We start from the raw sequence: 70,190 nt of genomic DNA, 5'->3' as shown, positions 1-70,190 counted from the left end.
GTTTGGCTAAAGGAATGAGCAAGTCATTTAAGACAATTTAAACGACGGTAGGTGTCAATAAAGTCATAGAAAATATTTTTATTTAAATTTTAACAGTATGTTATTTATGTGACGCCGAGTATAGGTTATGTCAACATATATTAACGTTATGTGGATTTATCTTTACGTGCTGTGGTTTTCTTATAACGTGAGGTCGTTTCATTTCACTTTTAATTGGCATACTTTTTACAATACCGTACTTCAAAAAAGCTTTTGTAAATAAATACTACTATACAGTTTAGTAGCTTTCTTGTGAGCCCAAGTTATGAATATTTGAACTTTTCCAAGTCAAGTTAGTGCAAGAAGTACCCCCTACCCATGAAAAAAAAAACCTCAACATGAACCAAAATGTTATATTTAGCATAAAATCGATGTTAAAAAGAAATGCTGGGTACTATGTTTTAATTATCGACGCATTCAACATATCTACTCATTTCAGGGGCGTTTTGTTTCCAGTTTGAATGAGAAAATATTGTGTTTTTCATAGTAAAGAGGGGATTTTTTTTATTTTATATTTTCCTTCATTTTAAAACCTGGTATGTGCATTTTTTAAGTACCGTACTTCAAACATGCCTTTGCATATCTAAACATATTTATTTAGCATCTTAGCTTTCTAATAAGCATAGGTGATGGGCCGTATTAAGGTATTTTTATCATGGGTAGGGGCAATTTTTGCACTAACTTGACTTGGAAAAGTTCAAGTACTTATATATTTTGGGCTCATTACAAAGCTACTACACTATATAGTTGTATTTTAATATACAAAAGCTCTTTTGAATTACGGTATTTGAAAAAAAAAATATGCCAATTAGCGGTGAAATGGAAGGAAAATGAAATCCCGGAATTTTCCCTTTTTTTATGAAGAAACACATTATTGTCGCCTAGGCTCCTGAAATTAGCAAATATGTTGGATGCATCGATAATGAAAGCAATCGCCCGCAACATGCCCAGTGTACGCCGTTTATATGATAAAAATTAACATTTTGGTTCATGTTGAGGAATTTTTTTCAAAGGTAGGGGTGGTAACATTTGCACCAACTTTACTTGGAAAAGTTCAAATATCAATTACCTGGCCGATTTGAAAGCTTAGACACTATACAAATCTACTGTATCACACAAAAGCTTGTTTAAACTACGGTATTCTGAAAAAAAAGATAATAACTGGTGACAGAAGAAATTCTGAAATTCTGTAAATTCAACTCGGCGGCTGTTTCTAGAAAAGCAGAGGACGCTTACCCTACCGGTGCACCTGGTCCATGCTCCCAGTTTTGAGTGGAGTCCGTTGCTCATTTGCTTTTTTACTTTGTATGTATGATTTTAGTTACTTTATGTTCTTTGTTGTGTATGTCTGGTCTTTGTCCCTGGATTACATTCTTTTGATTACCGCTATAACCTTGGTTCCCTTGATTACTGTTTACGATTTTATAGTAATTGTAACCCAATAAAAAATCACACGCCTGAATTGTTCAGATATTTTGAGTAAATAATTATCTTTTAAATCATGAATGCCTAAAATATGAGTTTCACAGTGTCGGTATGCTGTGAATGAGAATTATGTTTGATACTGAGACCAGTTTTCTCGGGGAAGGGGTTAAACTTTTAAACATTAAAAAAAACCTTTCTTGAAAATCAGTTAATGGTGGTTTATCAATTCAGGAAATCTAATTTCTATCGAATGATTTCAAATTTGAGATTTTTTAGTCGAGTAATATCTTGTAGAGTCGAAGTTATGCGACTTTTTACGGGAAAATTGAAAGTCCCATTTTTCATTTTTTATTTTTATCATTATTTTTTTGTTTTGGTTTTATAAATTCTGACAACGAAAATTGCCACAAATCACCAACAGAATCCAAGAAGTATCAGTTGTGAATATCCAAAACATAAATAATAAATACTAGTAAGCCATGTTTACTGAAGAATAAATACTGTAGGGGTTTTGACATTGAAAACTATGTCAATTTAAGCGATTTCTATGAGATAGAGTTCAATTTTGATGAATTCATTTTGATACAAAATTCAAGTGTTATCGCAACTTTCTTGGTATCATTGTAAAGCTGTGACATTTGGCAGCATATTGATACATAGATATGTGAATTTATTTCGTTTTGCAGAAAAAAAGAAGTTAGAAGTACAAAAAAACGTAAACAAGATGCTCCAAGGACCCTAAATAGCGCACCTAGTTATTTTGTTGTTGTTTTTTTTAAGGACAACAACTCTAACAAGGAGCTGTCCAACAATTTTCACTCAATGAACACTTTGGTAGGACTTATCAGAAGGATCCTTTTATCAATTGAAAGTTTCATTATATCTATAATAGTTTTCAAGATATTGGCTGAAAACTGCGGAAAACATTTTTTTTGCCTTTCAAGGGCAAAAAAATAAACAAGGAGTCATCCAACAAGTTTGATCTCCACAAATATTTGTAGGTCGTATCATAAGGATCATTTCAACAATTTAAAGTTTTATTCTATCTATCATAGTTTTCAAGATATTGGCTAAAATCTGTAAAAAATAATCATTTTTCACATTTCAAGTGCAATAACTCTTACAAGGAAACGTCTGACAACTTTTTCTCCCTGTAGACTTTAGTAAGCCTTATAATAAGGATCATTTCAGCAATAAAAAGAATTTGGCAAAACCTAACGGTTTTGGAGATATATGAAAAAAACTATTGTCTGACCCCTATGTCCTATTTTTAGTAACGGCGGTCATGTTTTTCAACAAATCAGAACTCCCCACATCATTATAATGCAAGATACCACAAGGAATATTCATACCAAGTTTGGTTACAATTGGTCAAGTAGTGTGAGAGGAGAAAAATTTGAAAAGAAATAATTTAAACATTAAAAATAGCAAATAAAACATCGAAAAATGGCAATAACCATTACAACGAAAATTTGACCACAGATAGATATAAAAATGCAAAATACTTTTAGCCTGTCAAAATGTGGCTAAATCTAACGGTTATAGAGATCTATGAGAAAAAATACGGTAAGACCCCTATTTTCTATTATTAGTAACGGCGGCCATGTTTTTCGACGAAACAAAAATCCCCATTTCAGTTCTATGTAGGATACCACAAGAAACATTCATACCAAGTTTGGTTCTAATTGGTTCAGTAGTGTCAGAGGAGAAGAGTTTTGTATAAGTGTTAACGACGACGGACGGCGATGGACGCCAAGTGATGACAATAGCTCACGTGGTCTTCGGACAGGTGAGCTAAAAAATGATTTTTGCCTCAACTTCTAGGGGTAGGGGTAATATTTTTAACATTTTTTGAAAATTCTTTCTTGAAAATTAGTTTATTAATGTAGAAAATTAAATTTAGTCACGCAATAACTTGTAGAGTCGAATTTATGCAAATTTTCGCGGGAGTCGAAATTCCCATGTTTTTGGAGTTAACAAAATATGTTCTGACTACGAAAATCGCCACAAGTCATCAACAGAGTCCAAGGTGTATCAATTGTGATAATATTGAACGTAAATAACAAATAAGCTATTTTTTACTATAGAATTAATACTCTAGGGTGTCTGGATAGACTACCCAAGTGTATTTCGTTCAGCATTTACTAATCGGCGTTGTGACGTCTATTTTGCCTTTTACGGACTGATTTGAAGTTTATACGATTAAAAAGTTCCGAGGTCACACGTCATCATGAAATTTTTGTCCACATCATGTAAAGAAGAAACCAGCTCACGTAAAGAAGAAATCACTGCACGTAAAGAAAAGAAAATGCATATAAAGTATTTAGAGATCGACATAACGTAAGAATGAAACGACCCCACGTTATAAGAAAACCACAGCACGTAAAGATAAATCCACATAACGTAAATATATGTTGACATAACGTAATTATAAAGCGACAGAACGTAAAGACGAAATGGCAGAACGTAAAGACAAAACGACATAATGTAAAGATGTTCCTACATAACGTAAATACAAAATGACCACATTAAATTATAAAACCACAGCAAGTAATATAAAATGACAACACGTAAACAAACGTGTATCTCATCAGACAGTTTAGGCGTTCCATAAAATCCTCTATCAAAGTTGCATACACTTAATAGCACATTAAAACAAAGCACAAGCTATAAAAGTTTTTTTTTATAAAACAGGGAGCAAATGCAGGGTTACATGAACTAAAAAAAAACACTAACTGTTAATATAACATCAAACTGCCAGGTGGACATTTTCTGACCTCATTTGGTAATGAATTTTAGAGTACTACTGCTTCATACCTAAAGGACTTCTTTCCATATGTTGTTTTAAAGTCGGGTATCACTGCAATGTTAACATATCTGAAATATGGTCCTTCTGGTCACGTCGTTACGGGAGATTTAACCATTATCGAAGACGAATATCTGCGTAATATCCTCTCTAAAGGTCCCAAGTACCGTGAACCACGCTCCATAAATTGGAATTATAACTTTAAAGGTCTTATGGATGCCGTCGAGGACTATGCAAGAAAATGGATAAAACGAGAATAAGAAGACATTGATTCTCTGTCAGAGTAGTTAAAGGCCGTGAGGTCTTTAATTTTGAAACGAATGAAAGTTTTAAGTAGGTCAATGAGTGCCAAGGCTACATCAGTTTTCAAAAACCCCGATGTAGCAAAAACATTGTCTACTATACATGACAAGTATGTTGTCGTACCAGCAGACAAAGCCCAAAACAACATTGTTTTTGTCTGCAAAACGTTTTATATCCGATGTTTATTATCAGAGGTAGACGTAGAAAATAATAGCAGTGATAAGACCTACACTGCTACCACTCTCTCCAAAGAAGAGATTGTGGAAAACCATAAATCTGGCTTATCCTCTTTTGGTCTCTCTACCAAGGACGATGATTGTGATTTACCGTCTATGTACTGGATTCCTAAACTTCACAAGAATCCATACAAACAAAGTTTCATAGCTGGATCTGCAAAATGTACCACCAAACCTCTTTCAAAACTTTTAACTTCTATACTCACAACTGTCAAAGAGGATCTGCAGTCCTACCACAACATTTGTTACTCCCGTAGTGGTATTAATTCAATGTGGATCCTGAAAAATTCGAAAGATCTTTTGTAGACATAAGTTCAAGACTATTATCTGAATATAATAGCATTAAAACCTATGATTTTTCAACACTGTATACTTCTATTCCCCATACTCAGTTAAAATCCCGACTTAAAAACATTATACATCGTTGTTTTTCCCAAAAAGATGGTACACCTAGATACAAATATATAGTTCTTGGTAGAGATTCCTCATACTTTGTAAGAAATAATTCCAAATCATCTTCCAAATATACAGAGGAAGATGTTTACAAAATGCTGGAATTTTTAATCGACAACATATTTGTCCAGTGTGGTGGACGTGTTTTTCAACAAACGGTCGGCATTCCAATGGGAACAAATTGTGCTTCTTTACTTGCTGACCTATTCCTTCACTCTTATGAGGCTGACTTTATATCTGATCTGATCAGAAAGAAAGAATATCGTTTAGCTAGATCCTTTAATCTCAGTTTCCGCTATATAGATGACGTATTATCTTTAAACAATCCTAATTTCGGGGATTTGATACATCGCATCTACCCAAAATAACTTGAGATAAAGGATACTACAGACACTGTGAAGTCAGCCTCATATCTTGACCTACACTTAGAAATCGATGGTAAAGGAAAACTATTGACCAAACTTTACGACAAACGTGATGACTTTTCATTCAGAATTGTCAACTTTCATTTCATCTGTGGCAACATCCCTTCGGCTCCTGCGTATGGAGTGTTCATATCACAACTCATACGTTATGCCAGAGCTTGCCGAAACTACGCAGACTTTTTGTATCGCGCTAGAACTCTAACGAATAGGCTTCTGGAACAGGGTTATGTTGCTACAAGATTGAAGTCATTACTACAGAAGTTTTATGGTCGTCATCATGAACTCGTGGATCGTTATGATGTATCCATCAGCACCATGAAAACTGATTTATTCAACCGGCCATAGTTTTCCTTTCCTCGTTTGTCTACCCCGGACTTGACTTTTTATGAGCAACTCGGCGGGTGTTTCTAGAAAAGCAGAGGACGCTTACTCTACCGGTACACCTGATCTATGCTCCCAGTTTTCAGTGGAGTCCGAGTTGCTCATTTACTTTTGTTACTTTGTATGTATTATTTTAGTTACTTTATGTTCTTTGTAGTGTTTGTCTGTTTTACATGCCTGGTCTTTGTCCCTGGATTACATTCTTTTGATTTCCATTAGGATCTTAGTTCCCTTGATTACTCTTTTACATCTGTATGGGCAAAGATCCATTTGTTATATTTCTCCGTCTCATGAATGAATTAATGGAATGGGGTTAACATACATTTCATTTTTATTAGATCAATCCATACATGGTAGGTTAATTATAATGGTGAACTTTTCCCATTTTCTGTAATTACCTTGTACTTTTCAACGTCACTCAGACTTATATATGGTATAAGGTGGAGAAAAACCTTCTTTTTTCTTTTTTGCCATTTTGAACTTATTGCAATATATAACTAACGGAAAGTAAATCAGGAAACGTACGCGGATTGGAATCCGTAATTCCGGTTTTAATATTATCATTATTTCAAAGAAAGAACAATCCAACCTAGATGAATTAGTTTTTAAAATCAAAAGGTACCACTTTAGACTGGTATTCTACAGCAAAAGACGTTCTTTTTATTTTTGCTGATTTTTTGCAAGTGCGTTTTGCGTATAGGGAGCTACGCCCCTGCAAAAGCTTTATTTAAGTCGGTACACGCAAAACATTACAACACAAGCTCTACTGATCTTTAAAAACCGACATATATAAAGAATAACAATAATACACATGAGACATTGATAATACAAGACATACAACATTAAAATACATACAAAGCAGCAACGCAAGCTAATAAAACTGGCAATAATTCAAGAGACAGATCATATGAGGGAATGACACGCTGTAAAATTCTATATCATTCAGCAAAAATTAAAAATAAATAAAATTGCATTTTAGCTTCAATAAATTGATAATGTCTTGACATATTTGTAAATTTAGCCAAAAGAAAGAAATATTTGTAATATTGAATAATACATAATCTGTGACAGGAGACTAAATAGGTTTGAATTCTTTGGTACTTGCTTAATTGTTTTGCAAATAATTTATGTAAACAACTGACACTTTATAGAGATGGGTAAAATGTATTTAATTGCTTTAGGTAATAGTTTCCATTGTTTAAGGATAAATAAATTAAAACAGTATTAGACTTGAAAGATAAAGTAAGTTTGAGTAAACGTAATCTCACATAACCAAACGTATCATATACTCAGGCGTTATGAATACTCATCTTTGGTCATTAAATAAAATTAAGAGATTTCATTGGTAAATAAAGACAGGTCCGACAGCACGTGATACTGGGTTTTTAAGGGAGCTCATCCCAGCCCTGGTATCAATGTGTACGTTCGGGACAATAAAGAGTAAAAACTTAATATCTTTATTTACCAGGTACGTGAACAATTTAAATCTGATATTTTATTTCTAACTTTTATAATTAGAATTTTAGAAGTAAAGTTTTTAGTTGAAGTTTTATTTAAAGCAACTATGTAAATAATTAAATTCTTATTTATCAAAATAAATAAACGAAAAAGTGTATTAATCAAATAAATAAAAGTATACATAGTATTAAGCTTAAATTATATATATTTTGATCACTGTGTACGTTTAGGATAATAAAGAGTAAAAACTTGATATCTTTACTTACCAGGCCAGCCTCGAAAGCGTGCAGTGTCCGATGGGCCACGGACACAAAACCAAACTACATGCATGCCAGTCATAGCAAGAAAATACCACCGCTCCACCAGACTACCATGAACTAGTTTTCCCCAACAAACAAAACGTCACTCGAAAAGATACAGTTCATAAAAACGTGTCGGACGGGGAGGCAGTCGACATCTCGAGGAGCCATGCCATGCCCTCGACCTCTCCACTCCGACCACACAATTTACGACTTAACATGTCCTTAAATTACATAAATGCAAACTGTAAAATTGAATATAAATAAACTAAGGCTGAAAATAGAACATCTAGCAATAAGCATAACCAAAATTATTCCTGATGATAGCAGATCCAGATCAGACAGCATTAAAAGCAAGCAAATATAAATTATAAATTAATAAAAACATAAAACATAAAAAGCACTACTTTAATAAAAGCATGAGGTTATGTGCATGCAGTGCATTTGCACGAGCTGCCATTCCATGCATTTCTGAGACTTTAAATTGATTAAAAGAAGTCTGGGATCTAAAATGGTTTGGCAGCTCGTTCCATACTTTGGCTGCAGTATACCTGAATGATTTTGTGCCATATGTGTTGTTCTTACTGATGGAACTGCAGATAAATTTTGGTACCTAAAAGAATAATTGGCGTTTTTAATATTTATTAAGTCATTTAAATAAGACGGGCTTCTTTTGCGTATGATGTTAAAAATCTCAATTGCCATAGGTCTTAACCTTCTGATGTTTAAAGTTGGCATTTTAGATGTTTCTAATAGACGTTCATAGTTACTTTGGTAGTCTTCATAAATAAATCTACGTGCCCGTTCTTGGATTTTTTCCGATTTTGATTGTATTGCTTTTAGTACATGAGTACCAAATTAGTGGACAAAGGTTTAAGTTTGATAATATGTGGAAATGGTATGTGGTAAATTTGTCCAATCTGTTTAGATATTTTCCAATTCTTTTGAAAATTTTAAGTTTTCCAAATATTTGAGATGAAACTGTTGAATTTCAGTTCAAAATTAATGGTTACCCAAGTAGTTTTACTTCATTTTCACAATGGATTGCATTTCCAGCCAAATTAAAGCTTATATTTTTGTCCCTGGTTTTCTTCCCCACAGCCAAAACCTGAAACCTTTCTGGATTTGCCTTCATTTGATTGCTGGAAAACCAATATATTAGTACTAAATTGTCAGATTCTAGATTTTATATAACTATATCTATGTTGTGATGTGCATGTTGGGATGTCTTTTGCTACATTTATGAAAAAAATGTTAAATGTGTTTGCAGCTTCAGTTTGATTGTTTATAATATTTTCATTTTCATTTAAGATGACGCCTTTGTTGGTAATAAAAGGTTTTATAGTTGGTCCAAAAATCTTTGGACTTCGGTCCGCCTAGAAATCTTTCGTAAACGTATGTTTTGAGTTCTTTTTTTATTTTTTGTCACTAGATTTCTTTGTTTGCGGTATTTTCCCCAATTGTGATTTGTTTTACATTTGATAGATTTGTTGTGGAGTTGTCTCTTATTATACACTTCTGATCTTAACTCTTTATTTATAAAAGGAGCAGGTTTTGTACACGGTTTTCTGAGTTTCATTTGAGCATGTTTTTCAACCACATTTACAAATTGTTTTTCAAAGTTTTCATACACAGTATTTATGTCATCCTAATTTGCATCTTCTATGTTTACAAATTTTACCTTTTGTTTAATTCTTCCTTACATTGAGTGAATTTACCACTCAAAAGTAATGCCAAAATATTTATTGCTGTACGTGCAATCAATAGATTTACCATCCAAATGAAAGTGATAATCTAAATGCCTTCCTGATTTTTTAAAATCTTAACTTGTGTGCTTTTTTTAAGGTTGACATCTAATCGCGATTGAGGTTCCACACTCCTTGCGGAGTTTACTCCAGTACCGGAAGATGAAACACAGATGTATAAAAGGACGATATTACCAAGTGACGAAAGAAAGCTACGAAATTTCTCCTTCACTACAGTCCCTTGCATCAAAACCTCTCTCTAAATTATTTCGCACCACGAGGTTGTTAAATAGTATAGTCCAGAGTTTAGATGTCAAATGTAGTTCACAATGATTTGATTATGACATTGAAAAGTAACACTTCGTTTTTATAAAGGTATGATCAGTGGCATTACTGCTGAGTGTTTAGAAGTTCACGGTTTTGTAATTGATTGATGTTTGATATATTGTAGTTTGTACTTTACTTAGTTGTCTGTAAAGTCCGAATTTTCTCTGAGTCGACTGACCCTGCAACCATGCTCTTTTCAATTTGCATATTGATATTTCTGGTAATACATTGATATCCAAATAAAAAAAGAAGAAGAGGAGAGTTGCAGGATCAGAGGGTCTTCAGACTAGTATAATATAGTCAATCATCAATGTAGATTGGATTAGGGTACACCCCGAAATGTGTAACCCACACCCATACCAACTTTCCCCATACCCAAATTATAATATTGCCATTTATTTCATCATTATGAGGAAATTGTACTAAAACTTTGTCCAAACCTTCTGAATGATGTTTTAAAACAATTTTAGCTATCAAAACAAGTTGAGAACACATATGAGACATTTTGTGTTTTTGAACTTGGTCAATTTAATGTTCTCTAGACTCCTGAAATGTGTAACAAGAAGTTACCGTACCAAACTAATATTTGACTATAATGATTGGATTCCATATCGTGCTTAGCATGAATCTCTATACCAGCAAAAATAGATATGGTCTTGTCCAGAATGAAAAAGGAAGTATCATAAACATATATATCGCTCTTGAATATTTAGATAATATTTAAGTGTTATAGTGTAAAATATATAATAAAATTGTACAGATACATGTAACAAAAAAAAACCAGACTTTTATTTTGGGTTTGGGAATTTTGGTTGACACATTTCGGTACTTTTTAAAACTAAAAATCAAATAAAAATCAGATTTTCCGAAAAACATTTGAAATCATGGATTCAAGCCTAATTATCATGTGATTCTGTAAATGTGCACAAATTTTCTGCTGGAAATATCAAGTAATAATTAAGAAATTGGGAAAAAAATCATTTCGGTACCGGGAAAAGTTGATATGGGTACAGGTTACACATTTCGGTATGAACCCTGAATTAGTCTGAAATATTCTGTTGTCAGAAATAGGCTTTCTGACTGGTCTTGTCCAAGATTGGTCTGACATCAAACAGCTAATTTGCCAGACAAATTGGTGCCATGGGACATCAAAGCTTGTCCCATATAAAATACTTAAGGTTTGGCTTGAAAGTCGAAATTCTGTAAATTCAAAGAAAGACAGTTATTTTTTGTTGCATGTTCAACAGACAATATGATCGACACGTTTTTCATGCTATATGTAATCTACACGCTGCTTAGTTATTCAAAATTTGATATTTAACTCCATGAACTTCACCTTAATTAAGTTCAAGATTACATTGTCTTGTTATTTTTTTCGAATTTCCATTCTCATAGCACTAATTACTGCAGAAAGTCCATTACATATTATTGTTAATAGTTTAAACTTTCAGTACATACCCACTGAAAACTTCTCAAGTGTCAATAAAGTAATAAAATTTTGCCTCAAACATTGTGCCAAAATTGATGTGCAAAATCTTGTGTTTTTGATATGGGACAAACTATGACATTCCAAATTAGCTGTTGGATGTCGAGCAATCTCAGAATATGATCGGTCCTACTTAAATCCTGCTGGTGCAAAATATGGGTGCAGAAGGAATGTGAATACCTGTCACTATGAATAGTTGAAATTAGAAATAAAATAAAAAAAAAATATGAATGAATGCATGTTAAGTATCAGTCTTTCTAAAAATCAGACACTGCCAATGGTAAAGTGATTCATGGTAAAGAAAATCCCACCAAACAAACGATGTGTTTTCAGTCTACTTATGCTATACTTTCACATAAGGTTAATCATTTCTGCATTCAGATTTGCACTTTTTAGAAAATCGTACATTTATCTCCCACTTAAATCAACCAAATGAAGCCAAATCAAGAACGATAATTCTTGCTAAGTCGCAATTTCATGCACAATCTATATAATTTTTATCGTAAAAGTGTAACAACCAAATGAAAAACTAAGATTGGTTATGTAATCGGTAACTGTTTCTGAACAAGAAATTAAACTGAATTCGGTGGGTTTTTGACATGCATGAATTACCTTCTGTCTGATTTTTAGAAAGACTGCTACTTAAATAAATACATTTTACGGGGTCAGAGTTTCTTTTCTATCTATTGAATAGTTGGTTTAATAAAACATTTGAATTTATGGGCACAAAAGAAAACATTGAATGAAAAAAAAATATAATATAAATATTCAAATACTTAAATTTTGAATTATGTGTTTTTCAGTTCAGGTAAAAGCCTCTGGTGCTTAATGAAAGTTAGGCGTATTTACCGCAAATTGTTAAAATAATAAATAGCACATAATTAGAAATGTATGTATCAGATATTTAGACAATAACAGTGCACTGACTGAACATCAAACTGATATACAGATAAGCCATAGAACTGCAATGTTTCATTTTCTCAGCCCTGTTGTTTATTGTAGTAACCTTCCAATAGGGTTTAAATTATCCTGATTTAATGTTTGCTGTTTAACATTTTGTAATACACTGTCCGAATCAAAATGGTTGAAAATGTCTTGGTGGCGAATTCTCTTTAATGTGCAAGAAATTAAAGGCAGAACTGATGATGTAATTTTAGTAAACACTTCATTCTAAAAGTAGGATAGGGATTCTGTGATTCTGTGGACTGTTTGGCAATCCCTATTTTGGAAAAAGCTGTGTTTTTTGTATTTAATCACTGAGGTAGAAAATGTTTCCTAGACTGGTTTCGTTCTCAATTACATATGCAAAAATGGCAAAACAGTATATAAAAATAAATATGCTTGATGGTATTTTAAAGCACCTGTCAGAATGATGGTGCTTACCAGACTTTAATGTTTCCTAAGGACACAAGTATAGTGAACCCAAGTTGATAATACAATCATAACTATGACTTATAAATAAAGCAAACATCACACTATGGCATGACAAATTTTTTTATAAGAATATTTACCATTGTAACATAAACATTCTCTTCTGATTAGGTAGGTTTGAAGAGTGCAAAATGACAGTGAAATTAGAAAAATGGTTACTTTCAGTTCAATACTACTTTTGTTTCTGGTCTTAATGAATACCCCCTTTTTTGCGGAAAAATTTCTGCATGCCCTCAGTTGTGCTACATGAGTGAAGTTTTTTAATGAATTATTTTATTATCATTTTTTTAAATCCTAAAGACATGCCATCACTATAGGAGTCTATTGGAAAATCAATACAAGACTGACACCTATAACATTGTTCATTACTACATATTGTATTCAAAGGGAGGCAACACCTAGAATACCGAAATCAGTACAAATCAGTCTCTTATAATGCATATTCCTTAGCAGGCGTACATCAAAACACAGGCTAAAAAATATAGTGAGCTTCTTTTGTTGCCGCTTACTTGTTTTTTCTTCTTTTCTTTCTTTTCTTTTTGCAATTGATTATCCTTTCATCCAAAGTACAGGGTAAATATCAAACTATCACACTAAAAACTTGTTTTTGAGGAAAAACATTATTTTCATCAAGAATAATACTTCAGGAAAGGGGTTTAAATTTCTACTGCACAATTAATTTTTTCTGTCAATTAAACGGAACCATGTGTGTAAAAAATTACAAAATTATGTGTTTGTTTATTCAAAATGTCAGGTACCTCTCTTCCAATTTTCAATCTTTTTTTACTTTTTCCGTATTTTCAACAGTGTAGTATTGTTGCTGAAAGTTTTGCTTGCAATAGATACAGGAAATGCTAATGATGATTTTGGAAATTTGATATCAACAATCTTGAATATTTGTTGCATTTCCTGAAAAATTTTACCGCTTAGTATGTAATAAATGTACAAAGAAGGACCAAAGTTTAATTAGTTTCTGATTGCCCTCCATATTGATTGTTTGGCTTTTTTGAATGTTGAACCTGCTATGCACTAGATCTTTTCTTTTAATAAAATCATTACAATATAACCTTATCTCCTCTTTAAAATGATCACAGTTGCAATATGTAAATATGTTTATGTTTCTTCAAAAAAAAAATTTTTAGAATTTCAATTTGGTTAGGAGAAAACCACTACAAGAAGGGGCTTACAAACTTCTGTTAATTATATCACATGGTTATACTGTCATAAAACACTTGGTCAACTGAAGATAGTTAAATATCATTCCAAAATTCATATGGCTTTACCCAACCCTTTTCTCCCAACCAAGCGACCCTACTAAATCTGTAAGCCAATTAACTTGGTATAAATTGCCCAATCAGTTCTCTCACTTGAAGTTAATATGGCTATAGGCTTTACCTATGGGGAAAGGAGCTATTTGTACTCAAGTTACATTTCATGGAAAATGCATTGTACTATTATATGGCTGATGTCTTGACCAACAGGAATATGCAAGACTTCTTATCACACATGATATGCATCTGCTTTAAAAGTTAAAACAATCGCATCCTAAATGCATATGTCACTTCTGACAGAAAAATTTTGAGTCTCATGCGTTGACAGAGGATCTATATATGGTGGACGTCACAAATGCTCTGTTATGTCACTGACACTCTTTCCCTTTCAAGAAACACCCATCTATTCTTAAATAGGATCTTGTATTGAAGTCTGTACAGATGTATTTGTATGGAGAAGTAAGAAATCAAAAGATTCAAAAGACAAAATAAATAATTCAATTCAATCTAGTTTATTGATGTGTTTATATGATTTAGGCTTTGCCCATTAGTGACAGAACTGATTATGTGATTTAGGCTTTGCCCATTAGTGACAGAACTGATTATGTGATTAAGGCTTTGCCCATTAGTGACAGAACTGATTATGTGATTTAGGCTTTGCCCATTAGTGACAGAACTGATTATGTGATTTAGGCTTTGCCCATTAGTGACAGAACTGATTATCTGATTTAGGCTTTGCCCATTAGTGACAGAGCTATTTGTACTGGAATAACCATATGATAATTTACATTTGATAATCGTATGATTCTCTCATCTTCAATTTTGCTTGGAAACATATGGTTATTATATCATTCTCATTTCATATATTCATCATATGTAGCAAACCACATGATTCTTATGTGTGACACATTTAATTGTGTACGTCATTTCCGAAAAAAAGCTCACTACCCATAACAATTTTGAGCCATTCGTGTTTGGAAGTATCTAAATACATAGTACAATGCTGATGCTCCATCTCTGTTAAGTCCTTACACAATACTTTCATTGATATGAACACATAATAAATTTTTAATGGCAGAAATAAAAAAATACTTCAGAAAAAAGGTTCAAATAGATATTGACATTGCAGTTGAGGATATTCATACAGACATATCCTAAAAATATATTACTTATACATGTGCTAATTTTCTATTCATAGGTTGGTGCCAATAATTATATGTTTTTTCATTATTATGTTTTTTTTTCAGGTTTAAGATGAAATGTGTAACAGGATGCCTTTTTACCTATCTTAGGTGGACAGGTAGAAAATTACAGAAATCTCCATTTAGAATCCAGTTACCAGAACGTGTTACTTTTGTAGCAAGCTACAGTGGTTATGGTCAGTTAATAGATAAATATAAACCTGGAGAGAGGTTAAAGGGAAAGCCTTTGCAAAAAAATCAGTTTAGTAAAGAAGAGGCTGTTCAGTTTCTAAGTAGTTTATCGGAGGAGGAAGAAAAACGGTTGCAGATCTTAAAGTTGGAATATGAAGTATGGTCTAGTGAAGGTTTTTACAAGGTAAAAAATGTTAAGACCTTAATTGCAGTGAAAAAATTAAGGATAACATGAACCTACTGCTTTTACACATAAAACAATGGAATGAAAATCAGAAATTTCTTTTGGTTAGTCTTAACATTGGGTATTTTAACTGTGTACTGATAAAATATTCACTTGACAGACAACACTGTCATAATGGATTAATATGTATAATGCTATATTGTATCTTTTATGTATACACTTCAGTTCCATATCAAATATTGTAAGAAAGTAAAAAATTCTAACCATTTTTCATACACTCATTGTATTATAGTGTACCAGTGTCCATTCTTCTGACTGTCTGTCGTTTGTTGTTCACACTTCGTTATTCTAAAATGCTGCTACCAATTTTCATGAAACTTTGGTGAATTGTTTCTTACTATTGGTGTAAGCTCCCTTTTTAATTTGATAAATTTCCAATTTTTTGTTTTTTATACCCGGCCACACATAATGGGGAGGTTACAGTGATACCCTCCAAAAAGTTGCTTGTCCGTCTATATGTCCTTCAGTCCATCTGCCCATGCATTGAAGGGTTCCAGATGATAACTTCAGAAGATTTTGAAGGATTTTTTCAAACTTTACATATTAATTGAATATCAAACTATACAGGTCAAGTTGGAATTTCAATTTGATCAGATGATTAATACATAAGTTATGGCCATCTTAAGTTGTTTTTACCCCCAATTTTTTGTTATGAATTGGAGTTATCTTTCTTTGAGTAGTAAATAATTGTGAAAGTTGCCCCTATGTGATAACTTGTAATTCAGCACATGTCCATGGATATTTAATACAATACAATGTGATGGGTATCATTTAATGCCCCATCAGATGCCTTATTTTTGAGTTTGGGACTTTATTCATGCAAGTATTAGAAAAATTCTGTTTTGGGCCTTAAAACTTTGAGGAATTGTTTATTCTATCCCCCACTTGCAAGTGGTATTGTCTGTTCATGAAAACCTCTTTTCAATTATTATGAACTTCTGATTATTTTTTTCCCCCATGTTATGGGACTTTATTCGTAGAAGGGAGAATTTTCCATATTTGCATAACAAATTAACTTGTCATAGGCTCTCTTTCGTTTTCTTTAAAATTTCAATTTCAGTTTCATGCTTTTGATTTTGGCACTTTTTTTCATTAAAAATAGGATTTTTCTTTTTTTTCTTTCGCACTCTGACTGAAAAATGCTTTCAGCAAATGCCAAGAAACTTTAGGATATTCTTTGTATTCATGGTCATAGGCTCCCTTTCCTTTCCTATAGTTTTCACGTTTTCAATTTTTGGCACTTTTTCCATCAAAAGCGGGACAGTGTTTCCATTTTTGCACTCTGACTGAAAAACGCTTTCAGCCAGGGCCATGAAACCTTGAGATATAGGATCCTTTACAGCTCATCTGACCAAAGGCCATGTGAGCTATTGCATTCACTTGGTGTCTGTCTTTGTCTCTGTTGTCCATCTCCATCGTTGTTGTCTGTCGTCGTCGTTAACAATTATACAAATTTCTTCTCCTCTGATACTACTTGACCAATTAGAACTAAACTTGGTTTGAATGTTCCTTGGGGTATCCTGCATAGAACTGATGTGGGGATATTTGAATCATTAAAAACATGGCCTCTGTTACTAAAAATAGAACATAGGGGTCAGACAGTAGTTTTACACATATATCTCCAAACCGTTAGTTTAGCCAAATTCTTTCAATTGTTGAAATGATCGTAATGATTATTAGGACTACAAAAATCTTCAGTGATCATAGTTGTCAGACAACTCCTTGTAAGAGTTATTACTCTTGAAAGGGGAAAAATGATGTTTTTTTTTCTTTACAGTTTTCAGTCAAAATCTTGAAAACTATGATAGATTAAAAGAAACTTTATAACTTTTCTCTTTTCATAAAAAAAAGCATGTTGGTTTTTCTGTTTTCATGCTTTTACTGAAAAGTGCTTTCAGCCAAGGCCTCATAACTTTGAGATATTATTTGTATTCATGGCCACAAGTTCCCTTTCATTTTCTATAAAGTTTTGATTTCACGTTTATGACTTTCAGCACTTTCCCATAAACAATAACAAATTAAAACATAGAAATTGGGCAGTGTGAGATATTTGCCTTCAGTCCTTCTCTATGTATCAATTATCATTGAATTGTAAAAGTAATGCAAATATTTTGAAGTTCATAGTATTAATGGCTTTGTAAGGTCTAGCAAATATTAATGAACAATATAGGGACTTAGAAATGCTTAATGTTCGGTGTATCAGCTGACAGGTACATGTATATCATGCCCTCATGGCGCAGCTCTTAATTGTTTATCATTCCCTCCAGAAGCAATATTTCAGGGTACAATGTATATATATACTTTTGACTCCAAATATATATGTGAACATAAGGGTCTGAAAAATTCCCAACGATGTTAGAACTGTCAAATTTGAGAAGCAAATTTTTTGTTGTTCCCTCCATGGGATTCAAACTCTTACCATTGTGTCATATATAGCAACACCACCTGCAGTAAGTCCAGTATCCTTGACCACTCAGCGAACTAGACTATATGAAATGCAGCTTTCGTGTGTTAAGTCATTCCTCCTCATAGATTAAATCTAGGGTTGTAACTTTAAGTCATTCCTCCTCATAGATTAAGTCTAGGGTTGTAACTTTAAGTCATTCCTCCTCATAGATTAAATCTAGGGTTGTAACTTAGTGCACTATGTGTGGTAATACAGGACAGCTCATTTAGGTGTTGTTTTGTAGGATAGAGGATCAAATTAACAAATCATGTCACATTAACTAACTGTCATACATATGTCTCAAATTGTGAATTGCCTAGCTGGCCAAGTGGTCAAGGGTGCTAGACTTAGTGCAGGGGGTGTTACCATAGATGTCACAGCGGTACATATTAGGTTCCAACAGAGGGAACAACAAATTATCATTAAGTATTGTAAAGAAATGGACATTTATACTAAGGAAGATACAGTTACCTCTCCAAATGTGTTTTCTTTGTAGATGCCTTTAGAAATGAAAGATGAATGGTGGGCATCCATATTTAATTTAGATAGTGCAGCAGCAAGGAAAAAGTTATATAAGTATTACTGTAAAATTGATACAATAAAAAGAGCAAAAGAGTTTAAAAAGGCACAGAAACCAACAGAAGTAAGGGAGGGCATCAAAACTGCCAAAAATACAATATTTATGAAAATATATCCTGCAACAGAGAGGAAAATTTATGATGCCAAACTTGCCCAATCCATGCTGTTTGGAAGACCTCTTATAATTGATATGAGTTATGAAGCCTACATGAATAACATGGAGAATAATAGATGCTTAGAACAATTATTGGAAGGATTTAGCTTGAATCGGAGGAGGGTAGATCCAAATGATCTGATTCTAACAGGATGGATTCCAGACAGTTATATCTACAAAAAAATTAGCTTCTTAATGCAAAAACGGCAAGGGACTTTTAATACTTTGATGTGGAAGACAACTAATCAGCATTATTTGGACCTTTACCCTAGAGATAGACTTGTTTACTTATCACCGCATTCACCATATCAACTACAGGAGGATCATCCTGATAATATATATATAATTGGAGGTTATGTAGATATGGTGACAACAAAAGAAACAAGACCAGTATCTCATGCTAGAGCAAAGTCAGAAAACATAAGATGTTACAAGTTACCTCTCGATAGATATGTCAGGTAAGGTTACTTGATGTACACATGAAAGAATTGCACCATGTTTTTGTATTTTTTAAAACATATGGAAACATACATTCAGGACTAATATGGAAATTTATGTTTTTGTATGTATAAAATCACATGGAAACAAAAGTTGTTCAAAATTTTATGAAAACCATAATTTTTTCATATATTAAGTCCTATGGAAAACATACTTACAATTTGATTTTTATTTACCTTTTATCATGAATTATTTAATCGTAAACAAATGGTTTTTTCTTGTGTTTTCAAACCATATGTTGTAATTTTCCCTGTTTACAAGTATATGTAATTCCTATTGCCTCTGTTGTGTCAGTGTTGTGTGTTTGCCACAAGTGCAAGTTCTGGGCTTGGCTGAGTCACAACAAAGAATTTTAGCTTCTAGGAACTGCTTCTCTGACAAGACAGCAGTATTTCAAATATAGAGAGATGACTGGTTGGTTCAGATTCAGGGTGTCTGAGAGGTGTGACATGCTCCAAATGATGTGTACACTTAAAAACTAAATTGCACCTCCATTTCTATGTAATTTACTTCTTCAAACAATTCAAAGTACTACTAACTATCCCCTAAGAAACGGTTCAGATATAATATTACCCTTCTGTGGACTTTCTATAACAGCAGAATCATTTATTCCCTTTACGATAAGACATTGGAATAAACTAGATCAATCAACAATAGATTTGGATTCATTATCAAAATTCAAAAGCGAACTAAAATGTAATATAAAAACCAATATCCCAAAACACTATGCTTTTGGATCCAGATAACTTAATATTGTTTTAACACAAATGAGAGACAGAGTATAATTTCTTAATTATGACCTTCATAAAGTGAATATTGTTGGTAATCAAGCCTGCAGATGTGGATTCAAAGCAGAAACTTAATACCACTATTTTTTCGAATGTCATTTATACAGTCTCTTAAGGCAGAAATTAGTGAATGATCTTGCATGGTTACTGGGAAATTTGCCAATTAATCTAGAACTATTTTTATATGGACATGAGAATCTATCCATTGAACAAAAAGTATTATTATTGAAGTCTGTTTTTGAATATATAAAAAAAATTCAAAGAGATTCCTTGTTGCTTAAGTTTCTATTACTTACGCTGAACAGGCACAACATGACACAAAGTACACATCTCATTTTGTTTATCTTTTCTCTTCCATATTTAACCTTCAAAAGCATTTTTCTCCCTTTCTTCATCTGTTATATGATTAATTTTCAAAAAATATATTTCTGTATGCGCATGCTCATAAGATTATTGTATATTTCTTTTATCAGGAAAAGACTTCATAAGTAAGATGTACTTGTGTCTAATGACTTTCGTATGTTATTACCTTCGGCCACGTTAGCTATTGCCATCACTTGGCGTCTGTCGTTGTCCGTTGTCATTAACAATTTTTCAAAACTCTTCTCCTCTGACACTACTTGACCAATTGGAACCAAAATTGGTATGAATGTTCCTTGGGATATCCTGCATAGAACTAATGTGGGGATTTTTGATCCGTTGAAAAACATGGCCGTTGTTACTTAAAATAGAGCATAGGGACCAGACAGTAGTTTTTCAAATATATCTCCAAAACCGTTAGGTTTAGCCAAATTCTGACCAGGATAAAAATGTTCAGCATAATGAGATCTATCTGTGGTCATCTGTTATGGCATGTTGGAGTTATTGCCCTTTTACAAAGTTTTTTGCTATTTTTAATGTTATTTCTTTAAAAAATCTTCTCCTCCGACACTAATTAACAATTGAAACAAAACTGGTATGAATGTTCTTTAGGGTATCCTGCATAGGACTGAAGAGGGTTTTTTTGATCTGTCGAAAAACATGGCGGCTGTTATTAAGAATAGAACATAGGGGTCAGATAATAGTTTTTTGCATATTTTTTTCAATAGCTGAAACAATCCTTACTTTTAGGATTACTTAAGTCTACAGGCATAAAAGTTGTCACATGCCTCCTTGTAAGAGTTATTGCCCTTGAAAGATGAAAAATGACCTTTTTTTTTTTTTTTTTTTTTTTCACAGTTTTCAGTCAATATCTAGAAAACTATGATAGATTTAGACTTTCATTTGCTGAAATGATCCTTATAAGGCCTATCAAAGTTTTCTTGAGTCAAAATTGTCGGACAACTTCTTGTTTAATTTAGTGCCCTTGAAAGGCATAATTCAACTAGGTGAGAGATTCAGGCTCCTGGGAGCCTCTTGTTCGACAAATAAAATGTTTAAACTAAACTAGGTGTGACATGCCCAAATTCAGGTTGCTGCTTCTTTAAAGCTAGTGCAACAGAGTATTGTTCTTGTCAAAAGCAGGGTTCTGTGATTGGTCAACTGTTCTCGTCCTGAAATGCATGCCATATCTTTAATAGGATGTTAAACCACAATTTATCGATCAATCAATCAGGCCCTGTTTGTACATTTTTTTATCCCCCCACATGAAAAGTATATATAAATGTAGGGAGTATCATATGCTGTTTGATTGTTTGTCTGCCCACTTTGTCACAGGATACCTTTTTTTTGTAAAACATGGACTTTTTCATTGGTTGACCAAGTGGGAACTCATCTTCTGATCAGCAGCTCCTCTAGAACTGCTGAATGGAATTTCACTGTATGCCATCCTGCACCTCCTATACAAGTATTGTTTTTTTTCTTAAATCTGAAGAATTTTTGGGTTTCCTATATTGAAGGAAAAGCAAGGGATATTAAGGCTTTTTTTTTTGGAAACAGGGCCTGATACTGATATACAATGTATATTACTGCATGGCTTTAAATGCAGATACATACTGTAAACCAACTAATTTTTGCAACTTTCGCAGACGTGGAATTATCGCGACAATAGTCTGGAATAGACATACTTAGACACTATCTTTATATGTTCAAGCAATTCTTTTATTAAAAACGTGAAAATAAGTCTTTGCAAAATTAGCCAATGACAGCAAAACGCGAAAGAAAGTAGTCGCAAAATAAGTTGGTTTACAGTATTTCATATAGTTAGGAGGGCATTTTCCATACCTGAAACATTATTTTTGTATATTGGTGGAATACCTCTTCATAGAAAGCTACATTTACTGTTGGTGTCATGGAGCTAACTAATTAATTAAACAGAACTCAGTTGATAGATTGTTCAGTGATAAAAGATTTAAGTAATACACATATGCAAAAGAAGGCTGTAAACATCGCTAGGGGAACCCATTTTCACGGCTTATTTATTTGTAACAAGCTGCATACAAATATTAGAATTATACTATTGGGTCAGGTTACTTTTTAATCCTAGTATTGAAAAATTATGAGCAAAATTACATTACCGGTAACTAATACTGTTGTAGTAGTTCAGCTTTCATTTATTATTATATAGATAGCAGTGATTTATCAAATATTTCCAGTGTCAAAAAGTTTAGATATTTCACACTTTTATCTGTAAATAAATTCTGTTATTTCACTATTGGGCTTTCTGCCGCCAAAACATCACAACACGAATGTCAATTCGTCAGTCACAAAATTTGAAATTTATGTTGAAAATAGCAACGAAAAATGGAGGAAATCTATATAATAAATAGGATAATCAATTGGTTATCATAAATAATCAAAATATGATCAATTGTACTAAGAACGCAGTAAAATTTAACATGCACGGAACAATTACTGCACACTCATTAAATCTAGGCGTTCTTTGGCACTCGTAATCATATTTTGGTTATTTACTCTTTCCAGTTAATAATCCTATTATTATTAACAAAAGGATGGTAAAAGTGGGAACCTTGGGGATGTGGTTACCAGCTCCCATACCATTTATTAACACTAGATTAAAGCTATAGGTAATAGAATGTGATTGGATTTGTTATGAGAAGGCTGTGTAGTAGCAAATAATAGTATTTAAAAATTAGTGATGTTGAACATTGTTAGACATTAATCATTGATATCACAATATTTTGCTAATGCTACCCTCACCTGCATAATGCTTGTGATTACTATTTACACACAGTTGAGGATCTGTTAGGAAAAATCTCTATTTGTAAATGCAGTAATACTATCCATCCATATTCTGTAATTATTGTTACTGTGGTGTTTATATTTTCAGATGGAAGTTAGGAACCAAGTCATTAACTGTCAACCAGACAATGGGTATAATGTTTGACTTCATGGATACAAAAAACTGGAATAAAGCACTTGATAAAAACCTTCCAAAACGGAAAATATTGTTGCCAGGAGAGGAGATGGAATATGATGAGGATATAATTAGAGCGCGCAAGATGAAATCTCAAAATGACTATGAAAGATATAAAAACTTGCTGAAGGAATCTGAGAGTATTATAAAAGTTAGAACTAAACATGCAGGGAAAGGATGGAAGAAGGACTTTTACTGAATGATTTGGTTCATTATGTAATTTGTTTTGATAATACATGTACATACAAAAAAAAACACTGATTGTTGTGTGTTAAGTCTATCTTTTATTCATACTTCAGTTCACAGTATTAACATGTAAATCACTGAAAGTTACAAATACACATTTATCTATGAATTGGGTTATGGTTGCTGATTTTTTTGTAAAGACCAAGTCGCTTCCATAGGAATATCTAGTCCAAAGGTCATCATTCTATCACCATAAGTTGGAAAGTTCTATGGTTATCAACATAACCTTAAGGCATTTCCCAAGACGTGATCTGGGATGCACACATACAAACATTAGAATGTAAATTTATTCATTATTTCAGTACATTATAAACTTAAACATTTTCATATTTTGCATACATCATAATGTATTTCTCTATTTTCTCAAAAAAGTATGCAAGTGTGATTTTTCATGCACATACATTTTTTAAATTAAGAAGTAAAGAAACTTAAAAAAATTAAGAATTGACCAATCAACAATTAACCAATTCCCTCTGCTTATTTTTAGGCAGTGGCTGCTTGTCCACACACTCGTGGTCGGGGAGCCCATTTGTGTCAAAAACATATAGAATCGTGACAGAAATGCCCAATTCTTTACAGAAATATTGATAAAAACTTATCCGCAAAATGTATGACTATTAAAGGCTTCGCAAACTGTGTTCACATTTAATAAACTGAAGTTATCTAATTGTGTTATATACTATAGTCGGACTGCATATTTGATAGTGAGAGTAAGCACCTGTGCTTGAAAATGGCCTCATTTTATGTTGGTAAGACACAAAACAAGGCACAGAAGTTATGATGACTAGTGTCAAAGTCAATGCATTGTTTTTTCCAGATGTTTTAAAAATTTGTTATAAAATCTTGGACGAAAATATAAATATCCCTATGTTAAAAAGTACTTCAGTGCTAATGCATGGGATGTTCTTCAAATTTTAGTTTCTACAAAGAAGGGTCGACCTGTGTAAATGTTTCATGTGTAGGAGAAATTTCTGACCAAGACTCACTAGCTTGAGATTATTGTCTGGAATTTAAAATGTGCCAGACTAAATCATGTGTCAAAATCACCTTTCTGGATGTGCTAAACTTAAAAAGTCTTTCAAGTTTGTTAAATGAGTATTTTGTCATAATTTTTGAACGATTTTAATTGATATTTGTTACATTAGATACAATGTTATAACTGTGTATCATTTTGTATATATTTGTATAAGATAAATTTCTCACAATTTTCACATTACTAACGTAAATAAGCATTTCATTTGCTTCATGATTCCATGTGTTATTGACTCAAACCGGATGTGTGGACAAGCAGCAACTGCCTTATTTTTAAGCTTTCAAAATTTTCTGGTAATATGCACAACTATATGTTGTCCCTGACTTCATACAAAGGTTTGTGTCCTAGTCTGGCATGCTGATCGAGCCAGATTTTAGATGGGTTAGCTCACAGAAACAACACCCCACAGGTAGTCATGTCATCTCACTGAGACACATTATTCTGGTTTAAAGTCAACTAGTCATCACATGATCTCCTAAATATGGCATGCTTGCTGGAGAAGTATTGACATTTGAAACTAGAAGAAATGTGTCCAATGATACCCTTTTGAATCCTCAAATAATAATATGTGAACAGGAAGCCTCAGAACTTATCATGCTATTGCTGAATCCTCATGATTAATGTGTAAATAAAGAGCTTTGTGGAATGGAGCATGATACGGCTGCAGAACCAATTGGGGAAAATGTTAAAACAATATTAGTTTTTGACACAATATTGCATAAAATTTGAAATTCAATTGAAGGTGAAAGAAACTCTGCTTTAAGGGCACTCATCAAAGAACTTTGCTTTTGATCCCTGAAAAACCATAAAAGAGATCTGAAAACTGAATGAAAAGTGTAATCAGGTATTTTCATTGAGGAATCATACATGAAACATCTTCAAAATCAGACCGAAGGTAGGCAAGAGGCTCCAAGGAGCCTGAATCACCCACCTGGTTAAATTTTTGCCTTTCAATTACAATAACTTAACAAGGAGTTGTCCGACAATTTTGACTCAAGAAGACTTTGGTAGGACTTATCAAAAGGATCATTTCATCAATTGAAAGTTTCTTTCAATCTATTATAGTTTTCAAGATATTGGCTGAAAACTGCTTAAAACATAATTTATCACTTTTCAAGGGCAGTAACTCTAACAAGGAGTTGTCTAACAAATATGATCCCTGCAGACTTATGTGGGCCTTATAAAAAGGATCAATTCTGCAATTAAAAGAAATTCTCTAAACCAATCAATTTTGGACTTCTGACTGACTGACCCCTTTTCTCAATTTTTAGCAATTATGGCCATGTTTTTCATCGGAACAAAAATTCCCACATCAGTTTTATTGCAGAACACCCTAAAGAACATTCATACCAAGTTTGGTTCTGATTGGTCTAGCAGTTTCAGAGGAGACGAGTTTTGAAAAATTGTTCAAGATGTATGCCAAATGATGACAATAGCTCACATCACCCATCACTCATTCATCAATCTACAGATCTTTCTGAAAATTTCGACATAGATCCAACTCATCATGCTGAACAATTTTACTCCTGCCAGATTTTAAATAAACATCACTGTTTTTTGAGTTATTTGCATAATTCTGCAATATGGTCTATTTTAAGTAACAGCAGCCATGTTTTTCCCAAGATAAAAAATCTCCATGCATGTTCTACAGAACATTAATGCTATTTTTTTTTAATCCCTCTAGTTGTTTCAGAGTAGATTTTCAAAGTTGGAAATGTAAAATTCGGTTATAAAATCCATTTCAGGACCAACAACTCATTCATCTGTCAACAAGACTTTCTGAAAATTTTGGCATGCTGAACAATTTTACTCTCTACCAGATTTTAGATAAACCCAACTTCTTTTGAGTTATGTTCAAAATTCTGCAATTATATCATAGATGATCTATCCGGCCATCATTTTTTACATTAATTAAAACATCATAAAAATTTCTGAATTTACAGTATGCAGAATTACATTCCTCTAAACTATGCATAAAAGTGTCTTTCCCTACATAAATATATCCAAGGAATAAAGTTTTAAGTAAGGTTATATTTGTACACATGATCCAGTCTTAAGTGAAGTAACAGATGATGCATGCAATGGACTAGTTGGATAAATTTTGATTGGCAAATCCCAGACCATGGTTTCTATGTTAATAGTAGGTGGTCCTCTCCAGCTGGCAGAATCTTCAACATTAGTTGGTCTTTCAGACCCTGGTAATGGGTCACATGAAGTCACAAATTCAAAATGAAGTCTCCATCTCAGGCACACTGAAAAAGTGTAAATATATCATTTAGTACTGAACATTGAAGTGTCAGTCTCTGAAAGAATCAGAGTGAAACATGATTTAAAAAAAAATGATATTTGGAATTTTCAATTTGACTCTTTGCACCATCAGAATCAAGGAAAAAAGTCGAGATTTTCCATATCAATTTGGTAAAATGAGTTATAATTTCATTGAACTGCACTGAAAATGAACATTTCAAGGGCAGTTAACACTGTTAAAAACCTTATTTTTCTAACATTCTACTGAAATTTTTCTGAGCAAATCCAGTGATGCAAAGATCAAATAATGATCTTTTCAAATACAGACAGCATCCTTGAGTGAAAATATATTGTCAGATCTGTGGGGTTTTAGCTTTTAAGTTTCAGATTTTTCCCAATTTGCCTGATTCTTGGAAAAACTTACACTTAACAAAATATCACTCTGGAGTTTGAGTTTCTTACTCACCTTTTATAAATTCCATCCAAAGTGTAATGCATGATTTACACTTGTCTATAGTCCTAATATATCCTTTTATAAATTCTGTCCAAAGTGTAATGCATGATTTACACTTGTCTATAGTCCTAATATATAGTGCAAAATTCACAAAAAGTCAGAATAAAAAAACCAACTTTTTTATTAATAGTCTCTATATTGATCATTCCACAAACTATTAATAATGATGTTTGACAATTTTTCCTCATCATGTGTAGTCTTCATACTATGCTCCTACACAACATAAGTTCTATTTATTTAATTAAGAATTGTAAAATAATAAGCACAAAATGAACATGATAAAAAAATTTAGGTATGTTAGTATGTGTATATTACCTATATCTGTAATAAAACATGGCGTAGCTGTGAGAGGAATGGGTATATTAATGTGTGTTTTGGCAGTATGTAGACACATTTCCTGATGTTTAACATATGATGTCAAGGCTGTCCCCGGTTTCTTCCTACATTCCTCGGAGATCTGTTCTTCACTTTGTAACGTAACTGAAAACTAAATCAAAATAAGGCAACTTCATTTTTAGAATTTTAGTAAAATGTCATTTCCTGAATAATGAAGATTTTAAAAAATTTCAGTTTTACATAGCATAACTAAATTTAAGTCACATTGTATACAAAGGATAATAACTTTTATGAATTTTTAGAAAGTTTCATTAAAGATTATATTGACTACTTATATAGGTTATATTTCAATAATTTCCTTTCAGAAATGCTGAACTATCCTAAAAAAATCATTGTGAATCTAATGTATGTCAGAACATACCTGAACACAAGGCACTGTACCATCCATAAAGTTAAATACTCCAACAATATCTTCTCCAAGTTTATAAGCTTGTTTAAACAGAATAAACTTGGCAACTTTTCCCTTTGCATTAGTAATGTTATAAGAGTCTGAAAAAAATCTTCATATAATGAGAATGTATATAATGAATATGTCAAAAAGACAACAACCCCACCTGCATGAAAAATGTTGGCTAAAGGCCATCTATGGGTCTTCAATGAATAAGGAGGAAACCCTCACACCACATGGCAGGCTGCAGCTGGCCTCAGTATAACAGGTTCAGCGAAACAGTTGCAATGTAAGAAGAATATTGAAAGTGAAAAGGAAACAAGACATACAGAGGCCAGAAATTCCTGACTTGGGACTCACAAAAATGGGGGGGTAAGTACTTTGGCATGGTCACAACCCTCCTCCTTTTAAATCTGGACAATGTGGAAAAATATTATACATTTAAACACAGCATAAAATCCTTTCAAAAAGGTAGGAAACCCTTGTCAAAACATAAACAAAGAAACAGATCATATGTTACACAAATGCACAAAGGACTACTAGTAATTAATTGACATACCAGCTGCCTTAGTAACAGAGCCAAGTAAGCCGACCAAGATATTCCAACTTTTGATGTCACAAAGAGGACTACCCATCAATTAAAAAAAAACTCAGGTTTTTTTTTTAATTTTTGATGCTGACAATGCAAAAAAAGCTGTCTTTTGTTATTCAGGTGAATATTTTAAAGTTATTCTTACGAGGAGCTTTCCGAGCAGTAACTGTAGACAAGACTTGCATAGCAATATCTAGGAGTGAGTTTTCTGACTGTACTGGCTTCAGGAAAGGGTTGGATGGTGTCACTTCTTCTCCCTCTGTGTACACACTGATATCATTCAGACCTATATAAGAGCAGACACAAGGAATATATGTGATTATAAAATAGTAAAATAATACCTGTTTACATGTGTAGGGTTTAGTTTATATATGGAGAATCATTGATTCATGAAAACCATTCCAGAAAATAAATCTTGAACAGAAATATGTAGAAAATGCAAATATAAGTTCTTTCCTGTTTCACTTACGTGTCCGACACATTCAAGTTAAATATATGATATTCAATTTGTAGATCATTTTAAAAGCAATGCAGTAAGTATTTCTAAATGTCTACCAAACAAAAATACCATAAAGACAAAACAGGGAATATAGTCAGAGACATTTTTATGATATTTGAACTGAAATGATTCAAGTACAATAAAAGATTAGTGTTCCAATGCTGCGTCACATAAAAAAAAGTGTGGAAAACTGTAAATTCACTGAAAATTTTCTAAGTCCAAGGGCCGTAACTTCTGTAAAAATCATTCAACCATAACCTAAGTCCAACTTAATCTGTAACTTTTCTTAGTAAGACTACATACAAAAGATAAAATCAATTGGTAAAAGCATTACAAAAACAAGAGGCTTCCAGGAGCCTGAATTGCTCATCTGGTTGTATTTTGCCTTTCAAAGGCAATAAATTCAACAAGTTGTCAAACAATTTTGATTCAAGAAGACTTTGGTAGGACTTATCATAATGATCATTCCAGCAAATGAAAGTTTCTTTCTATCTATCATAATTTTCAAGACATTGGGTGAAAACTGTAAAAAAAAATACCCATCAATTTTCCCCTTTCAAGTGCAATAACTCTTACAAGGAGTCACCTGACAACTTTTGTGCCTGAAGACTTTTGTATTCCTAATATACAGATCATTTCAGTTATTGAAAGAACTTGGCTAAACCTAATGGTTTGGGAGATATATGCGAAAAACTACTGTCTGACACATTAAGCTCTATTTTTAGTAACAGTGGCCATGTTTTTTCTAAGAAAGAAAAATCCCCACATCAGTTTTATGCAGGATATCCCAAGGAACACTTATATCAAGTTTGGTTCCAATTGATCAAATAGTGTCAGAGGAGAAGATTTTTGAAGAAATAATATTAAAAATAGCAACAAAAAAAAACATCAAAAAAGGGCAAGAACTCCAACATGGCTCAATGGATTAAAATGAAAAATTGACCAGATAGATCTCATCATACTGATCACTTTTATCTATGTCAGAATTTTACTAAATCTAAGGGTTTTGGAGATATATGCAAAAATCCCCATAATCAGTTCTATGCAGGATACCCCAAGAAATATTTATAACAAGTTTGGTTCCAATTGGTCAAGTAGTGTCAGAGGAAAAGAATTTTTTACCGACAATGGACGCCAAGTGATAGCAATAGCTCACATGACCTATGGCTAGGTGAGCTAAAAAAGTGAGGAAACGCAGATGGATGGACATCTGGCATTTTTATGTCCCCTCGTGACGTGTAGCGGGGGACAATAACTCCCAAAAAATATTCAGGACAACAGTGTCAGAGTTCTAATGTAATGTACCCACAAGGTCAGTGTGATGGACAAACACAGACATTACTAAATCCCTCCATTAATTGTGTTGTGGAGGGAGATGAAAAAGAAAAAGTAAGGTAAAGCAAAGTTTGATAGTTTTGTCTCTTAATTTTTTACAATTACCCATACTGTGAAAAAAAAGCAGATCTACTTTAAATGCTTTGTTAATAAATGTAAGATGTACTTAAAAATGCACCTGACCATGGAATTTTACCAACTGACCCATAAGGTGAATACTTTACTCCTAAATGGAGAGCCTGCATCAAGTTTATGAAAATCCAAGAAAGCTTTTCAGAAGTTGAGCCATAGAGACCAATTTTTATCAACATATGGACATAACATTCAAACTTGATACAGCTCTCAATTTGGATTGTGATTAAATGGTGGATAAAATTCTGTCTAGAATGGAATTGGTCAAAGAACTTTAAGATTTGCAATTACACACAAGAAATAAGTAATTTACACACAGTTAAAGTTCGTCTTTTTGGCCCTTCAGAACTTACTGCACAAAAACCTAGTGTCTATGAATAATGGCACAGACAACAGTACCATACTATTATAAGACCATTAGAATTTTTGGTGGTGTAAAAACTTACTTTTAAAATATAAGATATACAAAAATCTAAAATAGCTGTTTCAGATGAGTTGCCAATTAGAACAGAGGACAGCTGGACAGACACCATGGTCACTATATACCTCCTGCTTTTCAAGCAGGGGGTATAATATGGAAGTGATTCATAAAGGATACAAACCATGAAGAACCATAACTCTGAATGGTATTCTGATGAGTCTAGTTGGTTGGTTTAGTTTCTGAGCACCAATGGTTACTTTGTATGAGTATTTCACTGCCTGCCCTTTATAAGATGGTGGAGAATCTGATGGTATTACATCTTCAAATATATCTGTAATACAAATGATGGTTAGTATGATCAACTACAAAGTCATAGTTCTGTAATACAAATGATGTTTAATACAAAAAATGTATGATCAACTATTTACAAAGTCGTAGTCATTCTAATGATATATACCTATTCATCTTGTTAATCTCCCTCTTTCTAACTTCTCTAAAAGGTACATAAAGCCAAAACAATTTAATACCAAATTCTTTTTTATTATTGCTCACAAGTTTCATGAAACCATAGTGTTAAATTTACAATGCCTAAAAGATACATACATGTTCTAGATTCTCCAGCTCCAAGTCTCAGGTCACAGAATAAAATCCTTGGCTTTGTGGACAATACAGTTAGCCCTCTTTCACCTACTCAATAACAACCAATAATGAGTTGACATGGAAATATAGGATTGATTATAGCATGTGCATTATTTATGTCAACTGTATTCTGATTAAATGTTGTGAATTGAAATGACTTACATTTATCAGATGATGATGACGTATTAACGTGGCCAGTGATACATCACAACAGGTGTAATATGTATGGTAACTTAACTATGGTCACTGGATAAACAAAATGCATGAAATAATCAATCATCAGTTATGCTTCTTAAAATTAATATTTTAAAAGAATTTTCAAATATATATTGATAAGAAATTGTCGTTCTTTGACTCTTTATTTAATTGTGTCAATTTTTTTCAGAAAGGGCACATGTACTCTCTCAACTCATGGTTGATATAAGGAAATCTTGCACAGCTAAAAGGGAATTTGGACTAATTGTTTGTGATCTTCATCATTTGTACATCTATGAAATATTGGCAGCCCAGATGACAAACCTTTATTAGGTACAAATGATGTATCACATCCTGTTGTTGATACTTCCTCTGTAGATAACTGCTGTGACTTAGGAAGATGTACCCTGGACTCACTAACTGAGCACTGACAAATAATCTGTACACTGGACCAAGCAATACAATCTACATCACTGAAGTAAACAGTCAAATTTTATACAGTGTACAGGTGTAACAAGAAGTATACTTAAAAGAGGTACATGAACAAAAAAACTGCTTACACAATACTGTGTGATATGTAAATCAATATACTATTTACTTATTTAGTTATATTCCAGGAAATGATTTGCTCTGTGATTGAACAAAGGAAAAGACAATGCTTACTATAAAAATATGTCAACCTTTAGTGGTCTTTAATATTGTGTAACTTTATACAAATATGTCAGCCATTAGTGGTCTTTGTTAATGATGTGTGATATTATATAAATATGTCAGCCCTTATTCTTTGTTAATATTGTGTGATTTTATACAAATATTGTGTATCCAATTCTGCTGAATCAGTATACTGTGAAAGTACTATTATTCCTGGGGTACCAATTTTCATGGTTTTCATGGGTACACTATAGGTCAAACAACGAAATTTGGTTTCCAACAAAAAGGAGAATCCCATCGATGTGTACACTGAAAACCTCAAAACCACACATTTAAGAATCCATGAACTTGTGTTTCTTCCCTAATCCACAAAAAGTTGTATCCACGAATTAAAGTACTTTCACAGTATTAGGCATTTAGGGAAAGTGAAAGGCAGACTGTGAGGTGGGGGAGGGGAAACTTACTGTTCTATGAAGGTCCATGGGCTGCCCTTAGATGTTTTATTTACACTGTTCAGTAGGGTTATTGTCTCTTCGACACATTTATAGTTTCCACTTTACAAAAATTCTTTTACATTTCCATGTCATATCCAGTGTTGCAGGCTAGATGGTATACATGTACATATACGTTTATATGCAAGGTTTTCTTGTAATACAACGACTAGACACAAAAGTTTTTGATATTTGTAGCTATTGACACAGATAATTACCTTGGATTTTCTGAACTATTGCAGAAGGTTATCTGACACTGAACAGTCTCTCCAGCTAAATAAACCGACCCTCTCAGTAAGTTGGCATTCACCTCTATCATTTTTATGATTACATATCTGAAAAGTAACAATTTTTATAAAAAAAAAATGTTGATAGCAATAGTTCACTTTTTATTGTACATGTATTAGTTTATCTTCCATCTATTTATTTTGTTATTGTTTATACCATGAAACAGTTTAACATTCTATATTGTACTTGTACCAGTTCTGGGTCACCTTTAACAACTGGTACAAATACCAATTCAAACCATAGTGAATTTCCTGTCAGAATAGCCACCGGTATAAGTATATCCATATGAATTGATTTTAAGCCCTCCTTAGAATTATTGATAAACACCAGCATGACATTTCTATCCATAACAGTTTATGACAATTCAGATTAGATATCAGAAACCCTGAAATAATTATTCACTAAGTCCAAGGTCCTCACTAGAAAAAAAAAAGAGAATAGACACCACACCCTTCTGTGTGTCCCTCTCCACAATATCAAAGTGTCCTGACAAAGTTTGGATAGAACTCTGTCTCCAAAGTCATCTCTATATGATATAAACATTGCAAATAACTTTTTTCTTCAGTGCCAATCCATATACACGTATGTGTATAACTACAGTTGTACATGTATTAACATTTGCAATGTGATACACCAGGTAATCACAAAATATTGTTCTGTATGACACATCATACAGTTCATAAGTCTCAAACTAGTTTCATTTTCCTCACCAAAATTTCCAATGTAGAACAATATATTGACATCTGAAGACTGATCTGCATTTTACTGTTTACTTCTAGGATCTCAAAAGACTGCATTTTAATACAAAATCTTGTATTTATTGCTTTTAAAACTTGTATCATGTACAAAAAGATTTCTGTAATTTTTTATCAGTATTTATACACAGAAAGACAATTTGCTTTTAATACTGAACTCATGCTCTGTGAATGACATATCTCTAATGCATTTGAACGGAAGATTGAGGCCTACTCTCATAAAACCAAACAGTCGTGTGATAAGACTTACATACCATATTCTAATCAAATTTGACATGTCAATATCCAGATAAAGATGTAAGTTGGACTATGTTTGTTTATGAAAATACAAATATCATTCCAAGTTCTCATTATATATAAGCCAATTTAGTTTTTTTAAGTAGAGTTTTCAATACATTTCAAAGTAACAGCACAGAAGTAGAAGGCTGGTAGTATGGGGCCACTTAAGGAGCCCATTTGTCATATTTGTGTAACCAATACTGGTTAGTGAAATCAAAACAGTTCATATTGGCTTTTCATTTCATGATAAGCATGGTACTTATGCAACATCCCCAACTGTTCATGCATATTCATTATATTGAAAAGTTAGAAGCATGTGTAGCCTGGGAGACATAAAAACAATTATATCAATTTCAGGGAGACTTGGTTAGAATATATTATAAGGAACTTTACAAGGATTTTGTAAGATACATGTACATGTATTTTTAAAGTGAATTTTTGTAATGTTAAGAACTTAATGGTACATTTTGTATGTGTTAGTCTAAATACCGTATTTTGTAACAGCATGATATGCATACATGTACATGACATGTGATTTAGCTTATAATACATTATATCATGTTTACTTTTTCACTGACTACAACTAAAATTATTATTTGGATTTGGGAATGAACAGTTTGAATCTAAAACATTAAGTTTTATTAGATCAGTTATAAGCTTTTGAAAGATGTAGGCAGCCAAAATACAGTAGTCCAAGGTTACAAAATGTAGATACATGTAGGCTACCCCCTTCAAAGGAAATCACGGTATTAAATGTAATTCAAATTATTGATTTTTAGGCAAAGATTTAATAACATTTTCATCAATTCTGTTCTACAAGTATCTTCATCATACAATGTACTTCTGACATTAATAAAAAAAAAAAGTTTTTCGTTGTTGTTCCTCAACAACATCACATCCATATATTAATTGTGAAAAAAAAACACTGACAGTGGTAGGGACATGTCCCTCCTGCAATGCATATTATTTTTTTCAAAATTATTGACACTTAAATAATTAAAAAAATGACACAGGAGCTTGAAATATTATTGAAGAATGCAGTCCAAAAAGGAGCTTCTTTCATTGTGAGAAGAGCCATACATGTACATGTACAGGTAAGACATGAATTCACACTTGCCATTTTGCTCCAAATGACCCCAGATTTGTCTCTGAATAACCTTTTGACATCAATTAAACAATGTAATTTTAAATTGCAATGTCATTAATCTTTAAGCTGAAGGAGAATGAAGTACAAAAACAATGGGAAAATATATTAATTTTGCCAATGGCGTCCATAAGTGTAAATACATCAATAGTGCAACTACACATGTATAGGGTTTGTAAGTCTTGTTCTAGTTTCAGTTTCCCTTCCTGAATTTCTGATGTAGAATGTATTGAAATCCAAAGACTGATCTGCATATTATTGTTTACTTCTGGAAAATGGAAATGTTGCATCACAATGCAAAATCTTCTATTTTATGCTTTTCTTTACATTTTTATCTTGTAGAACTAGTTTTTATAAGTATTATTACACAAAAAGATATTTTGCTTTTAACATTGAACTCAATGCTATGTTAATGATGAATCTCTATGCATTTGAATGGGAGATGAGGACCCATTCTCATGAAAACATTCTCAAATGACGAGAATTACATACCCTATGCAGAATGTTAGCTGCAGACCATAGCTCTTGAGGTACTTTTTTTGTAACATGGCTGGCAGAGGTACCACAGCTAACAAACAGACTGAATGTCAATGTTGGTCATTAAGGTGTCCATGTTGTTATTTGACTTTTAAGTTTATTTTGAAGCCTGAAGGAGTGTCATCGACCTGTTACTGTGGATTTTATTACTTTTGTTTGCAGTGCCTTCTATGGCTTACTTGAAGGTGTGTTTACAATTATTGAAGACCTTTTGGTGATCTCAGTGAATATTTAATATTATAGGGGTTATATACGATGGCGTATTTGTTGCGTTTTACCAGATCTGTTTTCTGGAATGTCAAATCAACTGTCTATCTTCATATTTCCACACTGTCATTATGCTGACTATTACCTGCCATTTGCATGCGTGGCTACCACATGAATTTAAAAAGAACTTTAAAACTCTTCTGTAGTACAGAAAACTGCAGATGTTGGTAGCATGTTCCACTGTATGATGGTTTATGGACAATATGAATATTTATAAGTGTCTTTCTTTGTCCGAATTTGTTTATAATGGTAGGGATATTTATTTCTTGTTCTATTGTCAGATGGTACTAGTAGATTTGTTGGAGGTGAATGATCTTATAAAATACTATTAGTCTTGTCTGAATATGCCCAAGCTGTAATGTTGGCCATTGCAGATGTTCTAGCAAGTCTGAGAAAGAACTGGTGTTATATCTTTCACAAGTTAAACAAGATGCAGTGTGTTGGACCATCTCTACTTGGTTGATTTGTTTTTCATTATGTGGGTCCCAAACGCAGGCGTTGTATTCAAGCTTGGGTCGTACTAGTGACATGTATGCTCTTTCTTTTATTGTTTTCGATGGTACTTTGAAGTTGGCTGCTTGCATTTGATTTTATATTGTCTCTAACTACCTGTGACTTGTAAAGTATATTGTATTACCTTTATCTGCCTTTTAAAAGTAATCACTGACTGAATATCAGTCTGAATTGTACTAATATTAAACCTTTGCCATCTGTCGACGATATTTTGACAGCGGCGATTTTAAAATCGAAACTTTAGTCGGTTAGTCAATTCGTCCCAATATCTATACGCCACATAAAAGCCACATAAACAACAAAACTTTTCTGCAACACTCCTCGGTTTATTTGTATTTGGTTATTGATATATTCCCCGGGTATCAAGTGAGAAAATAGTTTTTATTTAGAGTCCAATACTACATGATAAGAATGATGATCAAAATGACTCGGATCCTCCTACTATTAACGAAAGTATTGTCAGGGCCGGATCCAGATACTTTGAAAAAGGGGAGGGAGTGCCAGCAGAGGTTTGTCCGAAAACAGGGGTGTAGGACACATAAAAATGACAAACCTTCCAATAAAAAGGGGATGCCAACCCCTCTGGATCCGCCACTAATGTCCGTTGTAGGGCATAGTTCTGTAATTAACTAAAATACATGCCTATGGTTATAAGTATGTAGTGGGGAGTAAGAATGACTGATTATTTTACAAGACATTCTCTGCTAACTTTTATATATGTTATACAAATCGTACTTATGGAATCTTTTAATACAATTTTAGTTATCATAACATAGCACGTGCTAAAATTGTACCAAAATAAAAAGCCAGATGGTCGTTTAAATTTCCGATATTTATCAAATTTGAGTTCTTCTATTTTTATAGCTTATATATTTGTTTTATATATTAGTTTATAGCTTTGCTTAAGATGAGCTAATGCAATTTTCCACATACAAAGGCTCCCGGGAAAAGCAACTGAAATGCTGTTTTTTTTCCTGTATGGTAAATCGACAGAGCTATCTTTGGATTTTTGTTCTTTGTTTTATGTGTCTGTTTTCCATGTAATACTATGTTCTTTGTTCCTGGATTACATGCTTTTGATTTCCGCTAAAATCTTGGTTCCCTTGATTACTCCTTCTTGGCACCATTTCTTTTTACCGTTGACTCACCCTCTCTGTAAAAAAAAGCTTTGAAAAGCTAAATGGGATAAATTAAAATAATTTTGTTTCAGTCCATTGGCTGGGAGGATCCACCGTGCACCCCCACTCATCAACTTCATGGTGATTTTTTATGTACTTTTATACCTCCCATTACCGAATATATTTCGCCAAAGAATATTCTCGGATTCTTTTTTCAGTATAAGCCTAGTATATTTGTACCCTACTGGGTAAAAAAGCCATAATTTTTGTGACTCAATTATATGAACGTCTAAGCCTTCCTGGGACAGCATGTGTGAACAAACTAAACAGATTTAGGTATCATTATGTAGATTGTGTAGATTAATGTCTCAGCTTTACAATGTTACCAAAAAAGTTGCGGTAACACTCGGGGTTTTCGGGTAAAATGAACAAAACGTACCCCTACCCCATCGAAAAATCGCTTAAATTGACATATTTTTTCATGTCAAAACCCCTAGTTTATTTATTCTTCAGTCAAAAATGGTTTATTTGGTATTTACTGTTTAGTATTATAACAATTAATACTTCGGGGTTCTTTTGATGAATTTTGGCTATTATCGTAGTCAAAATTTATAAAAAAAAAAAAAAAAAGCAAAACAAAATGGGATTTTCGATTTTTCCGTAAAAGAGTCACATGAATTTGACTCTACAAGCTATTGCTCGCCTAAAACGTCTCAAATTTGGTATCAATCGATAGATGATTCAATTTTCCACATAATAAAACCATTAAAAACTAATTTTCAAGAAAGAACTTTCAAAAATGTTAAAAATATTACCCCTACCCCTTAAAAAACTGGCCTTAGTATCGAACAGTACTCATTCACAGCATACTGACACAGTTGAACTGATATTATAGACAATTATAATTAAGGTAATGATGTAGCCAACATATCTGGTGAATTAGGCACTAAGATTGTCCTACTAGGTGAAAAATTGCCTCCCTAATCTGTGAAAAAGTACCTAGACAAGAACCAAAATATTAAATTTTATAATCGATATAAAAAAAAGTTGGGTACTAGTGTTTTAATTATCGATGTAATCAACACACCTGTTCATTGCAGGCGCGTATTTTTCTGTTTCAATATGACAATAATGAATTTTTCATAAAAAGAGGAATTTTCGGAATTTCATATTTTCTTCAATTTCACCAGTATTTGGCAATTATTTTCAAGTACCCTACTTCAAACAAGATTTTGCATATTCAAACACATCTATGTAGCATCTAAGTTTTCTAATGAGCCAAGGCAATGCATAATTTAGCGTATTCCAGGCCATTTAGCCGAAAGAATGGTATCCCTTACCCACTAAAATTTCCGTGAAAACTAACAATTCGTATGTGGCAGATTAGCATTTTTTAAATGGTGTTGGGTACATGTATGCCAATTATTCATCGTAGTTGCTTTTTTTGAAACCTTATATGTATAAAAATAATGATAACAATCAAAATCAAAGCAGGTAAAAGTGTTTTAAACAAAAAATATACAATTAACGTGCTAAAATGCGTGATAATCTGTTTTCTTCAATTTCCTTTTTTTTAAATATTTTGTTGTCTTCAGCAATTAAAGCATATTTGCTTGGCAATATGATTGATACAACAGGGGCGTAGCTAGATATTGACAGATATATAGGCACAGAAAATACGGCGAGGAGATCTGGGTGCCGCTCAAAGCCCCCAGTGGGCAGGGGCCCAGGGGAGGGGGAAGCCCCCAGAAGCTCACCGGTTTTAGGGAAAATCTTCTAGTAGTATTTGGTGAATATTAGGCAGGCATTTTAGTTCATCATTGGTAAATTTTAATGTTTTAATTACGGGGACGAAATTTCAATTTGACTGTCGTATAAATAACGGGGACAACTTTGTGTTCGAAGGACCGACAGGAAACTGATAACTACATAGAGCATTTGCCGAAATCGGCTGGGTCCTAAGTTGAGTTATAAACCCCCCTCGAGTACCGAGTACTTTTTAGCTTCAAGCAGCAAGTACTGCGTCATGTTAGCCTGAGTACCTAATCCCAATTTTTTCGATTACAGAGTAAATGTACCTAATTTTTAAAATATTTCCGAGTTTACTCTGAAAATCGGGCTAAGTGTTGAGTTCTATTTACTTAAAAGAATACTTTTTTTTATTGTCCCCGTCTCGTTAATCGAATGGTTACAAGAAGGTACTGGTAACCATTCGATTATCGGAACGGGGTATTGAAAAAAAATGTTGGTTGCTATCTATTTTTGTGCATAGAAACAATTTAAATGTATTTAGAAATATAATAATCCATGTCAAGTTGGGGCAGTTTCTAACAGAAATGCTTAGACAGGCTTACTTTAGTGCACGATAGGGCCTTTTTGATCTGGTTTCACGGTATATGAACTATAACTGTTCATTGTTGAAGGCCCTTGCACAATATCAAGATGTAGAACAGGAATAAAACCCTGTTCCTTAAGTGACAATATGATATTTTCAATATATCATGTGAAGTGTTGTCATACGCAAAATCGACCAATAATTAAAAATTAGCGATGGTAGAATCTAAGTAAAATAAGAACAAACACAATTGGGTAAGTAGTTTGGGCTGAGGGACGGTTGGTAAAATCCAGTTGTTTTAATTAGGTGAAGAAATTGATTCCTAACCTGACAGGGAAAGGGTAGCTGAAGGCATCTGTCCATTTGGAGCACAAAATTGCATGTTTATCAGTATCAGATATTTCACTGAGGCCTCGAAGTACCCAGATTTGGCTGAACTTCGAGGCCTCCGTGAAATATCTGATACTGATAAACATGCAATTTTGTGCTCCATTTGGACAGATGCCTTCAGCTACCCTGGTGGTTAGAACTGTTTAACGCTACCAGAGCTATTTGAAGTTGATGGCACTTCTGAAAGATACATGTATATGCGAATATCATTAATACTGGCAGTTGTCGACGGCTCAGTATCTGATAGAACATTCGCTGAATGCTCATTCTCAATACTGCATTCCTCTGCTCTTTCATCTCTCCTTTTTCTTTTTGGTCGAATGACAAACTCGTCCATTTTGCGGAAATCGCACATCTACTTTTATAGAAGTTATCGGAACGTTGGAATGATTAGTAGATAACCGATAACGGGTAAATGACGTTGGATTTCCGATTCAATGTTGCTACGTGCAGCGCAACTGATAAAGTAATATCAGCCATTACTGTACTCGTTTTATATACATCCATCAAATATTAAAAAAGAAAAAAAAATAGTCGAAATTTCGTACAGGCACAAGCCTGTACGAACCTTATGTAGCTACGCCCCTGTACAAGAAGATCTCCATAATAAATGCCAGATAGACATTATGTACAGTTCGTCTATGATCATGTTGAGGTGTTCTTTTCATGGGTGGGTGGCAATTTTTCACTTGACTGGACTTGGAAAGGTTCAAATATTTATCACTTGGACTCAGTAGAAATCTAAGACATTGTATAATTGAATTTGATATACAAAAGCTTGTTTGAAGTACAGCTTTTGAAAAAAAAAAAGCCAATTATAAGTGACATGGAAGAAAATATGAAATTCCGAAATTCCCCTTTTTATGAACAACTCATTATTGCCACATTGAAACTGAAAAATATGCGCCTGAAATGAGCAGATATGTTGGATACATCGATAATTAAAACAATAGTACCCAATACGTCTATTGTACACTGACTGATTATATGCTAAAAATTAACATTTTAGTTTATGTTCAGGTATTTTTATGAGTAAGGGTTGCAATTTTTCACTTGATTGGACTTGAAAAGTTCAAATATTTATTACTTGGGCTCATTTGGAAGCTCAGTCACTATATTAATGTTCTGTATCACACAAAAGTTTGTTTAAACTACGGTATTCTGAAAATATGTAAATAATGTGTGATATAGAAGAAATTCTGAAACTCTGAAAATTCCTCTTTTTACGATTTTACAGTAATTGTAACCCAAAAGAGAAAATTTTAGCGCCTGAATTTATCAGTTTTCAAGAGGTAGGGTTATAATTTTTAACATTTTTTATAAAAGCTCTTTCTTGAAAATCATTTTTTTTTTTGTGATTTAATTATGTGCAAAATTTAATTATATCTATCGAATGATACATAATTTGAGAAGTTCTAATTTTTGTGACTTTTTACGAAAAAATCGAAAATTTCATTTTCGCTTTTTTTTTTTTAAATTCTGACTACGATAATAGCCAAAATCCACCAAAAGAATCCCGAAGTATTAATTGTAATGATACTAAACAGAAAATACTAAATAAGTCATTTTTACTGAAGCATAAATACTCTAAGTGTTTTGATTGTGAAAAATATGTCAATTCAAGCGATTTTTCGGTGGGGTAGAGGTATGTTTTTTTTCATTTTACATCAAAACCGCGAGTGTAACCGCAACTTTCTTGGTACCATTGTAAAGCTGAGACATTGGGCTACATGATGTATGTTAAGTTACTTCATTTTGTAGAAAGAAGAAGTTCGAAGAATCAAAAAACGAAAAAAAGAGATTTTTTGCCTCAACGAAGTATAAAAAGTGGTAAAAAAAAAAAAAAATGCTTCAGTTTATTTTTTTCGGGACAAATGGATTCGTAAATGGGAGGTATAAGGGTACCTGAAAATCATATTTTGGTTGATAAGTGTAAGGGGGTGCACAGGGGTTATCTCAGCACACGTACTATTTGCTTGTTAGTCGTTTTAACACAGAACATTTGCACTTGCATTTAGAGTTTCCACCCGACCACTACGTCTGGACATGTTGACTTGTCAAAAAGATACGAGACAGGTGTGCTTCTTTCTAGATATGGCAACTCCCCCTTTTACTTGCGTTTATCATTTCACTAACCGCGAACCAAAACACCTGCAATATGTCGCAGTTTCAAGGAAAATGGAAAGTTGTTTCTGAAGAAAATTTGGATGAACTTTTCGAAGCATTCGGTAAGAAACGAATTTGTATTTACACATAAGATCACTAACGTACTAGAGCCATTGTGCACGTCTTTGATATGACGAATTAATTGTTCCAAGGAATCGCTGAATTATGACAGTATTTTTACTGGTTCATAAACTGTCCGGTCTTATTTTGTTCAAACGGTTGCACACATATAAACCACTATTCTGAAAACGACCTGGGCTTGATATTCTGAAAAAAGGTTTTTTCTATAGAGTATAATTCAACAAATGTTTCCATGTTTCTTAAACGCACTTATAACTTGACACAGTAACAAACTTCAGATTTTCGTGGTGCTCCGGTAGAATCTTTTATCATGTAATTGTATCCTATTCCGACCTGTGGTTGTCATCATATTTGTGCTGCTGTGTATGATATTTTGTTTTCTAGTATTGGCTAATTTCTGACAAACTTGTCAAATGATTCGGTATTTTGATATCTGACGAAGATCTTTGCAAAGTGGTTGTCCATTAGAGTCAGTTATATAATAGTTCTATCGGGGATTGTCGCGCTTTTTCCATTCAAAACTTTTATTTAGACTTGTTGTTTTCAACATTTGAACTTAGCTTCTATGCCATGTTTTACACACAAAATAGACCATTAAATGGGACATTAACTGATATCCTGCGACATTGTGAAGGAATAATCTGTGGACATGAAAAATCAACTATAAAAAGGGGGGATGACAAAAAAGTAAAAATCAGTATAACAGGAAATCTAAAAAAGTGGATGATGCAAACAACTCAATCTGTATTAAAAAAAGAGGCATAGTTTGAATGAAATTCTTCGATCCGGTCTAATGTTGTCATCTGAAAATCATAAACGGGGGTGTTTAATACTATGCAAATGAGATTATGCCGAAAATTATCTTTAATCTGTATTTTATAATACTAAACAACTTCCAATGTTTGGATATAATATTTAAATCCGGAAAGGACAGACGGAATGACACATATCTGAAACAGATAGTATCATATAATACATCACAACTACGTGTGACAAGGCACTTGTATAACGAGTTGTACTTAGGGCACTGAAACACAAAATATACAAATAATAAAGTTATTGCAAATTTTTCTTTATCAATTGAGAGATTTAGCAAATTTTAGATTGTCGTTATTTTTAGACGATTTTTAAAAATATAAGTAATGTTATTCCTTTATGATTAAAGGGGGAATTGCTAGCAGTTTTTTTTCCCATCTTTGTGTCTCTTTCACCTGTTCAGAGGCGACATTAAACGATAAATTAAAAAAAAAAAAAAAAAAAAAAAAAAAAAACACTCACACACACGCACACTGTCATAGGTCACAGCGTTATACTATACAAATCATAAATAAACCCACTTATCCATTGCAAAAACTTCTATTTGATTCCATGCCATTTTCAACTTTCCAACGTTCATCGCGATGTTGTTTTCCAAAACATCCTTTCTTTAGACGCTTCACTATTATACCTTTAGCCCATGCAGTCGTTCGGGATATTGTCTACTACTCAAATTGTTACAAGGACCTTTTTCTATTGCGATGTTAGTTCTGAGTAAGTCTGCTTGTACTCCATCTTAGCCTGCAGTTTTTTCAAGTTTGCATGGACATATTGGCAAGTCCTCAATAATTTCCCCCTTTCTTGCCAATCTTGTCACTTGTTTGTTTATTTTCTGCAGATGATCTTTAAGTCTAGGTGATTTGGTGTTAATGACGTTTTATTTGAATATTATTTTTTTACTCAATAATTTTTCATGTGTCTTGTGTTTGTTACTGTTAATATTTTTTGCTACAAAATCCAATGGTAATGTGTAAAACAATATTATCATACGTACTCAATATAAGTCATAAGTAAAATAAAATGTTGTAACGTGTACTCTGTACAAATCATAAGTACGATGCAATGTTACTACTAGTACGAAATACACATTCTAAGTAAAAAAAATCCAATGTTACATACGAAGTTTACTAATATGAATCAAAAGAAAATCGTGTTATTACGTGTACTCAATATAAGTCTTGTAAAATACGATGTTATAATATGAACTTTTATAAATCATAATTAAGATACAAAGTTGTTTTGTGTTCTCAATGAGAATCATTCGTACAATACAATTATGTAACGTGTACTCAGTATAAATCATAAGCAATATGTAAAAATAAAGAAAATAAATCATAAATAAAAATTATTATCATGTGAACTCACATAAGTTATTATTAAAAACGATGTAATCAAGCGCACTCAACATTTATATGTATATAAACATCCGAGTAAAAATTGAAAAAAAAAACTTAAACTTCTCACGAGTACAACTCTTGAAAAAGTTAGTCAAAATATTCGACTATTACTCAGAATATTTTGAACACTGCTGATAGGATCACAACGAAACGTTCACTTTTCATCGATGCTGGGTATCTCCATCAGAATCTTAGTTATTACACACCAGGCTTTAACTTCACGAAATATGAATTGTAAAGCACACTTGTTAAATTAGAAATATTTTTAATAATGGGTAAATTTGTAGATATGGACACAAATTTTCATCTGAAATTCATTTTATAATATTTATAACTTCGATAAAGTGTATATATCTATTCGGAACAGGTGTTGATCAAGAAATGAGATTAAAGGCAAAAGAAGGAATGATCAAACCAGTTCAGGAAATATCCGTTAACGGTGAAACCTATGTAGTCAAGACAATCATTGGTCATCTGAGTACAGAAATTACATTTAAACTTGGTGTTGAATTCCCCAGCTCTTCAATGGATGGTAAAAAGATCATGGTATATATTATACATCAACTGATGGAAATATCCCCCTTTGGTGTTCCATCGTCGCATTTAACTAGTTATAAAAATCACCGTAAGATAAAATGAAAATTAAACACACACACACACACACACACACACACACACACACACACACACACAAAACAAAAAACAAAACGAGCAACTCACGCAAAAAGTACAATAGTGAAGGGTAATAAAATTAGTTAACGTATTTTTCACATTTTTCTTTTAGTTTTGATTGTCATCATTTGTTTAAAGAAAGTGCTTGTAACTTGATTTGTTTTCTTTATCTAGGTTCAGTTTGAATTAGAAGGTGATAAACTAAAAGAAATACAGAATTATGGTAATCAACAAGCCGTAATAACGCGGGAAATACGAGGAGATAGACTTCTTTCCGTAAGTCATATATGCTTCCATGTCTAGTGAGTTAATATTACAATCACTATAAAACAGCCAACCGTACAGTCACTGTAGGACAGTCGTAAGGCAGGTAGTGGAGTATTGTATATTAGTAAAACATTCTAACATTCTATTGGTTAGATTGTAGAATTCCAAAGGATTGATAGTAGTTAACCTACGGCTCGGACAATATAAGTTTTCGTGGTACATATCACTACCTTTGGACAGTTCACAATCATTAACTATTTTGTAAGTGGTTAAGCCTTAACACACAAGTAGTTATAATGAGTTGCGGTTATTTGATTAGTCATTAACATTAAGAAAAAAAAATGTGTGTTTCTTATTACCCTATCCACCTATTTGTTTTCGCTGAAATAGAGTATCCTTAAGTTTTTATTGTTTTGTCAAGAAGCAGTGTTTAAGTAAAAAAATTTCTACCATAGTATCAGTGTGAAAAAAAAAATCATTTAGTTACATACCGATCCATTTTTCAAATGTGTAATAGGAAACACACATTTTACTTTTCTTTACCTAAATTAATTACGGTATTTTTTATATAACATGTATGCTTTCTCGCAGTAAGTTTTTGTCTTTTAGACCTTATAACCATGTATTTTTTTTAATAGTTGAGGGTAGCATAGTAAATCAAAGTAGTAATTGCTAAGTATCAAATAACCCTTTTTCTTTTTGTACAGTCATCTATGCACGATAATTTATGAGGAGTCATGTTTACACTATAACTGTAATGTGCTTACTTTAACAGTTGCCATAAATTTGTTAGACTCCATGTATATTTATTTGTGTACTTTGATAGTCATTGAAAGTCAGTACACTCATGTATGACCCAGATCGCCTTATCAATTTGCCAAAAAGCGTACTGTGTGTAAAAACGTACATCAAAATGTGTTTATCAAGAATTTTTTGGGGCCCCTGGTGTTCCCCCTTATGTGATTCTCTGGATTTGCACTGTGTATGCAGTAAAAAGTCCCGGTAAGACAATAATTCTATATTATCTCTTGTGTATGTAACAAGACAGATACCATTTTTGTTTAGTCGTGACTTGTGTGCTCCAACCTATATAGAAGTACTTCTTGTTGATGTAATTACTATAAACACGTGCAGTATATTGTTGTTTATTATCTCTTGTATAAAAGTGTTTACATAGTAACTTTATTTTCAGACAATAGCTGGAAATGGCAAAACAGCTACGATAACGTATACCAGAGCTTGAACCGGAGCTTCCATCTTTGTCCACCAGGCAATTACGAAAACTGTTCACTTGTAGATCATTGATATGGTGTTGCGTTCGTTATTTAATTATTTAACCCAATAAACACCAAAAGGGCAGTTTATATAATGCATTGTAGAATTTAAACTTCCATTCAAATTGCAATCACCCTCTGTAAATACGATATTGATGTTCTTTTTATTTAAAAACCGACGTTGTCACTAACGTTGATGACATAGTTCACAAGGATTGTCTGGAACGTAACAATACCTAGATGAGCTTATTCACAGTAAATGTCGCATCATTGTATTAACGCATTTTAAAAGTATATTCTACATGAAGATGAGATTATACAAATACGAATCAATATTTTGTATAAAGCAGGTATTAGCATACGACAAAAATCAAACAAACAAACAATGACAAAAACAAAAATTAACACACAAAACAATAAAAAAAAAAAGCAAAAACATATTGATATGCATACATTATTGGTAACTTTAAGAATAATGCGATGTATGTAGGAAACACTAAATAACAAAAATAAATCCCGCAGTTACCGTCAAAATACTACAGCTGTCGTCAATGCTATTCTTATATATAACGGAGAATCATCAATGCATACAGACAGTCGTCTCCGTTTCTTTCTTCTGTACTTCCTCTATCTTCTGTATTACGGACAGTCCTTCCTGTGTCTTTCTTTTGTACTGCACAAGTCGTTCCTGTATCCTTCATCTTTACTACAGACAGTCGTTCCTGTATCTTTCTTCTTTACTACAGACAATCGTTTCTGTATCTTTCTTCTGTGTTATAGACAGTCGTTCCTGTATCTTTCTCCTGTATTATAGACAGTCGTTCCTGTACCATTCTTCTTTACTACAGACAGTCGTCTCTGTATCTTTCTTCTGTATTATAGACAGTCGTTCCTGTACCATTCTTCTTTACTACAGACAGTCGTTCCTGTATCTTTCTACTTTACTACAGACAGTCGCTCCTGTATCCTTCTTATGTATTATAGATAGCAGTCGTTTCTGCATCCATCTTCTGTATTATAGGCGGTCGTTCCTGTATCTATCTACTTTACTACAGACAATCGTTCCTGTATCCCTTTTCTGTATTATAGACAGCAGTCGTTTCTGTATCTTTCTTATGTATTATAAACAGTCTTTTCTGTATCTTTCTTCCAAACTACATACTGTCGTTCCTGTATCCTTCTGTTTTATAGACAGTCGTTCCTGTATCCTTCTGTTTTATAGACAGTCGTTCCTGTATCGTTCTTGTTTACTACAGACAGTCGTTCCTGTTTCTTTCTTCCAAAATACAACCCAACTGTCGTTCCTGTATCCTTCTTCTGTATTATGGACAGTCGTTCCTGTATCTTTCTTCTTTACTACAGACAGTCGTTCCTGTTTCTTTCTTCTGTACTACAAACAGTCGTTTCTGTATCATTCTTCTGTATTACAGACAGTCATCCATCTATCTTCTGTATTACGGAAGTCCTTCCTATGTCTTTTTTCTGTACTACAAATAGTCGTTCCTGTATCTTTCTTCTTGACTACAGAAGTCGTTCCTGTACCATTCTTCTGTATTACAGATAGTCGTACCTGTATAATTCTTCTGTATTACAGACAGTCGTCACTCTATCTTTCCTCTGTATTATAGGCAGGCGTCTTCATATGTATTTTTCTTCTGTTCTACAAACAGTCGTTCCTGTATCTTTATTCTTTACTACAGGCAGCTGTTCTTGTATCTTTCTTCTGTATCATAGACAGGCGAGTTTGTATCATTCTTCTGTATTACAGACAGTGCTTCCTGTATCTTTCTTCCGAATTACAAACAGTCGTACCTGTTTCTTTCTTCTGTAATATAGATTCTGTATCTGTATCGTTTTTTTCTGTATTATAGACAGTCGTTCCTGTATCTTTCTTCTGTACTTCAAACAGTCATCTCCGTATCTTTCTCCTTTCTACCGACAGTCGTTCCTGTATCTTTCTTCTGTATTAGACAATCTTCTCTAGATCTTTCTACTGTTCTACAGACAGGTTTTTCTGTATCTTTTTTTCTATATTACGGACAGTCGTCTCTGTATCTTTCTTCTCTGTTGTATACAGTCGTTTCTGTATCTTTTTTCTGTATTATGGACAGTCGTTTCTGTGTCTTTCGTCTGTACTTCAAACAGTCGTCTCCTTATCTTTCTTCTGTACTACAAACAGTCGTTCCTGTATCTTTCTTTTCTATTGCAGACATGCAGTCCTTTCTCTATCTTCTGTATTACAGACACTCGTTCCTGTATATTAAAGACAGTCGTCTCTGTATCTTACCTCTATAATACAGAAAATCGTCTCATATTTTCTTCTGTATAATGAATAGTAGTCTGTGTATCTTTCTACCGCATTACAATCAATCGTTCCTGTATCTATCTTCTGTATTACAGACAGACAAAACAGGTGCTTTTATTATCGCATGCGAATTTTCTAAAATACGCAAGTATTTTTGATGATTTTTAACATTTAGAACTTTATCGGGTACAACTATTGCAACTACATTCTCATACAAAGACAAGATTTAAAAAAATATCAAAATGACATCACTTTTCGGAGTTCTTACCGATGAAATGACAACTTATAGTTACATCACTACCGATGAAATAGCCATTCTAATTAATGTTTTGTTCTTAAAAGATAGTTATTTATGTATAGTTTTATAATATCTACTCTTCAAGAAATAAGTTTTGGTGCATTTTGTGTAATATGAGAGTGAAATACACCAAGAAAATCTGTATGTTTGGTAAGAATATTTGTTGAAAATGTTATATATAGGGTCGCTTTTATGAAATGAGTACAGATTTGTGAACATTAAGTCATTTTCTTATCAATTAATCACATTTTATCACTCAATACCTCCAAAAAGGCAGTCAAATGAAATTCCTCAAAATATTTCCATAGCAACTGTAACACTTACATTCAATCATTGCATATTTTTAAAGTTCATATGACATATGTAGCATGTTCACAAAATATTGTCAAAATCTATTACTATGCATGTTCGACCAAGTTTGATCCTTAGGGAGAATCAGTGTTAAAAGTTAAAAAGTTAAAAGTATAATTTTGTTTACATAGTGATGTCTTAATCTTGTAACATCATGACCACATTCAAGAAGTTTTGCTCGTTAAAAAAGGACCTGGCATAAGGTATTGGGAGTTGTGGTATGAAAACTCGATACACAGGTGCTAGATGATGTTGGCACAATTGAAAGTGGTCAAGAAGTCATCGCGTTTTTAAAGAGTTTCGTAATAATGATAATAATCTATAAGAATATATCAAGACATGAGTCTGTAGTGTCCTTATTAATAACCTCAAGTTCTTATGGGGGTAGTTGCGGTGTATAAAACTCCCGAATCTGTGATTGTTTAAAGGCATAAAAACATCATTAATATTGTGGAAGATCATAAGATCCAAGTTTACGATGTTGCTTCTTTAGGATAAGATCAACTAAGAAGTCAGCTTTATAACAGTGAAGGAATAGGTCAGCGAGGAGCTGAGCACAGTCATTTTTTTCTCATTTAATTACCTAGGCTTCAAATATAAGAGAACACCATATTTGTATTGTCGTTCAAATCATAATTATCAAATACATAAAATAAATTTGTTTGGCAAAAAGTCCGCCAAGCCTACAAGGCCGCCAAAACAAATACAAAATAGATATTGATTCTCTTTTCTCCATTTAAAACAACATTCTTCCAACTTATGTACAGAAATTAGAAGAGCGAAAGGCCAACAAATTCATGATGAATAAAGATCACGATTAGTTAACAAGAAAACAGCACCAAATTATGGATGTCATCTTCATGAACAGAGAAAAAATAACACATGTAAGACAAATCACTTTGAAACATTACAAAATATTATAAATCAACACACACTCTGATGCTTTATCACATGAATGTGATTCTTCCTAAATAATTCTATACCAGAAAAGTTTAAATGAAGACCATATTTAGGTGCATATAATGATGAATCAGGAGAGTACAGTGTAGTATGTGTCTTCTCTTGCATAACTCTTACAATGACTGATTAACATGCAGAAATCCCTTTATCAACCGGATTTACTAATCTAGGAAAAATAGATGAAGTATAAACTTAGCAGAAGTCCTTTGCTTCAGAATATAAATTTAAATCACCGTAGTATGACATGACAGTATCCACTGATTGACCAGAATCAATATTATTAGTCCCTACACAAATAGTAATAATATCTATAGAACTTAAATTGACTTTCCCAGAAGATCTTGCCAATAGTAGCACAAGGGAAGGCTTGCGTTATACACCTATCAATTATTTGGAATATACGTAGATATTTCCCTATATAATTCTGACATATTATACTTATCCTATCAACTTAATTAAACTTTAAATACCGCTTTTGCAATCCCCTCATAACTGTATCAGCTCTGAGGGAACCTCAGCAGCGAAACTATTTAAATTTAGATAAAATTCGAATAATTTATAAAAAAAAAAACCAAAAAACAAAATTAATACGAATGCCGATAGTCGGTTAAACGAAGTATCTCTGTCGACTTCTGAATGATCCGTCTTTCTTATAGTAACAACGATGTTCAATGCTTCATCTGAGCAACATTCCAATTATTGGAGAGTTGTTCGCGGTATCTGGGTCTTTACGGGACAAATCTTTTTTACGATGTCCAAATCTCCTGTAATAATGTGACCGGAATGGAACAGGCATGTGGTTTAGCCTTGAAGTCCTTGGTCTTAAAAGTTATGTTATATCCTTTTGTAATTAAAAATTGTAGATGAAAATGATAAGTGAAGTATAGAAAATTGAAATAATCGGTATTAGGCAGAACTTTGTCAATGACTTTTTTGTGATAAAGATGTTAATCAAATTAATGGCATCTATACCTTTGTTGACAGACAGGAGTAGAAGATATGAACGTTTTCTCTTTCTTTGTGAAGATTTTGTGTACAAAATGTTTTTGTTTGTTTTGTTTTCCCCCATATTTCAAGCTTTGTTAGTTTGCAGTTGGTTATTATTTTGTTAATATTACATTGTTACATCAAAGAATAATTGTTTGTAGGTGTATTTATTTGTAGTTATATTATTTCCTTTTTTAATTAGACTTGTTACAACCATTATCAATATCGTTAACCCTTACAGGGCGGAAGTATATTACTTAGTATCTTTTCCCAATAGTATATGTGATTATGTCTGATTTTATCCTGAATTTATTTGATCCTGTATTTTTTATTCATTTGAAAGGAAATTATTTTATACAATGTACGACTGCAGTTTATATTTTGAAATGAGATAGTCTTTTGTAACAGTTTGGTATTTAATTGAGGGGCGACACATACTTACTTACATTCCGCCTACTTAAATTGTCTCTTTAAGGACTCATATACTCGGAAATGTAAAAAAAAAAAGAATAGGAGAAGAAAGTGGATTAGAAATACCACACATAATCACATATAATTGCGAGTATACATGCAGGTTGTGTGAGACAAGTAAACTATCAGGACATCATCTTAATACAAAACAACTGAATAATTTTATATCATGAAAAAAGAAGCTCAGTACGCCGGTTTATATTTTGCTGTTACCTGCGAGCAAGTCTAGTAGCCGTTCAACTGTAATCGTCCATCCGTCTCGCTTAGGAATAATACTTTGAATAATCTCAAACAAACATCGAACCATTGCTATTTTAACACTGTCAAATATTTAAATACATATTAAAGATGCTGACATCCTATCATGTACATGTTTTCTTACAGTATTGGTATGTTGAACTAAGTGATTTTCCGTTACTTCATCTTATGGACGGTACTTATTTTATGTAATCTAAAACTTAATACGTTTTTTTAACGATCATTACTCCAACTTTGAAAAGTATTTATATGCATTATATTCATATTTAACATACCTTCTTTTGAGGACAATTATAAAAAAAAAAAATGATATGAATTCTTAGCCTTTTTGTGATCATCAGAGGTACAACCTGCTTCAATTATAGATTTTTTCAGCTATACGGTTTTCGTCTCGTCCAAGAATTACATGTATCATAAATGACGCTGACGCAGACTCATTTGCATAATAGGTTAAAAATTGCAATTATATGTACAAAAAAAAAAAAAACATTTGTTCTGAGAAACTCTGTTAAATTTGTTTTCGATCAAATGCATGCTCATGATCCCAAAATCTCCTTTTTACCTCACCTGGCCGAAAGCCACGTGTACTATTTCCATCACTTGACGTCCGTCGTCGTCGTTAACAACTTTTCAATACTTTTCTCCTCTGACACCACTTGACCAATCGGAACCAAACTTGGTATGAATGTTTCTTGGGGTATCTTGCATAGAACTGATTTGGGGATTTTTGATACGTCGAAAATCATGGCCGCCGTTACTAAAACTATAACATAGGGGTCAGTTTTTCGCATATATCTCCAAAACCGTTAGGTTTAGTTAAATTAAGCCATGTATGAGTTATTGTTCTTTTTCAACGTTGTTTTTGTTATTTTAAATGTCATTTCTGTCAAAAATCTTCTCCTCTGACACTACTTGACCAATTGAAACCAAACGTGGTATGAATGTCCCTAGGGGTATCCTGCATAGAACTGATGTGGGGATTTTTTATCCGTAAAAAACACGGCCGCCGTTACTAAAAACAGAACATAGAGGCCAGACAGTAGTTTTTCGTACATATCACAAAAACCGTTAGGTTTAGCTAAATTCTTGCAATAACTGAAATGATCCTAACTATGAGGACTACAAAAGTATTCAGGGATACAAGTTGTCAGATGATTCCTTGTAAGTTTTTGCCCCATGAAAGTGGAAAATGACATTTTTTTTACAGTTTTCACGCAATATCTTGAAACTAAGATAGATAGAATGAAACTTTCAGTTGATGAAATGATCCTTGCCATAAGTCCTAACTACATGTAAGTCTTCTTGAGTCAAAATTGTTGGACAACTTTATGTTAACTTTATTGCCTTTGAAAGGCAAAAGTCAACCAGGTGAGCGTTTCAGGCCCCTGGGAGCCTTTTGTTTATCATAAAAGTAATTTTGTTTTAATGGTATCGTACACATTTAGAACATGCAAAAGCCATATTTTATGATCGACAATGCTTATTCGAAAGATCTTTTGGAGACAATTAGTTCAAGACTATTACCTGAATATAATAGCATTAAAACCTATGATTTTTCAACACTGTATACTTCTATTCCCCATACTCAGTAAAAATCCCGACCTAAAAACTTTATACATCGTTGTTTTTCCAAGAAAGAACACCTACATACAAATATATAGTTCTTGGTAGAGATTCTTCATACTTTGTAAGAAATAATTCCAAATCATCTTTCAAATATACAGAGGAAGATGTCTACAAGGTGCTGGAATTTCTAATCGACAACATATTTGTCCAGTGTGGTGGATGTGTTTTTCAACAAACGGTCGGTATTCCAATGGGAACAAATTGTGCTCCTTTACTTGCTGACCTTTTCCTTCACTCTTATGAGGCTGACTTTATAGCTGATCTGATCCGAAAGGAAGAATATCGTATAGCTAGATCCTTTAATCTCAGTTTCCGCCATATAGATGACGTATTATCTTTAAACAATCCTAATTTCGGGGATTTGATACATCACATATACTACAAAGAACTTGAGATAAAGGATACTACAGACATTGTGAAGTCAGCCTCATATCTTGACCTACACTTAGAAATCGATGGTAAAGGAAAACTGTAATGTTCTCAATTACAATTTTGATATTTTTCCCTTGTCCCAATAGGTATTGTTTAGTTATATTTTCATTGGTTACATCTAACATTTGATATATTTAGATGTTCTAATAATTAACCTATTCCTATGTCCTATTTCATGACCCTAGGATACGCTTGATTTCTATTTTGGATATTGTACTTTTACTTTCATTTTTGAGTCATTTCCTGTTTCCGGGTTTGAGATTACATGTGAACCACAAAAGTCAGAGCATTGAACCAATGCGTTTTCCATCGAGATTTTTTGAGTCAATCTTTTCATGACAGACCATGCATTATAGTTTATGATAGGTATTTTGAGTTGTTTTCATTCCACTTGCAGTATTAATGATATTGTGACGTAAAATATGATATATCATAATTATTTATGCATCCCACATTCCCTTCACCAGTTTTGAGATATTTTGAGATACTTTGAGGGGGAGACTTTCCTTTTTGAAAAATTGATCTTACCCCTGCATCATAAAGGGAGATAATTCAAGTTTATTTCATAATACTTTTCTTTAAAATATTGTGTGATGTATTATTTGTTATCTGTATTTTGATTCTGATAAATATCTTTGATATTTTGTATGTATGATAATTTTGATTGGACAATTATTTAGGAAAATCCTTTTTTGTATATTTTCAGCTTTTTACCACACACTATGTGCATTCATCAAATAAAAGTGAAGTGGTTATCTATCTGTCTGTACCTGTCTGGCTACGAGGCGGAATAAAAACTATTGACCAAACTTTGCGACAAACGTGATGACTTTTCACTCAAGATTGTCAATCTGTGGCAACGTCCCTTCAGCACTTGCGTATGGAGTGTTAATATCACAACTCATACGTTATGCCACAGCTTGCCGAAACTACGCAGACTTTTTGTATCGCGCTAGAACTCGAACTATAGAAGTTTTATGGTCGTCATCATGAACTCGTGGATAGTTGTGGTGTATCCGTCTGCACCATGAAAACTGATTTATTCCTCGTTTGTCTACCCCGGACTTGACTTTTTATGAGCAACTCGGCTGGTGTTTCTAGAAAAGCAGAGGACGCTTACCCTACCGGTGCACGTGGTCCATGCTCCCAGTTTTAAGTGGAGTCCGAGTTGCTCATTTGCTTTTGTTACTTTGTATGTATGATTTTAGTTACTTCGTGTTCTTTGTTGTGTATGTCTGTTTTCCATATACCAAGGTTATAGCAGTAATCAAAAGAATGTAATCCAGGGACAAACACCAGACATGGGAAACAGACATACACAACAAAGAACATAACGTAACAAAAATCATACATACAAAGTAACAAAAGCAAATGAGCAACTCGGACTCCACTAACAACTGGGGCATGGACCAGGTGCACCGGTAGGGTAAGCGTCCGCTTCTTTTATAGAAATACTCGCCGAGTTGCTCATAAAAAAGGCAAGTCCGTGGTAGACGGAAGAGGAAAGGAAAACTATGACACGATGAACAAATATGGATACACCATTACGATCCACGAGTTCATGATGACGACCATAAAACTTCTGTAGTGATGACTTCAATCTTGTAGCAACATAACCCTGTTCCAGAAGCCTATTTGTTAGAATTCTAGCGCGATACAAAAAGTCTGCGTAGTTTCGGCTAGCTCTGGCATAACGTATAAGTTGTGATATGAACACTCCATACGCAGGTACTGAAGGGATGTTGCCACAGATGAAAGGAAAGTTGACAATTCTGAATGAAAAGTCATCACGTTTGTCGTTTGGTTAATAGTTTTCCTTTACCATCGATTTCTAAGTGTAGGTCAAGATATGTCAGAAAACTGTCAGATCTTCATGACACATTTGCCGTCGTACCAGCAAATAAAGCTCTTATCAATATTGTGTTTGGGTACGAAGGCACTAGAGACACTTCGACACTCTATTGACTAATTACAGAGATTTAGTCTTGATCGTATTCACACTGCACTTTACCTTTAGCATACGCAATTAATTATCATGGGGTTGTACTAAAGTCATTTTGTAATTTGGAGTGAAAATATGGCTCTCCTCCCTATTTTTTGGATGCCAAATTTTCAAAAGTGTACATACAAACAAGTGTATATTGCAATGTTTACCAAGTGCACTACTAAGCCCATTTCAAAACTCCTTACTAATTTATATCACAACAGTAAAAGATAAGAGTCAACCGTTACTGTGATTAAGTCCATTCTACAAGTGGCAAGTGGTGTAAGTCAGATGTGAATATAAAAAAAAGAATTCAAATGAGCTACAAGGGTGACTTTCTCTTAGCAGTCTTACCTCTTTTGTCAACATTTATTCATATCATTTCAGCTATTGAAAGAATTTGGCTAAACCTAACAATTGCGAAAAACTACTGTCTTACCCCTATGTTCTATTCTTAATAACAGCCGCCATGTTTTTCGACGGATAAAAAAAACCCACTTCAGTTCTATGCAGGATACACTAAGGAACACTTATACCAAATTTCGTTTCAATTTGTAAAATAGTGTCAGAGGAGAAGAATTTTGAAAGAAATAACATTACAAATAGCAAAAAAATTTGAAAAAGGGCAATAACTCAAACATGGCTGAACAGATTAAAATGAAAATTTGACCACAGATAGATCTCATCATGCTGAACACTTTAACCCCGTCAAAATTTGGCTAAACCTAACTTTTTTAATGCCTCTACCATGTACCTACGTATCTGTATACAGGAACATTTGGGATAGTAGTATAATGATCTTGATGCTATTTTTTTCTATAACAGGACAAGAATATAAGCTTTGCCTAGTATCAGGTAGAGAAAAAAATCATTTTGTGAAAAAAAACACACTTATTCTAAAAAGAAGTACTGAGTCAGATGTCATTTCCTGTCGACTATATATTTTTCCGAAGAACAGGTGCTTCGATAGACAACTGTAATACACATGGGAACAAACTGTGCACCTCTTTAACGAATTTGTTTCTATTTGCATGAAGAAGCTTTTTCTGACAGGGCTACCATAGAAGAAGAGCAGAGACAAGTCCAGTTCTTCGATTTCAGTTTCTGTTATATAGATGATGTATACTCCCCGACTAATTCTAACTTAAAGTACGTACATCTGATCTACCAAAGGAAATTGAATTAAAGACGCAACGGATACACCTTTGTCTTCTTCTTACGTAGTCCTTAACATAAACATAGATGACACACAACTGTAATGATTTAGACTATCCAATTGTAAACATTTCCTTTTTATGTGGCAATATATCAACAACTCCAGCCTATAAAGTATTCACTTCACTACTGGTTCGTAAGTGTTGCGTATGCAATTTACACACTGACGTTTTAAGAAAAGCAAGAATAGTGTCAGATATGCCTCTAAGATAAGAGTATGGTTGACCTTTGTTGCAATCATCACTATCAAATTTCATGGCTGTCACCATTCGATTTGCAGTTTAAAATTTTTATCACACAAATGAGACCAGAAACCTAAAGTTTTAGATTAGTTTTTGACAACCCCACAAATTTTACGCTTACCGGATTATACTCATTTGAAATATGCAGGGGAGCAAGAAATGTTTACTCTTCCAAAGCACGTGAGGTCACCCCGTTTTTTATCTGGTAGTTGATATCATAAGTGCGAGATGAGTGGTATCCAAGACTCATGACTACACTTTATAAAGGATTAGTTCTATCCAAGACTCGTGACTGTACATAATTAAACGAATTAGTGATATCCAAGACTCATGACTTACATATTATTATGGATTAGTGCTATCCCAGACTCATGACTGTATATACTATGAGGGATCAGTGATGCTCAAGACTACTGATTGTACATAATCAAAATGATTAGTGATATCCAAGACTCTTGAGTGTACATAATCAAAAGGATTAGTGCTATCCAAGACTACTTTATTATACTTGATCAATAATATCTAGGAGTACAGTACAGATATGCAGTAATAGTATTTTAAGACACAAAAAACATAATGGTAACAAGTAGACACTAAAGTATGATTTTCTTTGTTTACTAAATAAGTTTATAAAAACCAAAAATAAGATGCACCATTTATGAAACAGGAATCGATTCCAGAGTTAAATCACTTGAAAGGACAAAAGCCTACTTCAAGAAACTTACAAAAGGAAAATCTCAACAATTCGAAAACATATTAAAGTGTATTAAATATTTTATAAAGTGATATGCTAACTTTATTAATCTCAGGCGCCATTCCGCTTAAATTGAATTGGTGCGTTGAGAATCTGCAAATAGATACATAAATGATACTCTTCATTCTTTAAGAAAACGCGTGCTACATCAAAGGAATAACACAATTATAGTTTTGAGGTTTTTTTTCAGTCAATTTGTAATCAGTTTTGCAATTTATTTTGAAATGAGATTTGGTTTGCACATTTTGGACCATTTCATTCTTAATAGAATTTAGATAATTTTGGAGTTTAAATAAACATGAGCAATACGTATTCAGTATAATTGACTTGATATATTTAATTTGAATGCTCCTTTTACATGATGTTATATTGTGTTTGTGTCATAAATGAAAATAATTTTACGACACACAAGGGATGTAACCTAAATATGATGTAACTTCATACGAGAAACACAAAAATATACTATATAACATACAATTAAAGAAAAAATAACATGTAGCACTAACATGTAGCACTAACATGTAGCACTAACAAAATTCAAACTTTTATTTTCTTTTATAACAAACGAATAATCAACCATATATGTCGGGGTTGTTAGAGAAAACATACATTTTTGTTTAAGGTAATATTTTCTTTCGACAGAAAAATTGCTTACAAAAATTTATATCACCACAAGAGACAATTTTCATCTCTCATTATGAGATATTTTCTTAAAAAAGGCAAAGAGAGAATCGTAGAAAATCTTTTAGCATTATGTTTGAAAGAGTTCGATCTTGGCCACAATAGGACAGCACCAATCTTGGACCTTGGACACCATTGAGACAACATTAATCTTAGACCTCGGATATACCACGGTGACAGTTGACGATTACTAGGAACCTGTTCAGAACAAACCCGCAGTGACCTTTCAAGGTTGTATTACTATAAAACAAAGCATAAAGCATTTTTTAAATGCTGTCTTGTCTTGCATTTGTAAACCAGAAATCATCTATTTTAACTTTAGAGTTTTAATTTTAGATGACTTTTTAACTGATTTTTTATTGTATTTTTTTATCATCATACAAATAACTGAGATCCGAATAATTTTTTTTTCTAATAAAAACAAATAAAAAACTCAAGGTGAAGGTGAAACTTGCAAACATTAACCATCGCTAACTCATGGATTAATCTGGATTATATGCATCTAATATTCCTTTTCATAATCCCGCCTTTGACTTCGTATTATAAGATTTTAAGCAAAAGGAAGTATCTTTCCACATTCTAGTAATCAGACAGGCTGATAATTTACTGTCGGTATCAAATTGGACCAATAGACAGCAGTAGACTTCATATCCAAATATTCAATTTATTAGATCCACGGTAAGTTCTTGGATTATTTCAAATCATTCAGTTACTTACCGAAGTGAAAACAGTTTAAGATTCCAAAGAAAGAAATGTTTACTGTTTTTCCTTTCGACATGGTATCAAACATGGAGGCTTTTCCTGTTTTTTTTTTTTGTTTTGTTTTGTTTTGTTTTGTTTGTTTGTTTGTCTTTTTTTGCAAACGATTATCATTTTCTTCTAAAGTACAAGATAAATATCAAGCTATGACACTAAAAACTTGTTTTTGAGGATAAAGTTATTTCTGAAAAAGAATGCTTCAGAAGAAAGGTCAATTTCATGAACTCAAAATAAAAGTGAAAGTAGAGAAGTATATTTTACATGTAGTTTGACCTGTTTTGGTGTACCAAAGTTTGAGCCTTTTTTTCTAAAGTGTACCTAAAATGATTTTTGATATTTCCTTATTGAAAAAAAAACATGGTCAAAAGTTAGATTGAAACTCCTTGTCTACTTTTTTTTATTTGAAGTTTACTATAGAAGACTATGGGCAAAGAATACAAGACTGAGACCACAATGAGACCGCTAATCAGGTTGTCGTGTGTTAGTGGGTTATGTCCCTTTGAACAACTTGCTAAAATGGCTTGCATTACGTAAATATGAAAAAAGGCCCATTGTAATTTATTTTAAAGGCATTACAGTTATTTAAATTTGAAGAGAAATTCTCAACCCGAACTAATGTTGTCAACTTCCTTCATGAAATTTCTTAAATTACGTGCTTAAATGTGGAAAATTTAATTAATGACTGCCCTGAAAAACAAGATTTTGACTCAACACCTTCAACTTAAAAAAATGGCGCCAATAATGTCAACAAATTAATAATTTTGCTGACGTCTCAAACTAGAAGTCATGTTGTACACAAGTGGATACAGGACTTCCGATGTTGTGAGGCAGCGACCTTCTGATTTTCTGGGGGTGTGGCTATGGATTTTTATCTGATGTCAATCTGTGTTTTACCAAAAAAATATGTGTATCGTTTTCAAAGCAAATTATAAACGTCATAAATTGAAGACAATCTGTTTTCATCTCACTGCAGCATTACATTCTTTGCATACAAATTCTATATTCTTCACAAACCGGAAAAGTTGGTCTACAACTTGGAACATATAGTATTAAGGGCATTAAAATCTACAAATTTCTAGGTATAACTTTTATGTCAAGTAGATAATTCAAACAATTTAAGATGAATTATGTGACAAAAAAAAATCATTATTTACAGCGCTGTTTGTCTTCGTTAAATCTAACCGTCCCAACCTTTAACCAAATGACCACAAATTCGGAATACTTTGTATGTAAAAAATATATCACTTGTATAATTGAAAAGGGTATTTTCATGAGACATAACTGGGAATCACAAAAAAAAAATGTTTTGAAATATTTTTATTAGTAGAAAATCCAGTAATATTGCAATTAAGTCAGAATATAATTTTTTTTTTGTTTATTGATATTCCTACGAGCCCCTTCCCCCCAGTCAAATTTAACGGAACGAACGGTCGGTCATTTAAGCGAAATAGACCTTTTGTGCTAACTGTGGGATCATCGATAAGCATGCACAGAGCATGCTCAATATTCAATTCCGCGAGGAAATTTCTTTTGATTTATCCAAGCCCTACCTCGAGGAAGTATATAATGAGCATGCTCTTCAACTTACTACAATTAAGAATTGGCTGTGATAAAAATTTTGTCTATTGAAAAAAATCACAAATTTTTCATGTGCATACTGTTTATTGCGCGAAGTGCATTAATTTAAAAACATAGTTTTATCTTTAAACACGAGAAAAGTAGCTCTGAATTTAATTGAATAAGGGTGTGTCAATATTTTTTTATCCATTGAGATATAACAAAATTATTTTAACCAATCAGATTACAGTATTTATCTCAAATTAATTTATGAGGGTTTATTGTTAAAATAAACTGAAAGTGACCTCAATTTTGTGATAGCTTATGGGAGAAAATACGATAATATCTGATAAAAGAGAATTCCAACTTCTTTGTTAAACTTAAACATAATACAGTGCAAGCCAATCAGTGACGCTGACCATCAGCTGACCATACTTGGTGTAATTGTCGTTTTCGTGCTAACATATTTACTTAATATTGTAAGCTCATATAATATCTGATATTAATAATACACAACGGACTAAGGGATTTCTTAACGCCCTTGGCTATCATTTGATGTCTCACACGGACGATGTAAAGCACCGAAACTTTTACACAGTCCCCGGGGACAGCCATACCCGTTAATAAGAAAAAAAAAATTGTACAAAATATATTAACGTTCCAGTGTATACTTGGGAAGTTGAAGACGGCGAACACTTTTTCATCAGTGGCCAATGAATGAAAAGCATTTTATGAAAATACGTTTTCTTATTGTAATATTTTTTGGAATCTGAATAAAACATAAAACAGCAAATTTTATTTGACTACTAAGACATGAAAATAACTAATATCATAATTGGGTTATTTATTAATAAATGTTAAGAAATGGTACAAAATTGTACTGTTATATTAGTTATGTCTGAGTACATTAACATACTATAATGACATAAACCTTTTAGGTTAGTAGTAGCTCATGTAGTGATGACACCAACAAAAGCTGAACATACAACATTCTTAAAAGCATTTTACCGTATTTCACTCCATTTAGAAGTCTATTTCTTTTTTCTATGTGCATGGACAATGAAGGTACACAAGTGTGTGTTATGATCAATGTTGTTTTTATCAATTTAGATCGAAGATCAGTATTGATATAGCAGTTGCCAGAGCCTTTCGATTTGTTAAGCCTGTTAGCATCTGAAATTATCTTGCACTACCGCAGGAAAATAGCCCCACTGGCATACCCCATTAAGGTTCAAATGCAGATAGGTCCACTTCATAGGTATCTCTAATTTGTTATATTTAATTCTATGTTATTTACGCCAATTGACAAACCCAATAAACAACTTTTTACTGTGAACTAAATATGATGATTAATTGGTCTGTACTAACAACGATCAAATTAAAAAAAAAGTTGACCTCTAACTTCACCAGTACCTGTTTATTTCTATGAATTTACCAGAATAAACCAATCGTTCATTATATCATATTCAATATGTCGCCTGCAAATACAATATTCTTAGACTCATATTAAACCATTTGATGTTTAGGAAGAAACAAAAACCCTGCGAGATTATAAATAGTCATCTCTCATAAAAAAGAAAAAGAGCACTGCTGAGTGCCAATTGGAAGGGTTTTCTTCAGAAATTTCAGGCAGGGCATGGCGGATCCATATACTAGTATTTACAAAAAGGGGCCTGTGGTTCCGATCAAGAAACTTATATAAAGAAAGAGGTTCCAAGCGGCAGGCAAGGACTACACTCCCTGCTCTATGCTGATATTGGTCGTTCATTTTTTGCTAAACTTTCAACAAAAAGGTAGCATAATCCCCAAAACCATCCTGATCTATCACCCACTGTATCGTGTATTTTTATTACGCCTCGTGACATCGGAAGCCCGGAGATGACAAATAAAAATGAAACTTTGCTTATATTCGATGGCATAGAAAATTCAATAATGCATTTCTCATGAATGGTGTCAGTCTATGGTCTGGTGATATTACTATTTGTAATAATAATTTTATTTGGCTATTTGGCCATGTGTTATAATGATAGAGCTGTAGGTGCTTCAGTGCCTTAGAAGTGAATGGCGAGTGTTTCCTGCACCAGACATAATTGTTGAAATTTTATTCTAAGACTTTGGTGTTTATATTAATGTACGTGTCTCTGGAACTAGGTGCCCATAAACTAAGCGATTTCACATGACACACAGGTGTCTATGCGATAACTTGTAGGACTTGAGCTATATAGCTTATCAACTGAGAAATGTAGCTTGTTGAGAGGGACATGCATCTAAGGGCATGGTTTATTTCAATGATTGTAGCTTTAGTTTGAATGATTTGATTGCATGACAGTTTCGACCTGGAGATCTTTAATAGAATTTCGAATTAAAACTTCAGAAACCAGGAAAGGCCAACTAGTAGCTTGTCGTTCAATTATGCAGTATGTTGGATGTTTTGTGTTAATTTATCTAGGTGGTCCATGTCAACCATCATCGAACCTGAATATTTCGCAAACTGGTGCACTGCATGCTACGATGCCAAACTGGCGCACTGCATGCTACGATGCCAAACTGGCGCACGGCATGCTACGATGCCAAACTGGCGCACGGCATGCTACGATGCCAAACTGGTGCACTGCATGCTACGATGCCAAACTGGTGCACGGCATGCTACGATGCCAAACTGGCGCACTGCATGCTACGATGCCAAACTGGCGCACGGCATGCTACGATGCCAAACTGGCGCACGGCATGCTACGATGCCACCGCGTTGTGTGTTTATTAAATGTCCTTCGTAATCAGAATGGTGAATTTAAAAATAAATAAAAGATTTCAATGTTAACCATTTACAACAAAAAACTTTTAAAATCGATCTGTTATGACAAATGTGAATTGTAAACGCCTCTTTTCTGAGTGGCTATGTACCAACATCTCCAGCGTATGGAGTATTAATTTTACAGTTTATCCGTTTTTTTTTCAGTTACTCTCTTGCAATAAACGGATGACGCTGAAGAAGCAGGACATGCTAACTCTTCTGGGGCACTTATGCCAATCCCAGTTTTTTGAAGAAGGATATATTGCAAGTGCTTTATTTTTTGTGTGTGCTGATTTTTTTAAAGACTGGTCAGATTTGAATAAAGGTAACAACAAAATTACCGAAAATTAATCCGACTGACAATCAAGTCAAGTCCAAAATAAATCTGGCAAAATAGATATTACACCACTGGCGTAGCTGGTGCCGCAATGGTCGTGAATTAGTACAGGCATTTCAAACGATAAATCGACTAGGAGAGGGGCACAGTTAGTGACAATTGGAACGCCAACTTGTAAAATAGCTCATCCGAATGTAACAAATATGTAATGAGAAAATCAAGCACATCGCAAACCTGTTCTGTGTAGCACACTTTGTATTCTGCGATAGATTTGTAACCAAGAACAACATATTTTTTTGAAACAGCAAAAGATTTACGAATAAGTCTTTTCAAACGAGATTTCAATTTATCATATGGTAACGTAGTGTAAACAGTTGAGAAGTCAAACGTTTGGAGAGAATTAATTTCCGAAAAAAAAAAGCTGCGGAATTTTAGGGTTTGAAGTAAATCTTTAGAGTAAAGTATACACATATGATTAATGTTACTACGAGAGTAGGTGGTATTGCAACAAGCTTGCTGACCATTCTTCACTGCGGACAATCAGCTTTTAAAATACTATGTGAACCATCCGACTGTTCCTCAGCACATTCAGGAAATAGACATCAAACACAAGTGAATAACATTTCACACTAAGTTTGTCCCAGATTCACGACATACTGTCATGTTCGAAGATTTTACTGTACGTGTACTCTTAGAATATTTTAGAATCATTTTTTTGGGGGGACTTAAAATTTGATTTGAAGTCAGATACCAACATTTGATACCCCAAAGTTACAATGGAGCTATATTGACCATTGAATTATATATTTAAAAACTCGCTTTTGGAGATAAATAATTTTACTGGAGATTCCATGACTTTGTAGATTGTTTGTTTGTTTGTTGGGGTTTAACGTCCGAGTAGCAATATTTCAGCTATATTCAGACGATGAACATGAAATGGATCATAAAATGAACATGAAATGATTAAAAGAAAAAGGGACGGGACACAAGGACAATGGGGTCAACAAACTTAGATTGCCACTGAAAATAGGGAGGGATGGGTAGGGTCGGGCAATTTGGCCTCCTGCGGCGGAGCCCTATGGTTCCTACTCCGGGAGAATACCACAGTAGGGTTCTTTAACGTGCGAGGAACGTGGCATCTTTCCCAACACGGTGCACCACTATGGTTTGCGGTCAGATTTTCCGTATTATAGCCTTACAACCCCAGCACGTAACACGCCAGGGGTACTCCATTCCACCACCTGGGGCACACATCCCAGTTGCTCTGTGGGCAGAGCGCCCTAACCCTCGGCTAGGGTTCTGAGCACTATTTAGTCGCCTTTTACGACAAGCTTAGCGCTGTTGCAGGCCTATTCTTTTAACACCCGGACCTGCACGGGGCAATAGTATAGTTTGAGACACATTCCTTAATGTTTACATTACAAAATAAGAACCTAAGTAATTCTGACTTTGTACCATTTTAGTCTGGCCAAAATAACGATGAATAGTTTTCTAGTTAATGAATACCATTATGTCATGGTACAAGGGGCTTTTTGGCGAATAGTTTGAATTCCAGCTTACAGTGCTAAGTACAAATGATTGTGTACTTGGGACGTAGCAATCGTATCGGCTAAATTGATTCACATTGTAATCATTGTCATCAAAGTGTTTGAAAAGCATGACATACATGAAGGCAATGTTTACATTTCAATTTAAATACAAACATCTCCGTGTACTTGAAGACTACCATCTGTTTCGATCAAACTGAAGAGATTGCGTTTCCTTCCATTATTGGTATTTAATGCAGGCTAAGTGCTGTTATTTCACTCCTATTAATTCTGTTTGAATTATACAAATTGACGTTAAATAGGTGTAATGTATTCAAGGATTAGTATTCATTATCAATCTGCTTGAGGCAACGTCATCAATACGTCATAAATACAAAAAAGAAAAGAAAAAAAAAGAAAAAGTGCCATTCTTTGTAAGAATCAGGCAATGGGTGGCGCATTCTAATTCTCAATTTGGTCTATTTCAACTAAATTTGACCTATCAATATCTTAAAAAGGCAAATTTTACAAACACTTCGATGGTTATTTTATCGGGTATGAATACTGACTTGGCTAATGCAATAAAATCGGAGTGTTTTTTTTCCTTCACGTGCCACACCATATACACATTTTGCCTGATTCTTAGTCGGAGAAGCACTTAAATGCATTTAAATTATAAAAAAAAATCAATCGAACAAAGCAAGCAAACCAACAAGCAACAAACATAACAAAAACATAATACAAAATAAAACAAAGAAAAGTAGGTTGTGAACAGGCTGGATTTGAACAACCCCTTTTTACTTCTTCAAAAATCTAATATTTTTCAGTTACCAGGTCTATTTATTGAAATACACATACAATACACATTACATATCACTATATATCATGTATTAAGATATTAAAATATATTTTTTGTGTATATTCATTGTAAGTATTTGTTTAAACCCTATGATGCACGACCATACTTGGCCCTTGGGCTGATATAGGAGTCTCGGGTTGATACTGCATGTGATACAGATTTTGACATGTAATATTCTGTATCTGATAATTAATTTTATAAATTCAGTTGTTACTGTTTGTAAAAAAAATGTTTTCGAAGTGGTGTTGTTTTTTTTTGTTTGTTATACCAAACTTAATAAATTATAACAAAATATCTTTTTGCAAGCTTTAATTGATATCAATATACGTTACTTTCAGCAAAGTAAAGCGATTATAAAAAACAGCTGTGTACCCCATTGAATGAATGAATGAATACTTTATTGTATCAGCCAAACAATGCTATAGCAAATAACACAATCTACATATATAACAAATATGATAGAGAACAAATAATGTGTAGTATGATATAAATGAGTTATGCGTATCACGATCATTTACTATGGAGTCCTGACAGTGATATAAGAAGAAAATATATTTTGCGCTCTAAAAATATTGTGTATAACGAAGAATACTTGCAATGGTCTCCAAACAACAACAAACAGGAGGTTTATCTTTCAGTTAACGACAATTCATAATTTGTTATAATGAATGTGATATATTTCTTGTTCATATTTAAAACTTGTATAGAATTTGCGCATCATCACAAAACCCAGAAAAAAAAAAACTTGAGGCCTTTTATCGTATTATAGACATTGCTGTTAACGGTATTTGATTTACTAATCAAATAGCAATCGCGTGGCAACTGAAGCTGACAAACGGAATGTTTTCGGGTACTTCCGGACTGTATTTCCCCCTTTAATTCATACTGTTTTATCCGTGCTTAACTTGGTTTTCTTCTATCTCTAATACTACCTGGAATTAGCCGTCCATTAATCGTAAAAGGCACTTAACCATATGGTCCATAATTACTGTAAATTGTCCCGACAGATTAAATACAATTTGTTAAATGTGCTCTTAATTTGTTGCATTAAAAATTTGTAGATAACAGACCTTCCATAAACGCAAATGCTTCTAAGAGATACGAGCTGCTTTTTTTTTATACTTATTGAAATGGTTAAAATGCTACCGAAGGAAGCTAAATGTTAGAGTCAAAAATAATGTAATAAATATCAAGGAACTGATATACTAATGGTCCCACAAAAAAATAAATCAATTGATTATTTAGGGGTATTTGCAATAAGTAATATCCCGGAATCTAGGATAATTTTAAGACAATAAGCCAACTTATAGTGTACATGTATCTGAGATCAACGGATCGCAGTATTATGATGTCACAATTGAAAAGTAAAAATCGGACCAAAATTATTTCATCTATGACTGATGGTCACTTAATTGGAGGCGTGTATGGAGGGTTTCGGGTTTTACGTCTCTCATTTTATGTTTGTGGTTTCCGACTTCGTCGATAAAATACCTAAACCAGTTCAAAGGCAGCTAATAGCATGAAAATTCGAACAGAAGAACCGGATTTGGGGGAACAGACCATATCGATTGTCTTAAAATTTGATTAATTTGAAAACTTAACTGATTAGATACGAAACCAGACTTGCTTTTATTTATAACTCGTCTTTTTTTAACCGACTTTTATTAACTTGATATAAGAGAGAGCACAAAGACTGTACAGTAGGTGTCTGAAGTACCTTCCAAAACCACTGACACCTCTTTGATTTGATCAGTTCAATTAAATATACATTGATATATATTGATACGTTTTTGTTTTTTATTTATTTAAACATCTTGTAATTCCACCTCATTAAATAGAATGATTTGCATAGATTTGTTCAAGCCTCCTTAAGAACTTGTTAACAAGAATATAAACGGACTATTGACATCGATTTATTGGTATTTGTATTTAGATCATTTAAATGTTTACATATGTAAGATATTAAGCTGCATGTGACATGAATTTCTTTAGGAAACAGATTAAAAATAATGGCTAAATGTTGGTTATAATTGATTTTAAATACTGAATATCACTCTATATCAATGCAATTTAATCATGTTTTCTTAGTCTATATTTCTTTATTTACTTAAAATTTAATTTAAAATTTGCAACGGTTCTTTCAATCTTCATTTTAAAGACCATTGCTTTTTGAAGTACCGTTATCCTATCCCTTGTG

General features: G+C 33.1%; 3 protein-coding genes across 3 annotated transcripts; 2 read left to right on the top strand and 1 right to left on the bottom strand.

Annotated features, from left to right (window-relative positions):
* The first annotated feature begins 9,670 nt into the window (after positions 1-9,670).
* On the top strand, positions 9,671-23,877 carry LOC148622763 (tRNA methyltransferase 10 homolog C-like). The gene is made up of 4 exons (XM_088572936.1): positions 9,671-9,945; positions 15,333-15,642; positions 18,645-19,339; positions 23,436-23,877. The coding sequence occupies exons 2-4, from the start codon at positions 15,340-15,342 to the stop codon at positions 23,719-23,721; spliced, it is 1,284 nt and encodes a 427-aa protein (XP_088429062.1). The 5' UTR covers positions 9,671-9,945; positions 15,333-15,339; the 3' UTR covers positions 23,722-23,877.
* On the bottom strand, positions 23,784-37,343 carry LOC148622762 (RAB6A-GEF complex partner protein 2-like). Its single transcript, XM_088572937.1, has 9 exons — positions 37,209-37,343; positions 33,520-33,636; positions 32,484-32,632; positions 31,929-32,012; positions 31,507-31,656; positions 29,084-29,224; positions 28,320-28,447; positions 27,878-28,049; positions 23,784-27,053 (listed from the first exon to the last, which is right to left on the bottom strand). The coding sequence occupies exons 2-9, from the start codon at positions 33,618-33,620 to the stop codon at positions 26,830-26,832; spliced, it is 1,149 nt and encodes a 382-aa protein (XP_088429063.1). The 5' UTR covers positions 33,621-33,636; positions 37,209-37,343; the 3' UTR covers positions 23,784-26,829.
* Positions 37,344-43,046: 5,703 nt separating this feature from the next.
* Positions 43,047-47,699, top strand: LOC148622761 (fatty acid-binding protein, adipocyte-like). Its single transcript, XM_088572938.1, has 4 exons — positions 43,047-43,155; positions 45,755-45,933; positions 46,234-46,335; positions 47,519-47,699. The coding sequence occupies exons 1-4, from the start codon at positions 43,086-43,088 to the stop codon at positions 47,567-47,569; spliced, it is 402 nt and encodes a 133-aa protein (XP_088429064.1). The 5' UTR covers positions 43,047-43,085; the 3' UTR covers positions 47,570-47,699.
* The last annotated feature ends 22,491 nt before the right edge of the window (positions 47,700-70,190 follow it).

Source organism: Perna viridis, chromosome 3, assembly GCF_037379345.1.
Source record: "Perna viridis isolate PV_CMFRI_1.1 ecotype Kerala chromosome 3, ASM3737934v1, whole genome shotgun sequence".
NCBI lineage: Eukaryota > Metazoa > Mollusca > Bivalvia > Mytilida > Mytilidae > Perna > Perna viridis.
Note: the sequence above shows the minus strand (reverse complement) of the source record. Positions and strands in the feature narration are given on the sequence as shown.

Bases quoted from the DNA above. Each gene is read 5' to 3' on its own strand.
- LOC148622761 (XM_088572938.1), top strand. From the start codon at position 43,086: ATGTCGCAGTTTCAAGGAAAATGGAAAGTTGTTTCTGAAGAAAATTTG. The intron at 43,156-45,754 runs GTAAGAAACGAA...TATTCGGAACAG, and splicing joins TGAACTTTTCGAAGCATTCG to GTGTTGATCAAGAAATGAGA. The intron at 45,934-46,233 runs GTATATATTATA...TTCTTTATCTAG, and splicing joins TGGATGGTAAAAAGATCATG to GTTCAGTTTGAATTAGAAGG.
- LOC148622763 (XM_088572936.1), top strand. From the start codon at position 15,340: ATGAAATGTGTAACAGGATGCCTTTTTACCTATCTTAGGTGGACAGGT. The intron at 15,643-18,644 runs GTAAAAAATGTT...TTTTCTTTGTAG, and splicing joins CTAGTGAAGGTTTTTACAAG to ATGCCTTTAGAAATGAAAGA. The intron at 19,340-23,435 runs GTAAGGTTACTT...TTATATTTTCAG, and splicing joins CCTCTCGATAGATATGTCAG to ATGGAAGTTAGGAACCAAGT.
- LOC148622762 (XM_088572937.1), bottom strand. From the start codon at position 33,620: ATGATAGAGGTGAATGCCAACTTACTGAGAGGGTCGGTTTATTTAGCT. The intron at 28,448-29,083 runs GTAAGAATAACT...GATTTTTTTCAG, and splicing joins TACTGCTCGGAAAGCTCCTC to ACTCTTATAACATTACTAAT. The intron at 28,050-28,319 runs GTATGTTCTGAC...ATTTTGATTTAG, and splicing joins GTACAGTGCCTTGTGTTCAG to TTTTCAGTTACGTTACAAAG.